At 40.3% G+C, this 60,948-nt stretch overlaps 2 protein-coding genes across 4 annotated transcripts in view; one reads left to right on the forward strand and one right to left on the reverse strand.

The window, feature by feature from the left end:
• Positions 1-8,183, reverse strand: part of LOC147887562 (pyruvate dehydrogenase E1 component subunit alpha-1, mitochondrial-like) — an 8,670-nt gene extending 487 nt beyond the window's left edge. The window contains exons 1-7 of the mRNA XM_087394870.1: positions 7,830-8,183; positions 7,570-7,725; positions 7,029-7,241; positions 6,668-6,742; positions 6,479-6,559; positions 6,142-6,213; positions 1-129 (exon numbers count right to left, since the gene is read on the reverse strand). The exon at positions 1-129 is cut by the window's left edge and continues 18 nt beyond it. Of these exons, the coding sequence (XP_087250996.1) occupies positions 1-129; positions 6,142-6,213; positions 6,479-6,559; positions 6,668-6,742; positions 7,029-7,241; positions 7,570-7,725; positions 7,830-8,162 (1,059 nt within the window). The 5' untranslated portion in view covers positions 8,163-8,183. The remainder of the gene's footprint in view (positions 130-6,141; positions 6,214-6,478; positions 6,560-6,667; positions 6,743-7,028; positions 7,242-7,569; positions 7,726-7,829) is intronic.
• A 20,703-nt stretch (positions 8,184-28,886) lies between these two features.
• Positions 28,887-37,700, forward strand: LOC147887563 (ras-related protein RIC1-like). Of its 3 annotated transcripts, XM_087394441.1 has the most exons (9): positions 28,887-29,179; positions 30,741-30,813; positions 30,928-30,975; positions 31,088-31,135; positions 36,552-36,623; positions 36,729-36,884; positions 36,967-37,070; positions 37,160-37,260; positions 37,395-37,691. In XM_087394441.1, exons 1-8 carry the CDS (start codon positions 29,166-29,168, stop codon positions 37,251-37,253), a joined length of 609 nt encoding a protein of 202 aa, XP_087250567.1. In that variant the 5' UTR covers positions 28,887-29,165; the 3' UTR covers positions 37,254-37,260; positions 37,395-37,691. The 3 variants fall into 3 exon arrangements, with proteins under 3 accessions (XP_087250567.1, XP_087250565.1, XP_087250568.1); XM_087394439.1 differs by having other exon boundaries at positions 37,160-37,693; XM_087394442.1 differs by lacking the exon at positions 31,088-31,135 and having other exon boundaries at positions 37,160-37,700.
• The last annotated feature ends 23,248 nt before the right edge of the window (positions 37,701-60,948 follow it).

Here is a 60,948-nt window from a genome sequence, read left to right on the forward strand (position 1 = left end):
AAGATGCTCTATGGGGTCCCGTGCTTGCCGTATGCTCCTAATCTCATCACGTGTACGATATGTGCTGCCAGGATCAGACATGCTATGGCCATGGTAACGATACGTATCACACTCCATCACAATAGGTCCCTGCCACAGAGGATACAAAATGCAAAAGCTTACAACCAGAGGATGCTACCTAACACGGACCCGCACTTGCACACAGGTGATGTCTGCTTGTATCAGACACTATTAGAACCCCCCCCCCTTCTCTCCCTCTCTCTCTCTCTCTCTCACACACACACACACACACACACAAATATTCTCTCACTCTCTCACTCTCTTACAAGAAAGGGTCTGAAGACAGTCCACTTGTACAGATATTTGGGCCTAGACCTCATAATGAAATAGATGCATAGAAAGAAGAACTCTAGGGGATGAAAGCATTCATCCACCTTCAGAGTGAACACAGAAATTCACACATCCAGATCTGGCAGATAAGAGAGTTTTAATACACTATGCTGGTGCAAGCAGCACTTTTCCAGGTTTACCAATTATGGGCTCCAGGTCTCACCAAGGATTGTTGGAAGAGAGGTTAAATGGTGCAGAAGAGATTCATAATGGAGGAGCTAGGGGTTAAAACTACTACCTACCAAATTTTATTAGCAGCAGACTCCAAGGAATATTTGTTTGACACTATGGTGACACCACTACTGTTAACTTGTTTTCTGAGACTTCTTCACAGATTAAGGCAGGCAAGGGCAGTCCGAAGTACTAATTGGCCAGAAGATGACAAAAAGGAAGATGAGGTAAAGCGCATCCGTCAAGCGGGCTGCCTGCCGTACCTACTCTTAGCACAGGGGCTGCAAGACTTAACATTCTTCACCAGTCCAATAAACTGAAAGGGATAAAAGTATGGGTAGCTGAGGAGCTCACTAGAGCGCAACTGGGTGAAAAGGCAAGTGAGTTCGCCAAGGTCTGAGCAGCCAAACAGGGAGGCAATGGGCAGTATATCGTGAGGGCATGGCCCTCATCAAGAATTTTAAATCAAAACCAAAAGACCCTCAGTCTTAAACTGATGTACGGCCAACTATAGTCACTTTTTCAGACTACAGCATAGATGCCTTATCATACTCAGAGTCACTTTATGCAGTCCTTGGACGCTGCCTTGTGCCCTCCATGAACGCATGTATTAGCTGGTTTTTTGCTGTCCCATAGACCTGTCGGCCTCCCGTGGACATTAATAGTTCTTTCTTTATTCTCTGTTTAGTCCAACCATGGCCAAAATTTCTGCTGCTCTGCACACAACATCAAAAGTCCACCACGGAACCAACAAGTCTGTCCGTAGTCATATGCGCCTAATGGTGTGCTGCCTCTGTGCTGCGAAGTACCGCCCCCCCCCCCCCGGTTCTTTTCTCTCTCTCAGCCCATCAGCTGCTGCTCAAGCCATACTATCGCCATATAGCTTTGTTCTCAGCCCACCCACCCCGCAGCCTGCTTAGCACTTGCACACACTCTCACCCTAGTTTAGCTCAAGGTAACCCTTCTCTCCTTGCACAGCGTGCTTATAGCAGTAGCAGCCTTTGTCCTTGCCTCTCAGTTGGACTTAGGGGTTAACCCTGAGCAAAGTGTAATGTAGGAAAGGCAAATTCATTGAACATGGCATATTCTAAGCAAAGAATTTTTTTGCATCGACCCAGGGATACTGCTCAGCCATCACTTCATCCCCTACACCAGTCCCCTTTGACAAGACATACCAAAGGCAATACGACCGGCACACTAGCATTGACGCACCACAAGAACAGATTTTTCAACTACAGCAGGAGATTTAAAAACTCAAGATTTGAATTACAAAAATGGTGACAAAAATTCAAGAAATGGAAAGTACAGGTAAGCAAGAAGTTGTTAAGTAGACAGAAAAATGAGAACCATGTCAACAAGCTTGATCTTCACAAGGAGATTACTTAGTATAAAACAGGATCCAATATGTCATGTTCCTAAGAATTGTGGAATTGCCACATGAATGGTGAATGATGCAACACGACAAAAGAGAACTTCAACCACGTTATAAAAATACAAAGATTTGAATATCCAAGAGATTATTCAAGTCAGCTTAAATAGAAAAATCCATGGCACTCAATAAAGAGGGCAAAGGGGCCATTTACAAAGAAGAGAAACTACTCATCAAGAACTTCGAGCCTATTTTCATTTACTTTTCTTATGATCATATGTTTATTGGCCACATGTGTGACTTTTTTTAGTGTGAGTTTTTGTAACAGGACTTCACACACCGGCCAGTTATCTTTAGCAAATCTTTATTTATTCTTTGGAGCATGCTCTTATCATGGATGATCACGATGTATACTATGTTCAATATAGCTTTTGTCACCTTTTGCATGACTACCTTTGGAGCTAGTGCATGAGCTGGACTACACACCAGTGAAGTTACGAGTCGTTCGACTATTTCCTACCGGATCACCCTCCGCCTGATACTAAATTATCAACATGTCGTACAAGACTGATGATGCTTCGAACATCCACAAGGGTTTCCTAATACTATTGGGTCTCCCGAACCCATGGTTTATTCGTGACACCTTGGATTGGATTGGCTTTGGGGGTGAACCTTGGTGTGTTGGGCAATGATGCTCTGCTAATGAGGGAAATTCAAGACCACAAGCTGCTTATGCTTGGGCACTGATGACGACATAAGTGTTGCTTTGCTTGCTAAGTATGTCTTCCTTTTGTTTTTAATAAAAGTTTTTGTTTACCTCTTTTTTCTTCTCTTTCATTCTCTTTTATATTCTTTGTATCTTTAGAACAACAAAAAATCTAAATTTGTATGATTGGACTTATTCTAGTCTTACAAAGGTATATATATATCAGTTTGGGTGAATTTTAAGCGGTCAAGTTATGAGCTTAGCAAACCTAGGATTGGATTTGTTCTATGGCGACTAATTAAATTAACTGTGTGCATGGATAGAGGGGTCATGTGCAAAAATTTGAAAATACCTCACCTCTTTAAAAGATTAAACTAATTACTAAATTCTATTCTAACCTAAAATAAATAATTTAGTGCTACAATTAGAAACTAAGACATTATAATATTTTTTTACAGCTTTCTAAACCAGCTTTTTCTGATTTTCTCAGCTTTTGCCTTCACCTAGATGCTAGAAACTAGTGCAATCAGTTTGCTTGAGCTTCTTGCAAATTTGCATCACTTTCTTGCTGATCCCTTGCTCTCTCGTGCTTCTCTTGTTGCCCCCTTTTGCTGCCCCATTGCTTCCTAGACCTTGCACTCACATCCAAAAGGTCCCTACCTCAATTGCAATTCATCTAGGAGCTGTGTGGGCATATTTTTAACTTGGCCAGACCTGAAACCAGGGTAAAAGAGGAACTTTTCTTGGTGATGACTCCAAGTCTCTCTGAGATAGAGTTTGTAGACCTGGTTGTGACGGTGTCCGTGGCAAACATCAACAAGTGCTGCACAGGTCTGAATTTTGTGTAGAGGATGGTACATGTTGTTCACAGTCATCAGACCTGACGACTTCTCCCAGAGGTTCTGCTGCAAGGAGGAGTGCTGGTAATCAGTTCGCAGCAGCAAGATCTCTTCCAGATAAATTGCGATGGAATTTTCTGTGCCTATTGTCACTTCTAGATGCATATCCCAACCTAAATCTGCTCTTTCTTCTAACTTGATGAATTGCTGAAATCTTCCTCAAGTTCCACTTTAGCCTACTGTTTCTACAATGTTGATACCTAGGAGAAGTCATCAAGTATGTGTACTTTGCAAGTTCAACGTCTTTCTGAAATTGTGATTCATTTACAGGCTGTTTTTCTGATTCCCACATTTCGTTTTTCACCTATACCCACTTTTGAAACTGACTTTACTTAGTTCTAACTTACTATCCCTGAATTCTGAGAATTCTGCACATGTTTGGCTTGAGAACATAGATTTCTAAGGATTTTCTAACCAGAATTTTCAGCTTCTGTCTTTCAGAGTTTAAAAGATATGTTGGTGCCGCTATAGTCATTCTACAGCACTCAACCCCGATATTGTGCTGAGATCAGGATCTGCTCAGAGGAATTTTGGGTTTCTTTTCACCCAGTTACCTCCAGGGGCTGCTAGTGGTTACTTTCTATTACTTTCAACAATTTTCCTCTACTTTGGGTTCTCTTCTCCAATTTCTTTCATTGGGGAGATCATTGTATACATTGGACTATATATTCATGTTTCTAGAACATCTATGTTGCCTTGGTTGCTGTCTGAGGATTTGCATTGCTATTGTAATTACAGCTGAGCATCATTGTAATAAAGAAATATACTTGGGATCAGCCCAGTAAAAGGTGTACCTCATTCGCCCTCCACCGTGTGCCGGAGTCTTTTCTTTTCCTTTCTCCTATCCTATCTCTGCATGGACTTTGAATGATATGTATGTGATTGTTAATTCTAAGTAAGCCTAGTTGAAATTCCAAGCTCAAATTTCTTTCTCCCCGTTCAGCCCCTCCGCTCAGCCTAGCCAGACCCTCCCACTCACTCCTCTGCTCAATTCCTTGCAGCAGCCCCTTCCTTAGCTTGATCTCCCTGAAACCCCAGCCCAACCCTAGGAGTTAGTTTCAACTAGGATGTGCAATCAGAACCATGGCCAATACGCAGCAGACAAGCTCCTTGAAATCTCCTAGAACGTGGACTTCAGCAAAGAAAATCATATACTCTACAATTTCTGCCTCAACATCCTCTCCATATGCAAAGACATACCAACGAGGAGGCCTTAACTGGTCCATCATTGACCCTCAAGAGCAGATTTTATATCTACACCGAGAATTATGAGAGCTCAGGTTACACCGTGCAGCTCTAACACCACGATGCTGCCAAAAATTGCCACTCTGGAGGGCATGCCATTATTACACTTCGCACATGGGATATACGAATCAAGCTTCTTCACCAATCTTACAAGCTGAAAGCAACCAAGATATGGATTGTTGAGGAGCTCATATGAGCTCAACAGAACCAGAAGGGAACATAATTATAGGAAGGATGACAAATGGCTAGTATACCATGAGGATGTTGCCCTCATCAAAGAGTATAAGTCCAAACCAAATAACCCTCAGTCTTAACTAATGTATGACCATTTATTGTCTTAATTTCCAGACTACCATGTAGAAACCTTATAATAATCCAAGTCACTTTATGCATTTCTTTGGAGCTGCCTTGTGCCCTACCTGAGCGGATGTATTAGCTGGTTTTTTGCTGTCCAATAGACCTGTCAGTCTCCTGTGGACATCAATAGTCTCTCTCTCTCTCTCTCATCCTCATTCAAGTCACCAATCTCAAATTTATTTGGGCTCAATAATGATGCCACCCCTCATGACACTTTCGTAAAGTGAAATGTCAGAAGGTTTCTTTAAGAGACGGACGATTCTATCATAATGACACTCTACCACAGGGTAAACCACCGACACAAAAATAGTGAGTTTCACAAAAACCACCACAACCACGGAAACAGCCTGCCCCAGCCGGCCACAGATGGCACATGGACCCTAGGATCTGTAAAGCAAAACAATGCAACTTTTCCTCCCAAAATCTGTAGAGCAATTTGTGCCCAGAGCTTTTGACAATATACAAATGTCTAGGCACCAAACGAAGCAGCATGCTTGCATGTGCAAATACTACGCTCCATGGGTTGAGCCTTTTACATTTCCAAACCAAGGTAAAGCACTTCTCCATTACATGCATCATACTTGTGAAATAGCATGACAGGGAAGGAAGAGGAAAAGTGTTGAACTCAAGGTATGCCCTCGTGCACTGATACAAGCCATGCACTCTCAAAATACTTACAAATTCTGTGACTAGGCAGCTCTCGGCTATCTACCGACATGCAAAAAGTGAATACAAAAAGAATAGGCACCATGCTGTTGAGCATGGAGTTACCATCTATAGATAGAGTTAAGGATTGAAAGTTTTCATGCTTGTACTACCTTTCCTGCCAAGCAGTGTTCCTTGCACTCTCAAAATACTTACAAATTCTGTGACTAGGCAGCTCTCGGCTATCTACCGACATGCAAAAAGTGAATACAAAAAGAATAGGCACTATGCTGTTGAGCATGGAGTTACCATCTATAGATAGAGTTAAGGATAATTGAAAGTTTTCATGCTTGTACTACCTTTCCTGCCAAGCAGTGTTCCTTGCAAAAAAGCAAACCTTCCTTCACCGAGAAGACGTCCATGCCGTCAGCCTGTGCACCAAAGAAGATCTAGTAAGTAGAGCACAAAATGCACCTAACTGAAATTTTCCAGGCCCAAGTCATAACGGAAACACCATGTCCATATGGTTGTCAAAAACAGGTAAACAAAAATTTACGATTGAGGCAATGCTCTAGAGTAATGAGCTAGAATGAAACAACCTAGAACACCCCTCAAACCTGTTTTACTAGGTTTGATAAGCCTACAAACACCAGCGTCCTAAGGTAGAACAAATATTTGTTTTTGCCGCTTACGTACATTTATTCCTGGCAGGTAAGACACTCTGTCATAATAGGTGGTCTTTTTTGAGGCTCGCCATTCTGCAGTTCCCATTCCAAACTGGCAACCAAAGAACGATCAGACTTTGGTTTGGAACACATTCTTTTTTTTCCCTCACATTATAAGAAAAGCTCAAGGAAATTCAATGCATGCGAAGGAACAAGTTACATGATTATTCTCTATGAGAAATATTAATGGAAGATTCCACAAAGCTGCCATGTTCTTTGTCTCGTAAACTTGTCCCTGCAACCAAATGCCGTCTCATCAATCCTGCACAAGACTCCATTCAAATCTCTACTATTTCGCATCCCAATTTCCTGAGGTTGGTAACAAAGTGGACATTATACTTTGTATAAAAGTTTGTTTTCTGAGTTATCCTGGATGGTTGAGTTCCCTGTTCACTCTTAAGAAAATGCCATTGATCTTTAGTATGAGAGAACTGTCTTAAATCATCTGTGTGAACTCGTTTGTACTTCTTCAGAACAAATGAAGCCGTACATACTAAATGTATATCGGGATGAATTGTCACCTGATTATCCGCACCATCTCCATAGATTGCAACAGCCACGTTTCTCTTTTTCTCGTTCTTTAAACCTAAAGCAAGTCCTGCCCCGAGAGGTGGCGTTGTTCCAACGATTCCCCAACCGCCAAAAAAATTATTGCTCCTCTTGTAAAGGTGCATAGAGCCGCCTTTTCCACCAGCACAACCAGTGGCCTTGCCCATAAGCTCAGAAAAAACTTCCTGTCTCCAGTGAAATAGGTTAGCCTTCCATCTGCTGCACCGTTCACATCAAACAAATTTCCACTAAAGTTTTGGTGCTTTAGGCTTGACACATTTGAAACATTAGACATCTAAGAGTTTAGACATTTGAAATCTAAAGCTTAAGCTTTTAGAACCAAATGGAGACGACGCTTCTGTCGATAGATCGACAACTTGAAACTAAACAAAAAATGGAATGCATACACTCAATCCTACCTACGAGGCAAGGCATCCTGGAATTCCTAAGCTAGCTAACTTCTTCCCTAGAAATTTTTGCAAAGATCCTATCCGGAAAGCCCGAGAAACTTACAAAGACACTGCCTCCTCTTGCCAGAAATAATGCATGATCTCTGTATGCTGTTATCACTGGGTCTTCGACTGCAAGGGCAGTTTTTAACCCAACTGCTATCGCCTCTTGGCCATCATATAAATGGCAAAAGCCTCTAATTTGTCGCGATTTGAAAAGCTGCAACCCTTACAAATTTAGTGCTTGGATTCATACCATCATGAAAAGATAAACCCAATTCCCGATAGTCTTTCTGTCGCTGCACATTGCTCAAAAGCACGTACCAAATCGGCACTAATTTCCATTCGACGCATGGTTACCATATCCCGATACATGGAGATGAGCTCGTCCTTGTTAGTTTGCGCCTGATGGGAAGGACCCTCTGGGAGCTGATGTAGTGAATACGGTACCGTGATTTGAACGGACGTGCTTTCACTGGCGGGTACATGTTCTCGTTTCTGAGCTCGAGCAGCGAAACTCCTGACGGAAAGTGACCACAGATTGCTACAACCGTGTGATTGCAACAAGAATCTTATAGACGATAGCAGGTTGATCGTAGCGATTCTGTCATGTCGAGCAACAGGGGATCCATAAACCACTACTCTTTGTGACAACATCCTTGCGGAAGAGCTCCAGCACATTGTGAATAGGTTGTGTGCGTAATCGAATGCCCAAAAAGCTAACAGTGGACACTTAATCGGTAGAAGAGCCTGCAGGCTCGCTCTTGCATCTACGAACTCGCTTCTGCGTTGCGCAGCTACTCCTTGGGTGAATGTTGCACGACTTTGCGCGCGTAGCCATCCGGAGAAGGTTGTTTGCGACACTTGTTGGAATAGAGCGTTTCCGCATTGCTACTAGTGGCACGAATAACGTTCCACGCGCGTCGCCGCATGGTGAACACATGGAAGGTGATTGCGCCACCTCGTGTGCTATACATCAACTTTTGTGTCGTAAAATCAGAGTCCGACTCGCTGCTTCTGATGAGAAGCTACGCTGAATCCAAACCACGATTCTGCCATCATGAGTTTGTTTTGCTGATGCCTGAAGCTGATCATTTGTTTGTTTGGCACTATGTATTTCCTCGGTATTTGCAAATCCGTTACCACTCTCAACTATCTCGCCGGCAGGCTTCAGCTTGCCTACAATACTTAGATCAGTCTGCATGGCTGCACGCTCAAGGCTCTGTTTATTCCTTTCCTTCGATTCGAACTTCTGCTTGCTGCTCCTCCTCCTGTGCATGACTGCTCGAAGCTTCCCCGAGAACTGTGTATTCATTTCCTTCTGTACTTATGGTCGCTACTCCGGCTCCTCCTCCTCCTCCTCCTCTCTCCTCCTCTTTATTCATCTCCTTCGATACTTCTGCTCGCTCCTCGAGTACTGTTTTTTCACCCTCCTTGTCTCCTCCTCCTGTTTATTCATTTTCCTTCTGTACTTTTGCTCGCTCCTCCTACTCCTCCTTCTCTAGTTGCCGATTCTGGCGCTCTCGAGCGCACTTGAGCACTACCTTGTGCTTTGCTACTAACGCCAACATCCCCCATCGTGCGAAATTGTAATCTACAGAGCCTCCCTCGCCCTCTGTAATTTTGGTGCTCAAGTCCACCTCTGGCCTCCAACATATTTTCTACACCACAAACAAAACTTGAATGGAAAAAAGGTGACATGTATGCACAAAAGCACTCGCTTTGGCTTATGAGGCTCTAGACATCAACAATCTCTTTGAAAGAAACACCTAAAAAAAATCCTTGAGCTCTGTAGTTGCAACGACACAATACTATTTGTAAGATCATGCACTCGAGACATTAATACTCCATTTGAAAGAAATACCAAAAAAATTTGTTGAGATTTGCAAAGAAAGAGGGCCTATGTCTACCGAGTGCTCTTAAAGAGTAGGACATGCCAGAGATTCTTTGCAAGGAAAGAAAGTGCTTTGGATGCGGGAAAGTGAGAAGGCCAGTGATCTAGAAGGGAGGAGAACACCACAAGAACGATCCTAGTTAATGATCAGAAGTTACTAAAAGCCACTAGAGGTGGAAGAGATGGAGGGGAATCTCCAAACAAAAGAAAGGACTCGAGGCAAGATTACCACCACAGGTACCTTGTCAAGTCCAAATACCATTTGGCACTTGATGCCAATTGGGTAGATCTATGGAATTCTTCTCAGAATGTCCTCAAGTTTTACAATTGTACCAAAATGTGATTGTAGCGAGCATGTGTTAAATGATTGTATGATACTATGTAATCTGTCTTGCAGGTTGTAATCTATATTTAGTTCTACAAAATGTGATTGTAGCAAGCACTCAGCAAGCATGTGTTTAGTGAGCATGTGTTTTGAAAAAACTCAAGGTTGCTTCAAAGCGAGTAGCCTCTACTTAACCTAATTTTTCATTTAAGAGTTGATGGGTACCACTAAGATGTTGGCTCTTAGTGCATCAGAAGAATATATTGTTCCTCAATGTGCCAAAAGAATAAAGTATTTCATTAGGCTAATCATTATTCACATTGTCGCACACATTGATTCAATGCATGCAACAAGATGAAATTTATTATAGTTACGTCAAAGCAAAGTTCCTTGTTGAGGCCTCCCTTACATGCATTCACAATAAACACCCATTGCCTATGTACTTGGTATATATTCCCGGCGATTGTTAATTTTTCCTTTTCCTTTAGCTTTGGGATTTAGACAAATCTCCTAAGAGGACAATTGGAGAAACGCGAGCCATTGTTTTTAATTTAATCAATATGGTCCATTAGACTCAAATCAATTATAGCATCCAACATCCATCCTCATGTTTTTCATATCTCAAAATCTCAATCTCGGTCTCATCTTTGTTTCTCTTTAGTGGTGCTTTCATTGTAAGTATGTCGATGTCGAGAGATGAAACGTTTAAAAATGAATGTTATTGGACGTACATCTTGTGAATGTAAATTTCAAAAGGAATGCAAAGTTTTGTGTAGGGGGCAATCAATTAATCTCACTGAGAATTGTTACAGATTCATCTGTGCTCATCATCTACAAGCCCAAACACTTCAAAAAACCATTAGAGATCGAGGCTGGTTGGAAGGTCTACATTACCTGCCTTGTTGTTGCTGGCCCCTTTATCCAATCATGTACAAATAATGTATCCTCCCACATGCATGGTGTGTGTGGAAAAGTCTCCCATGTGGGCTAGGTGGTTACGCACTCTCAATTGTGTGCGACAACCCTTTGCCTCAATTTTCCACATAAATCAAGCCCCATATCTCAAGTCTATGATACTCCCTTGGTCTCTTTCCAATTTTATAATATGTTCAAACCTCTAGGAGGACAAGTGGAGGGTTGGCACAAGGAATCTTGCCACCTCATCCTAGAATTGGAAATTGCATCCTGTACAGTGACCAGTATAATCGCATCCTTCATATTGTCGAGCACAGGCTTGATGCAGTGGATGCTTCAAGTGATATTCATTAAAGAAAAATCAATCGAGATGGAGATCACATCCTACGTAGCCCGTACAATCGTGTCCCCACATGAGACTAACAGGAGATATAAATTATCAAGTGTAGGCATGATGTTGTCGATGAAAATCAAGATGTCTTTTTTTTATAGTCTCCTAAGCAAAAGGCTTGCCGGTAAGACCTTGTCCATTAGAGTCCAACATAATGGATGCATCACCATCCTCGAAGAAAATTTGACTAGAGCAGTTTGAGCCCCAATCTTACCGCATTAGTTATACTTGCATACTTGTATTATGTGTGGAAGATAAGTTATTGTTGCAAATTTTTTAGCTATGAATTGGGAACGATGATGCATTCCACCCTCATCACTACTACCTATAGAGAAGGCTTGGTACTATAGAACCACGGCATCAAACCTATTGTCAATTACATGTCCATGAAGATTGTTGAATCCATGCTACAAATCCATGATCTTTGGGCCGTCCTACTTCATTCCCTTGTCACCTTATTGGTCCTTTGAATGCCATGGGCGTTTCCTGCTTTGCATGTTTGTCTTAATATAATGATGCTTCGAAAAAACATTACCCAAGGGTGGATGGCGCTATTGGCGCTCACTCGATATTACTATTGAGGGTATGGTTTAAATGGATTCAAAAAAAAAAGTGGGCTAAAGGAGACCTTGAGAATGCAAGGGCATTGTGGCGAGCTCCAATCTTCCACCGGATGGTTTGAATAACCTCCACAAGAAGCTCTCGACCTTGCTTTGACAGCATATAATGCTCCAACCACCACCCATGTAACTTTGTGTTGCTTGGCTCTGCTTTCCATACCATGGGTTCACATTTTATTTTCCCCATATGGCATTGCATTGTGGGTTCAGTTTTGTTGCCTAGCTCGTCTGTTTTCCTACTTACCTCTAACCTGCAAATAGTCCAATTGATCACCTTCCATATAAGGATCCATGCTTTGTAAAGCTCTATAACTACTTCGAAAGTGTAACATTTTTTATAAATTATGGTTGCGACTCTGAAATTCTGAAGAAAAGAAAAGAAAATAAGCGGACAACTTTGATCATGAAGGTCCTCAATAGCATGAAGTTCATCAAGCTACAAGCAAGCGAGAACACTTTCAAGAAAATTCATGCTTGTGGGTATTATCTTTCAAATCAAAAGCAGAGGCAGACACTATTGGGATTTGTAAATTTAAAACACTTGGGTCCAATTGCATAGGCATAGTGGGTGCAACCCTGCAAATTGAACGGCCTTTGTAAATACTGTTAGCGAGTTCTCCATATGGTTGTTTGCAACCACTTTGATGGCCGAGTTTGGTCTCAAGGTTTTCGTTTGACTTGATCAGATCTCTAAGAAGGATAAGGATGTCAAGAAAGTCATTCTCTCATTTCTATCCCATAGATCTAGGGACCATGATTCATGAACTATATGCAAAGGTTAATTCCAATGATTGGAATTTGATCCGTAAGCTAGAAGCTTCATGCTGCTTGCAAATTAATATGGCATAGGACATGCACGATCGATCGAAGAGACCTTTCGATGCCATTTCCCTAACAAAATCAATCCATTTGCAAACTTCTTAGGCATCTGATGGAATACGGAAATAGTAGGCGGGGAAGACATCAGCCTTTGTACCATCTATTTGAGGAGCATGGCATCATGTTATAGATATAGGAAGGTGCACTCGGTGTTTGGGCACTGGGTACAGAGAGAAAGATCGCACCTCCATGGGAAGATCTCACTCGGTATCACCCACCCTAGCGGCCCCCATGACCACCCGAATGCCATCACGTACATGCAAATCAGTATCACCATGATCGCTTCCCTATGCATTACCATCATGTGCGACCCCAGCTTCAGCACCAGTATTATGCCAACTATCAAGTGCCATGCAGTCAAATGTTCCAGGAATAATTGGTCAATTATTCATCACTTGTTCGATTCATGCTCGGGAAGTGCAACAACTCCGATTTTTTCTCTTCCCTTGCTGATTATTGCAAGGAAATTTGTGGTCACCTTTGATCTCAGCTCACAGCAGCTGAGTCATGGGTGAGAGCTGATCAAAAAGATGCTTGCCCATCTCACCTTCTCAATTGATTCTCAACTTGATTTTCATTTGAGAAGAATATGGGATGCTATCTATCTTACAGTACTTGAGTCATATGAGATGCTAACTTGTTGGGGCTGCCCATACTCAGATCGTCAACTTAATCTTTATCACAAAATCATCATATCAGATGAATTGCAGAGCCATGACTCATGAGACAAATGCTTACGCATATTAGCTACTCAGTTGATTGGTTTTGTGCCTTGACAATTGTATTATTTTGTGCAACAAGGATGAGATCTAAGAGAGAAGCAAATGGATTGAGCAGATAGCAATCATATGCTTACCTGTGAGGCCAGCATTACACAGCCCCCCTCCAAGAATAGCTTCCGACACCCAAATCTATCCATGAAACTTGCAGAGACAATCGTTGCTACCATTCTTGCCAACCTGATGATTACAACAAACTATAGAGAAGTGTTTGCTCCGAACCCAATCCGTCCCTATCAAAAAACTATTCAGTACGTACCCCTAGTGATAGCATGAACAAGGAAAGATGAATATACGTTATGGACAAAGGGCGAAACTGAATAGCATCACAGCAAAGGACTTCCATTCAAGCCAAACGAGATTGATACAATTATTAAAAAGAGCACACATAACAAAAGCAACAGGGACATCACCAAAAGTAGAGGGGAACAATGGATTGATAAGCAAGAGAGTTGATAGGGTGCCTTCCTATGGACTTGCTTTTATATAAACTTGATACAATCCTTTTCCAACGTTTGGTCAAGCTTATAGCCACAACAACACAATGTATCTGTAGATGCTCTTGGGAGATGTAAAAAATAGCGAGCGTGTCTATAAGCGCTGATATAGCTAATGAAAATACGAGCGTGTCTATTAGTGTGGTTATTAACACGTCTAAAATGGTAGTTATACATGCGTTTAATAACGCATCTACACTGTATATTAGACGCACATTTAGACGCGCTTATAAACGTGCAACAGAGTTTGAAATTTTACTGCAGGTTGATAAATGTGCATCATGGCTTGCCAAACATTGCCCATGATTACCAAAGCACCTAATTTAATTAAAATATCAATGCTATGCACATGTTACACACCATAATATGATTTTTGCCAAATCCACATATATAAAAATTAAGTGAGGTGAGGAGAATGAGACAATATATAAAATAGCTTTGCCAATATGTAAGAAATTCGAGTGATACAATGATGGGCTACGGTTCAATCTCATCCTCAATGAGATTAACCCTTGCCAAACTATCTACTTCAATATCTAAACCAATGTGGAGATCTACAAATACATTCAGCCCACTACTACTTGCGCTACTATGCTCATCAAAATTAGCATCACCAATGGCAGGCTCGTCCTCATGGGTAATGGCCTGAATATCTATATCTCCTATCTCATGATCATCCTCCTCTCTCGTATCACGATCATCATCACCTCCATGGCAATGATCATCCTCCATATGCTCCATATTAGTAAATGTACTATACATCACTTTAGAATGTGGCATAATAGGTATGACGTGCCACCACCTATTATTATCCACCATTGGTTGATAGCCAACCTGTTCAAACACAAATACAAACATGTTAATTTCCTTGTTGAAGGTATCAAATATATATAAGTGAGCATTTATATATATGTGTAGAGTACCTATTTGCATTGTCGTGGTAGTATAGTGTGTCCTTCTTACTTTGCCAAAACTTTGCGAAGTCAATAGTGACAAAGCCACTTGCATGGCGATTGATTGTTGCATTAGGGCCTCTTTCCACCACGTCCTTAAACCACTTGACATCCAAAACATACACAAAGAAGTGCCGAAAGTCAAGCTTAATAATATCTTGGATTATGTCACAATAATCATCCATGGCTCCATTGGCTCCCTCAAAGCTAGCAATGATGCTGCAATCTTATGTGTTTCTCTTATCATCAATCCATTGTGTCCAAAAATGCTTGTCCTCACACCATATAGCATTGAACATAGTACACTACACCAAGACAAAATCAATTGAATAAGTAATCTAAATTGTTGAAAGCTCCTAAATTATGCAAAACATTCTATATTCTGACCTTTTGCATGCATCCTCTAGCATACTCCCATTCTTCCATTGTGATATGCATCCACTCGTCTCTCTCTACTCTCTTGATTTTGTCAAGTAGCCAATCAACATGAATATCCTTTGGAAGTGCTCTTAGATGCAGGTATGGCACACAAGATCCATGGTGTGTACGAAAGAGGGCCCTATCTCCTTGTCTTCTTGCCTTTGCATCCTCATATCTTGTCACCCATCTATTCATCACATCACTATTAAGCATGCAATAGAGGTTTAGATTATTAAGCAGCTTCTTGTCCATTACTTTGCTACGTCCTTTCCATTGAGGCACAATAGAGGTCATCCTTAGGTTCTCTTCATCTCTCCATAGTTATGGGAGAGAGCTATACACATAGACAAGAACCTCAGAAATATATACAAGTGACTCTTGTACCAACCAACCCTCGGCCATGCTACCTTTGGGCCTTGCATTTTGTCTCATGAAACCCTTCAAGGTCTTCATGAAGTGTTCGAGGAAGAACAACCATCGTGCATGTACAGTGCCACATATAGCAATCTCATCCACCAAATGCAGTATGAGATGTAGTTAGCTTGTGAGAATAGAATGTGGAAAGGACTCCTCCACTAAACAAACCACCTCCACTAACATAACTCAAGCATCCTCAAGCATGGTGGGATATATTTCCTTTGAGATCACATACTTAGAAACAAAAAAGCACACCATATTAGCAATATGAAAACCTTGCATTAAGCATTGATACGCTTCACATTTTGTATAGTGTGAAGTACCTCACAAGCTCACCCATCTTGTAAATACAATCCTTCACGTCCTTTAATGCACAATGAGAAATGCTAGTAGGTAGTATGAACTGAACACATGAGCGATGGTTGATTAGTTGCTTCTAGACTCACAAATTTGGAAAGAAAAAGAGATTATGCCAAGTCATACTTACTTGGAGCATCTTGTGCCAATAATGAGATTTCAAGCTATATAATTGCTCTACACCTCTTTTCTTGCTCTTTGTGAAGGCCCCCTTCAAACACCTCATGCATCCATTGGGAGTATGAATTGTAGTGATAGCCGGCTTCACCGCCGCAATCTCTTTCTTTGATAACGTCCATGGTGCACAGGTTAAAAGACACACACATTTGGTCTCTCTTGTGGCCAAGCTTCACGCATCCTCCCTGTGGTGCGTATATCCTCCCTTATGCTCAAGGAATGTCATGTCCCAATCAAATGATCCCAAATGGTAGACGCCACATTCTTGAATATATGCATGGGATCAAGCAGGTGATTGATCTTGAGGTGGGACCAATATGGTAGCCGATAACAGATGGAGTATCTAAACAAAAGATGGTGTTAGTGTGCAATCTTTATTTCCATTCAATGTAGCACACAATAGTTACAAACTCTTACCGACTCATGCCATGTGGAGGAGTAGTCATGCAAAGGTCCCAAATTTGCTTCCAATCTCTTGCAGTGAGTGACTGTGGAGGAACATCATTCCAAGGGGTGACATATCTAAGATGATCAGGTGGGAGAAATCAATGGTGATTCTTGTAGATGACCTTTTTCAAGTCCTTTGGATGTGAAGCAACTAGCAAAGGACCACAAACAGGACATGCATGGTAACCCAATGTAGTGAGACCTGAACAATAGATGCCATTGCATAAGCAAGGTGGGTTCTCAATGCCACATAAATTGCCTAGTCATAATTAAAAGTTCAATACTTACCTGAACACTCGCCATAGCTTAGGAAGTCATGCATCATCCACATCAACACTGCCTTGCAGATGAAGTCTCATAATGAGGGAGGCCTACTCATGTCATGCACCTCAATTCCTCTCCAAAGTATCTCCAGCTCATCAATCAAAGGCTCCAAATAAACATCCACGTTTTTGAATTTAGGTTTCCCTGGAATTAGAATGTGGATAACATAACATGTCATTTCTTAATCACCATAGAGGGGGGAAGATTATAATTCACCAATATCACTAGCCATACACTGTAGGAGATGCTTTTCAGACCAAATGGGTTCACACCGTCCATACCCAATCCAAGTCTCAAGTTCCTGGGTTCTTCCTTGAAGCTTTGGTCACGTGTCTTTAATATGCTTCCATGCAAGAGTGTTTGCCGGAGTTCACTTGCCATCGGTTGATGGAAGGAATGCCATGCCATGAGCTTTGCAATGGATTTGCACTTGAACATATGTTGGATGCGAGGTATTGTGGGGAAATGTCACAGAACCTTACGAGGCACATCCAAAGTTTTGAGATGTGCTCTATATCTTGCCTTGCTACTACAAGTAGAATGCTCTTGAGCCTCCTTATGTGCTCCACGAAATAGAACACAATCATTGATGCATGCATGGATGCACTTATAATCCAACCCTCCAAGAGATGTCACATAGTGCCTCGCCATATCTCTTGAGGTTGGTATTTTATTCTCCCTTGGAAGCATGTTAGATAATAGACTACACGTGAAGACCATAAATGAGAAAAAGTATTCTAGTTGATTTATTAGCATAATTCACCATGTTTGCAAAACAGAAAGCTTACTTGAGTAATGCATTCAAAATCCATCCATAAATGGTCTGCAAGTTTATTACTCAAGGGAGGCACGAAGAACAGAGAAGGTGCACCCCTCAAATATTGGTGTCAATGCTGCAATAAAAAGATGGTCCTGCGCCATGCTACCATCCCTCCCTGAGGACTCATGGGCAAATAAATCTCGCACCATATCATTGAACACCTCCTCCTCCATAGACTCATGAGGTAATGGTGGAGGGATACTATCATCATCTTTCCATGCATCCATGACGGTCCCCTTGAAGATCCCATCTTATATCGCTAACACTTCACCTCCTCATGACGAGCATAGGGCAACATATGTGGGTGTGGTATTGCATCTTGTATCAAATAGAAAAGGAGCATATATCAAACACTTGAACACCCGTAGGTATCTCAATCAACCTCAACATTTTAACACTTACAATGGATACGATCCCATCCCATTCTCCATACTTTGAGATGTGACTGAGGGTAATTCTATGTGCACAATACATGTTCCCTCGACATCGATCGTGCATACATTTGATTTTTTGCTCCAACCACATTTCTTGATGGTGGAGACGGAGGGATTCGTCTTCACTAGAGGTGCTTGTTAGATGAAGACATCCTATAAATAATCACAACTCAAAATGTTAGTCCAAAATGTTAGTCAAGCCCTTGAAATTTTTACCCAAATTATGTGTAACGCGTCTATTAGTGCATTTGTACTGTGAAAATGCATCTATAGGAACGTCTATTACACAGTACAAATGCGCCTATAGACACATTTTTAGATACGCTACCTGGTTTTAAACCTACATTAACAAAACCTTTTCCTCACTTCGCCGATTGCTTCTCCTCTCCGAGCTTGCTTTCCTCTCCCTTGGTTTTCAATCTCCAAGATTAGCTCATCTCCAAGCATATATACCTCATCTCCATTCATCTCCAAGCATACAAGAGAAAAGGTTGAAGAAGAAGGCCACAAGAGAAGAAAGAGAAGAAGGTTTTCATATCTCTATCCAAGGTAAGTCTCTTGGCAATTGCTCTTCTCTCTCAATCTATGATGCTTCTTATACTTGTGGAAAGATGTTTTCTTCAGATTCGTCCTCTTGTGCATGCAAGAAAGAATGTTTTTGGGCACTTTTGTTTTATCTGGAGGTCGTTCAGTCTGTCATTGTCAGATTTTTGTCGAGATTCGAGTGTCGGAGCATGTCTAACAGCATGTCAAGCTGTTTCTAAACTGTGTACCCGTGCCTATAGACGCATTGTTAACTATGTGTATAGAAACACTAAGATAGTTTGAACATTTTCTTTTCCTTCTATTCTTTTTCTTCTCCTTCTCCTTCCCATTCCATTTTCCCTTGTTCTTTTCCTCCTTTTCCTTCTCCTTCTCCTTCTCATTCCCTTTTCCTTCTCCTTCTCACTCTCATTCCCCTTCTCATTTCTTAATTTTCCCATACTCATTCCTTCTTCTTCTTATCTTTCTCTTCTCTTTCTCCTTTCCCTTGCATGCATAATGAATGCATGTCTTTAAGTTGAATTTTCAATGCCTTAAGTATTCACAAATGAGATGGGGTAGGTTGTATGCATTGTTCTTTCCTTCTAGTTGATGGTCATGCATAAAGCTTTATGCATTGAATCTTCATGCATGAAGCTTTAAACATTTAAATCCATAGCATATGCTCAATTCATATGAATAAATATTTGATGCATATGTTTCATATGCTCAAAGATTTAAAAATTTATGCATATGCATAAAATTTTAAATCTCTATACATATGTTTTTTGGATATAGGCTTGAAGCATATGCATAAAGCTTTAAATCTTCATGCATAACTCTTTAAAGCTTTATGCATATGCATAGCTCTTAAAGCTTTATGCATATGCATCTGCATATGTATGGGGGTAGAGCATGCTTTTTTATGCTTGTGAAAAGAGGGCATGCATGATGGAAATAAGGGATTGCATGAGGGAAATAGGGGAAGCATGAGGGAAATTGGGATAAAGCATGCTTCTTCCTCTTATTCTCTTCCTCCCTTTTTTTATTCCCTTCTTTCTTTCTTCTCTTTTCTTTTTTGCTCTTCTTATCTTCTTCTCTTCTCTTCTTCTTCTTTTCTCTCTTCTTCTTCTCTTCTCTTCCTTTATTTTCTTCTTTCTATTCTTCTATTCTTTTCTGTTCTTCTTCTTTCTCTTATTACTCTTATTCTCTTCTCTTTTCTCTCATCTTCTTTCTCTTATTACTCCTAGTCTGAATGCTCTACTCATTAGTTGTGTATATGCCTTTGTGTCTTTGTGTATTTGCAATTCATCATGTGGCCAAGAAGCTCTTCAGGAGGTTTGCCTAATCCTCAAGATGCCTTCTTGCAGCAATTATATAACATTTTGGGGCACCCTCCCACTCCACAGGAGTTATATACCTACATGACAAGCACTCAAAACACCACGTAAGAGTCGAGAGTATAGACTCCAAACCACCCCCACACCCACATCGCTTGTGGTCACCCCTGTGGAGATGAGACAACCCAGCAAAAGGTAGAGCCACCAGCCTACTCCAATTAGGAGCCCCTTCCAAATCACAGAGCTGCCAACCTACTCCCGTGTAGTCAGGAGCCCAGATCGTAGAGCCGCACGCCTACTCCCGTGCAATCAGGAGCCCCTTCTCCAGAGGTGAGTGCCCATTGCAGTAGCTCATCATGACATAGTAGCAGGCATAGTAGCAGGGAGAGTGGCCACACAAACAGTGCTTTGGCAGCAGGGACGATTCAGATGCAGATGTGCCAAAGGGTGATGGTATGATATACTATGATATCACTGAGACGGGTAGCATCTTACAGGATTCATGCAAGGGAAGGAAGTCATGTCCTTCATGTGCTTTGTAGTTCATAAGGACTATAGAGATTGCTTTACGAAACTCAAAGAGCAAAAAGAAAGTTTGGCTATGGATACCGTCAAGAGTTTACGCAAGAGGTATCCCAATCCATAACCCTTGAGTTCACTGACACATGGGCAAAGTAAGTGTCGATCTCAAATTATATTGTGTTTATGTGGTTTATTAGGAGGTTGTTCCTTTGTTCTAACCCCTCTACAAATTGTGTCATCTTATAGCTTGATATCATGGGCAAATACCCTGCTCTTGTCGAGACAACTGTCATCGTGGACATGACAGGCGATCTACTTGGAGGCACTTCTATGACGAGGGGTTGATTATTACTGAGGAGTAGTATAGAACACGCATGCAGGTATTTAAGAGTACTTAGAAAATATCAATGTTGTAAATTTGTCTTGATTTTTCATACATTGATACATGTTGTTCCTCGTTTACAGGCTCCTGGGGGTATTCAGGAGGAAGAAGGCAAGGGTATGGAGGAGAAATAAGGTGACGAAGAAGGCTTCGAGGGTGGCAGGAGCGGTGACGTGAGCGATGATGAGGATGCCTTTGATTAGTCGTGGAAGTAGTGCTAGAAGTAGTGCTAGCTAGAGCTAGTATTCTTTTTTGTACTTGAAGCGACAGGTGGCTCGGCTTCGTGCTATATGTATATACAAACACTTTTTGGGCCATGAATTAATATACACTCCTGTCATTTTTTCGGCATTCAATTTCCTTGTGCAATGTTTATCCATGAATGCTTTGTGATGTAAAATGTTTTGGATTTGCAATGTTTTATTTGGAATCGTAATCGTCGGCTTGTGTATGACTTAAGATTCTAGTACTTCGTTGCTTAACTCATTCAATAATATATAACGAATTACCAATAGCTATAGAATGTGCGGAATCATGCAAATTAAAATGTTGTTGACTATAGGAATCCCATTTTACATTGTAGAAATGGGATTCCGGCAACCACACAGTATTCTGTTTTTTTTTTTAAATTTCTACAGAGCATCTATAAGCGTGTCTATTGGCATGTCTATAAGCTTATCCCACTTTTTTTAAAATTTTCAATAGAGTGTCTATTAGCATGTTTATTAGCATGTCCCATTGTTATATAGATGTGCATTTAGACGCGGGTGACACACTATTAGACACGTTGGTCACTTTTATAAAAAAAATGAAAAAACGCGTCTATAAATGCGTCTGTGGTCCCTTTTCCTTGTTGTGAGCTACGAAATAGAGAGGACGCTCCTTTCTAGCGGCTTTTGATTATGTTAAAAAACATTTTCTCTCACGTTGTGCAATCTCCTTGCATAAGGGGAACTTGTTGGGGGATTGCCATCCTCATCAACGCATTGTAATTTAATTGAACTTGTTAGAACCGATACACTGAGACACATACTTTTTTGGTGATGAATTCAAAACAGCCAAAAAAAAGGGGGAGTTTCAAAAATAGAGCTTGTGAATTCCAAAATTTTCCAAAAAACTAAGAATAATCACAAAACTTTGTCCAACTGATCCTTAAGCACTATCTCCAAGAGAGCCAATGCTAATAAATTGACTGCATATTTGAAAAGTTTTACATTTAATAATTTTTTTAAACAAGAGAGTGCAAACACGCGAGCGTAATTCCTCCTAGATCATTGGGACATATGCAAAATCTCTTAGATTTGAAGTATGAGATTTATGTTGGTTATCGATAAACTGTGTATATAGCGACGCAGTTACTCTAATAGGCCTTGGTTGTGCTAGCAATTATTGTTTGTAATAACATTTTATGTTTTTGTAAGAAAATATTATTTAAGTGTCTCTAAGTATATAAGACGAGGGGTGTATGATAGTATGCCAGTGGGCAAAGAAGATGAGAAATTCATATCATACAATTTTGAGTATCTGTAACAGTATCTGTCTTTCAATACTTTGTCACATTAACAACAACTTTCTATGCTTATAATCAAAATATTGTTCGAGTATTCTAGGCATATAATACCAAGATTGTATGATAGCGTGCCAATAGGCAAAGAAAGTATCAATATTTGTATCTATATCAATATCAGTATCTGTATTAGTATCTGTGGGCAAAGAAATCATAGGCAAAAATACAAAGTCAGACGAAGACAAACACGGCCTCACATATGCTATCACGTGTAGTGCCATACTTCACCGTTTCAATAAGGCCCTAATTGATTGCAATGATCAATCGAGAGTCAAGAGAACATGAATTGATGGAAAGGCAAGAAGCTAAGAACTAACACCTTCGAAGTCACACGCACTTGCAACAAGCAGATCTAAATGAGAGAGAGAGAGAGAGAGAGAGAGAGAGAGAGAGAGAGAGAGAGAGAGAGAGAGAGAGAGAGAGAGAGAGAGCTTTCTCACGGTTTAATTGCTTCTTGAGGTCTTAGTGCTCTATTCTTTTGCAGCAAGTTGTATTTCTCATCTCTATTTATGATCCAAGTTGGACTTCCAATCTGTGTTCCGGCACATTCAAATCCATTGGAAAGCAAATGTTGTGGTACCAAAATGGTAGAACAATGCGTAAGTAGAATGCGAATGGAATATAGTGGAAGTACATCATCATGCGAACATGGTGACAATACATAAAGGAGCTAGGTGGCCGACACAGCCATCACAAATCCCTGCAGAACTTTTTGCTATTGCAATATAGTGAGAGGAAATTAGAGTTGTTATGCCACAAGCCTGAGGTGGCCACTATGTAAAAAGCTGATATAGCACATACGATCAAGGGTCATTAAAAAACCCCCTACCTATGGATTTTTATAACCTATATACACCCCTTCTGTAAATTTTGAGATGATTAAAGTATCCCTTATGTATGAAGATTTTCACTTTTTGAATTTAAAAATCCCTTATGTATGTATATTTTATCTAACACCATAAAAATATAAAACCCCTTCCATTGATCACACGTGCTATCTTACATATTTCTTAATGTCCACCTTGGGCCACAAGTAATGTGTACAGACCAGCTCAATGCTGCAGGAGCCTTTCAGATTGATCTCCCTTGATGCAAAACAACACACAAAGCAACATGATGGAGCTTTCTTGCTATATGTCTTAACAACAATTTGTAAAGAGAGGGGATAATTGTTTACCCAAGAGCTAGAAATGTTAGCATCAAGACTATGAAACCAACTACAGCACCAGCTGCTACTACGGTCAACACAAGAAGACTCACTAGAACTGAAGCTCCATGAGCTCAGTCAAGTAAGTTTAAAGTGACACCCGCACACAGTAGCCTAGAGACCCCAAAAAGAAATAGTAAGAGATCAGTAGCCATGAAGATTCCAACATGGTCCACACCCAATGTTGGGCTTTTATTGTCAGGATTGTCAAAAAGAAATAGTAAGAGATACAACACCCATGAAGATTCCAACATGGTCCACACCCAATGTTGGGCTTGTTCTACCAATCATATTCGTTGAAGGTCCTTTGCCAAGAGATCCACTCTTCCCATAACCAAATGGAAAATAACCAAGTCGTAGCATGGAATGGAGCTATAGATTCTTACCAAGAGGAGCTCCGGTTCAAAAATCTTCGATTGGGGTGATGATGAAATACCCAACAGTTCTATGCACGAATATAAAATTATTAAATGAGAACTTGGTTGAGACCCAAAATGAGATAGAACAAGGCCAAGACCCAAAGAGAATCACCTGGATGTCTTGGGTGTGCAACAACGTTGCACATAGGAGCAAGGTTCATCATATGGATAGATGGCAAATCATTGTTCCTAGCTCATTCCTAGAGACACCTTGCTTGGTGGAGCTGGAAGAAAAATTATTGGCCCTTGTGCAAAGTACCGGTGAGGTGATTGAACTAGAGCTCAAGGTAGTTCAGTGAAGGCTACGCAAGCAAGCCGAGAGGCAAGGGTCCATTGAGTTGATTCTGGCCAAGGCATACACGATTGTGCTTGGGGAGAGCTTGGGGCAATTGCCAAGGACAACAGGGATGCCATTGGAGAAGTGACTATTTAACAAAAATTTTGAGAGTTCAGGATAGGCAAGTCATGGTCACCACCTCGATATCACAAAATCCTATTGTCATTTTTCACCCAAGGTCACTATGGATACAAACAAGGACATTTGTAATTTTGAATTGATCTGTGCACTATGGGAGTGGCTACTAATCATTGTGATATGGGGATGTACAGGTGACAAGATCCACCAAATGGTAGAAGGGGGCAAATACTGTAGCCATTGCATACTTCAATGGGTTGAATCTTGCATGTCAGCATTTGTGAGCTCCAAATGAGCTCAAATGGGTGCAATTTTCATTCCTCCTCTATTATGTTCTTGCACTAGCTCAAATCCAATACTTTGGAGTATAGATCCTTAACCTCTTGAAAAGAGGTGAATTTTTTTTTAAAGAGGTATAAAGAGTAATGGCATTATCAAAAAGGGATGTACCATCATGAGAGAGTAATTCTCATGACCTTGGTGTGAAAGGTCTACCCTATATCTGTAGTTTCTAAGACACGGATGCCTTCGCGCTTGTTCTTTTGGGTAAACAAGGTTCGTTTGGTAAAAGCGTGATGCAAAGCCTATGTGTTGGAAGAAATGGTATGACCAACAAACGCTCTACAATTCAGTGTCAAGCATTGACATGTGGTGGAAGTAGATGCCTCAAATGAAGCAACGTTTGCATTCCCTTTGTTGGAGTCTTTCTAAATCCTTGGCTCTGATGCTTTCCTTCTCTTTGCACTCTCTTGCATTGGTGAGAGGTTTTAGAACTTTGTGTTCATCCACGCTTCCATCTCCTTTGGCCTTTTCTTGATACAATGGCTCTTCTATTATCTTTGCCAATTTGGGTGATCCTGGTGACTACTTGGAAATTGAGCCATTTGTAGCTCAAAACCCATAGGGTTTGGATGGGTCAGATCCATTTGCATGCTCAATGATTGTTAACAGCGTCTCTACAAGACGTGGGGGAACCTCGTGAGTCCCTATGCAAAGTGGGGGACCTTTGGTGGACCTCAAAAAGATATTTCTATCTCTAGTTTGAGTCTTTCTCTCTGATTTTGCTAGAGAGGATTTTGGCTATCCTCATCCTTTAAGATTCATCATACCATCTTTCAGGCTCAAGATACTATAAGAATAGCTTTGCCACTACTCTTCACACATAATGATCTCATCTTTGTTGCTCTAGATTGCACTTCTGACCCTTGTTGCCACATACTGAACAACCATTGTGATATTATGATTATACTAATGGCATTATGGAATTTATGGATGGTGCTTTTGATTGGATCTCTCGCCTTTTTTCATATTTAAAGGCTTGCAAGAAGCCTGGGTGTTCCTCATTCGGCAAGATTTGTCCATAGCTCCTGCATCTAGCATGGTGGTGGATCATGATTGAGTCTATGAGAGAAAGAGAGTGAGAGGGAGAGTATTCATTGCGGTTGTGGAATTAGTTGCCTACTCCAATATCTAGCATATTGGGGTAAGGGTGAATCACACTTTTAGCATATTGTGTGTGTGTGAGTTGTACACATATATAGTTGTTCAAAATAGCAACAGCCCCCTCAAAGCTAAGGGTTGCATACTTACTTGAGGATTGAGGCAGAGAGAGCCACAAGCATACCTAGAGAGAAGAGGATCTGAACATTATGCCGGATGGAAGAGATCGAGACAGAGGAGCACTTTCTATGTGTCTATCCACTAGTCTACTATGAGATTCGAGGGCGATATCACTACCTCTTTCAAGAGGGGCATGGCTTTGGTCCACTTAGACAGTTGATTCATTTTCTTGACTAGGTTTGTGTTGGGCTCTATCTGATTGTGATGTGATGACAGAGAGATATACTGATGCAACAGACTAGAGAGCGGCAAGGATTGATGCCACAGGTCACCGAGATCGACAGAGCACAAACACTTGTTACAGATTTCTATGCATTTGAGTCAGTTGCTGCTGCTGCTACCAGGGAGACTGAGGGACAGGAGCCTGATTAGATGAAAGCATCATGGATTAGAAGTGGGAGTTTCTGCCACGATGCTTCCAGAAAAGAGACATGCACTCCACATATGACATGGAGAGGGACTAGAGCACGCATGATCGAGGTCCGGTCTATTTCAACCCTCCCCAGAGGTGACTATCAATAGAGACGAGGTGTCACCCTTGATGTAGCCCATCAGATATAGAGACCAAGGACACCACACCCTCCACCACATCGAGAGACAGCTCAACGGGCATAGATATGAGAGCTCCTCACATCTCTCAGAGAGCCACCAGGTTACTTATGTACTAGGAGCTTTAGCTATGAGCACCTGATACTCTTCTGATATTTTTCTACTCTTCTTTTGCTCACTAGCTTATAACTTTAGCTTTCAGCAAGGACCTTATTGAGCCCTTTGCTTAAGCCCTTAGTGGCTTGTATGAGCTACCTTTTGGTTTTGCACTTTGTTTCACAGACCCGTGAGGCCTCCTGCAAGCGTTAATACATCTGTGTGTGTGTGTGTGTGTGTGTGTGTATGCATGCATGATGATGCAACATGATATGATGCATGATAATGCTACATGATATTTGCAATTTTAGGAAAGTAGACTTAAGAGGCTAAAAATCAGACTCAAAATATGATTCTATTACATCATGGATACAAATGTATGTAAAAAACTACAATTTACTACTTTGCAAGCCTTAGAGAAAGGTTCATCTCTCGCATAGCCAACTCCCTAGTACAACTAAACACGTCGAGTTCTCACATTGCAATATTTAGGTGTAAGCCTCTCCAATGGGTTTTCTTCCATCATCTTATGACTCCTTATGACCAATGCGTGCCAAAATTTAACTCAAAAGTGCATGGTCAAGCTTGTACATAGTGACCCCCCCGAATGATAATCCAACCAAGGGCAAACATGTCGGGATGTGGACATTATCTTCCTTATTTTGCAACACCTTATAATTGTGGCAAGCCAGTGTTTTTTAGCATGGTCTTGTGCACAATGCCATGCCCAATGTTCATCATTCTCTTTTTGTAGCCGCTTCATTTTTTTGAAGGCCTTTCTATGCTCCTTTGAAGACTGAAATATCTTGTGCCATTCCCTAATTAATGATTCCAACATGACATGCATCATTTGGACAAAGTCGAGCAAGATGCTACTAGGGTGCAAGTCTACTATATGGAACCATTGGGCCTGATGCAATCATGCTAGCCCAGCTAGGAGACCATGGATAAGATGGTACACATTGGCACAAACAAATTTAATTCTTCGTAGCACATCTCTTGCGGCGGTGATTGCATTCTCTAGTTTTCCTTCTACTTGCGCCCTCTTCTCTACTTCCCCTTCAAGTGTGCATCAACACAATGCCTAAAGAATCCTTCATTAAATGGCAGCTAAAGGTGAAATCATGAAAGACTCCTACCATTGAAGTATGGTGTGATAGTCTATATGGGATCTTTTGAGGTCACAGCAATGATTTTTAGAAACTACAGTTGGTATGGTGGTGTGGTTATTCATAATCATAAGGTGTTTATTTTGTCAAGTGGGTTTGGGTTTGTGGAATGTGAGATCTGAGTTGTAGTATTGGTGAATCTACAAAATTTTCGGTGTCCGTTGATGAAGAAGGATGACTTCCTTGGGGCCTATCTTTGGTTAGTGGTTTGTTTGGGGTCTTATTCAATAATAGCCGACTGGTTTCTTGGGGGGGGAAAAGGGACAACTTCTTAAAGCTTGTTTGCATGCTATATCTTTGCAACTAAAGTAGATTTGCAAAGTATGTTAAATCTTATTGATTGTTGGAAGATATTATCTAGAGTGTCTCTATTGAAATATGGAAATGGGCTAGACCTTTTTCCAAAAGTAACATCAACTCTCCACTAAAGCACTCCCATCAACTTTGACACTAGCTTGTAATAGGGGGTAGCCGAGGTGGGAGGGGGGCATAGGGGGGAGGAGTTACATAGGGGAAGGGGCTGGAGGAGGGCTTTCCTCCTTGGAATATGGCGAGCGACTGGAGGTCGTGAGCCAAATTCCAACGTCTTTCCTAGGGAGGAAAGTCCGACTCCTGCCCCTTCCCCACGTGGAGGGCAAGAGGGAGGATTAAAAGATCAACCACGATTGGTAAATTCAATTGTGACAGCTGACTTTACCTCAATTGTAGGCTGGTTAATAAGAGGGAGATGGGATTCCTGCTATGAAAGTGCCCTCATTGGACGACTGAGATTGAATCTCAGCCACCCTAATCTTCTTTTTCATTCATTTATATAAGCGCTCTCAAAACAAAACAAAAAGTTGGTTAAGTTGGCCAGCCCACCCCGGCTTTGTTGTGTGGGGCACTATCCGGTGCTACCTCTAGTGTGGATTGACCGAGAGAGGGGCTCTTTGGGCAGTGCTAATTGTGAAAAGAGACGGGAACAGGCATGCTTTAATGTGAAGGGGGCAATAAGTGAGCAGATGCTGCGCGTTGTGGATGTGTTTTTTGCCAAAATAATGCATCCAAACTGCGACGGCGCCCGCCATCGCCATCGCCATCGCCATCGCTATACAGCTTCATCTTCCCCATCACTACCCTCATTGCCATCGCTTTGGTTTCCTCCAGATACACACATAGCCCCTCCCCTCGTCCTTTCTCTCTGCGTCTTGCTCTGACCCAAAGATGAATCCGGAATAGTGAGTATTTTTCTTTCTTTCCTTTTCGTTTGTTTTCCCCGCATGCGTAGTTTCCGCGCTTCTAGCCGTTAAGTTTTTTGGCGGATTCCTGTTTTAAAAGCCATTCATCTCAAGGATCTGGCCCAAATCTGAGGCGTCTGTTCCATCTCGAGATTGAGCATCCTTCTGGAGACAAGGCCTGCGTTGATTCGTTGCTGTGGTTTAACGCACAAACGCGGATTGTCTGATGATGAATGTTGGGGCTTCTCTTAGCACAGTTTGAATTTCGTGAAGAACGATTTTCAAAGTGTCCTATTTTAGGGGTCATCTTTTTTGTATTTTATGGATTCCTTTGTTTCTAGATCCTTCTAGCATAGATGGACTATGTATATGAAACGCAAGAAATGAAGTACGAATTGGGCGGGAGGCATTTGTAGGTAACTTTTGCGGGTCTGTACCTTATATTATATGCTTTGAAACGTGTGTATTAAGCCGCCTATCGTTGTGACACATGGCCTTCTTGTTAGCACAGTTCGCGCTTTTTGTTGCCTTTGTGTCCATTTGTAAGGTAAGACACCTTTACGTGTCGTGCATAGGATTTTCAAAAGCAATATCATCCCAGGGCAGCTGTACCTCGATGAGTCAAGTCATGAGAGCCTATAAAATTCTCATACGCAAGAGAGTTTAATGTTGAGATCCAGAGTTGTGTAAATGGTGGTTAAAGTTTTGTGAGTTGAACTGTTTTGGGTTTTGAGATGGATTTATTTACTCACTTTATGACAATCTTGGTGCAAGCGTTGAGCTTCTAAAAGTATGTATTTTGATAGGGCCTCCTCATGTTGGAGGAGGATTCAAATTCTCGATACAGAAACATTGCAAAGCAAGAAAAGACAAAGGCAAATGAGAAAACGAATTGCTACACTGCTTTACAAGTTTTGAACTTGGTTCAATGTCTGTTTGCAAAGATCTTCCTCCGCCCTTCTCTCTTTATCCTCCTCAATTGGGTGTTGTGTGCATGTTCTCTCTCTCTCTCTCTCTCTCTTCCCCTTTCCTTTTCTCGCTTTCACTGGGTGACCCTTATAATTGTGTGTGGTGATCTGAAATTCTTTGGTGGAGGGACGTCTCCTTTTTTGAAATGGCACAATTACATTTAGTAGAGAGTTTTTTGTAACTAGTGGACTGTGATTGACATTATGCATATTGAGAGAGTGCTTGTACTCCTAATGTTTTCTGTTCAAACGCTTACAAGTTTATTTGTAGGGTGAAACATCCATTTTGCAGGGTTTGGCCTCAGATTCTTTGAAATGCAATAGGTTAAATATACACGTGGGTTTAATAACACTTCTAGTATTTCGAGAAGAAAGTTAGGATTTTGCAATACAAAACATTTAAGTTTTGCCCTAATGCACTAAACAGCGTCATGATCTGTAAAAAATTTTGCTAACCAACTTGGTGAACAGTTGTTTTAATTTCAATGACACATTGCTTTAAGCTTTTGAAGATAATGTTTTGATGTGTGATAATCAAGGACATCAGCAGGCAACACAATATACTTATTAGTGCTGCTTATCCTGATGTCCAGTGATTACCTCTTTAAGCTTTTGTTGATAGGCGATTCAGGAGTTGGAAAGTCATGCCTTTTACTTCGGTTTGCGGTATGTGCTTACTTCCTGGTTTGCTTTACTTACCATCATAAGAGTTCAATCGTGATCATAGCATGTAATAGTAGTCTTTGCATTATGTTGAGAGCTGATGTTTTTTTTCCTTAGGATGATTCATATCTCGAGAGCTACATCAGTACTATCGGCGTTGATTTTGTGAGTATAAATTTTCCAGTGCAATCGTATTGTCTGTTGTGTAAACTACATTGTACTAATTATTAGAGGTTGCAGGATCATGGTTTTTATCTTACTTGCTGTGTCACTGCAGAAAATTCGCACAGTAGAACTTGATGGCAAAACTATTAAGCTTCAGATTGTGAGTGCTGACCTTTCTGTCAATATCTCTCAATTTGGTTGCTCGTGGATGTGCTTTGTCAAACGTTTGATGGATCTTTCATGGTCTTAGCACGTTGTCGAAGCTGTTGATAGCAGTGTTTGTGGTTGGTGGACTCATTGCATCTGATTCATCACTTATATGCCTCACGAGTAACCCTATTTCTGGTGGATAGCGGATATACAAGTGTCTGTTGGGATGATGGTAAAATTTTCAGTATGCAGACATTGCCAGTACCTCTCTCAAATTAGTTTCTTGCATGTTTGTGTTTGAACATTCAGCATCAAGGAGCTTGTGCATTAAGGCTGCTTCTTAGTGCCAGTGTTAAATTACATGGTAATTCTGATTTTTCTGGATTGCCAGTCCTGGCTGCACATAGTGTACATCAGATGTGACTGACCAGCCTAGTGAGATGGTTTGCATTGTGAGTCATTTTTTATATCCCCACAGCAATCACCTGGAACACCTTCTGACCTTGTGAGTTTATCACATTACGCGTCGAACCCATTCAAGTACGCCCACAGCATTGTGAGTCATTTTTTATATCCCCACAGCAATCACCTGGAACACCTTCTGACCTTGTGAGTTTATCACATTACGCGTCGAACCCATTCAAGTACGCCCAGAGAGCACAAACTGAAATATCAATTAATTTACAATGATTAATTCAACTGAAATACTTCAAAATGTGATAGAAAATTGCAGAACTGCAGACCTTCAAATATATTTAAATATGCAATGCAATTGAGTGGTATTTAGAGGGGGGTTGGAGGTAGTATGGTTGACGCTCAAGGGCCTAGCTAGAGCAATGAGAATAGGCCATTGTAAAGAAAAAGCAAGCTGAAATAAAGTTGAAAGAGAGAACAGATATGTGGTCCAAATAGTCAGTGCAATGTATGTTTGGCACAGTGTCATTGGAGTTGATTGGCTTGATTTCCCAGAGGGCTATGAAGGCCAACATGATCAACTTCCTTGTGACAGGGAATTTATGTAGGTTAGTACTAGTCCTAGGTTCTAGGTATACTAAGTGCCCTAAGTGGACTAGTGCATAATTAGAAGATGGCCATTGGGCTTAGGGACGGCAGGTGGTACATTAAGGAGTCATCTAGTCATGGGAGCTTTTGTATTGAGCTATCGAGGCTAGGAGGCGAATATCTATCAATTGCAATGTATAATATAGCTTGATAACAGGGGAACGTAACATTGGTATGAGAGCATGTGATCTGAGCTTGTGAGGTGGGATGACAGAGTGTTGACTACTGGTTTTAGTGGCACGTGTGATGGCTAATTGCAGAGCACTGAAGGCTGGTTGAGAAACAGGCATGACGGCTAGTGCAGTAGATGTTGGTGAACCTGATGTGCAGTGATGCGGCGGCTGCAATAGATGCTGTTGGTGAAGCAATGTGACTTCTGTAGCAGATGAATCATCCCATAGGTGGTTTGCATAGTATTTTAACTTGGTCAGTGGTAGAATCATCTGAGTGGAAATTTGTTGGTAGAGTGTGGGCCAACTTGGTCTGTTGGAGAAGAGAACGTATATGTTTTTCCCCTTTTTTTGGTATGTCTATTTGGGTTGTGATAGATTGCGGATGATATTTAGGTGGTCGAAGAAGCAAATTGATTGCTTGTGAGTCTGTGTGAAGGATTCGATGGTGCAGTATAAGCTGTTGTAATCTGCGCGAATGAGTTTATTAGTTGAATACAAGCTTGTTTTGGATGCTGACAACAAGTATTTCTTGTAACAATTGATCGCCGATGATACGGTTCTGTTACTAATTACACACAATTGCTACAAGTTTCCAAGTGAGGTGACCCTGGTAAAACTATAGTTTTTTCTTACCAGCAAAACATTGAATATGGATTTTACTTAATTTGCTATAGCTAGTGTCCTTTGGATAGGGCTTGATGAGTAGGTCAAGAGTGACTATTCACTTGTTAACTTTATTTCAACCAATCCCAAGATTCAACTTCAATGATTGCATCCCAATTCAATCATGGCGATGGAGCTGAATCCGTAAAATAATTGCAGGGAGGAGAGCATAGTAGGCAGTTGATAGTGACCTTCTCCTTCCCACTTCAATGTTAATTTGTAAGATTGGGTAATTTTTCTTAAGGATTGAGCTTGGACTCTAGAGCAACCAATCTCCTAATATGTCAAATGAGTGATTGATCACGGTAGCCCCATCTATTATCTTTACTAGTGGCGAAGGCCTTAGGTTCCAGCACACAGGCATTGATATATGTTCTCATGGATGGGTCCACCCCTTGACCTTGGTTTGACGTGGTCCAATATTGTAAGACATGCAGTGTGTAATGAAGGAGGCAGGGGCAGATTGGAGGAACGGGATAGAATATACTTGGGAGAGGGAGGAAGGTGGAGGAGTGTGAAGTGAGGAAAGGGGGTAGAGGGAGAGGAAGAGAGAGAAGGGTGAGGGGAAGAGAGAGAGAGAGAGAGAGATTGGGAGAGAGAGTGTAGGCAGTACGTAGGAGGAAGGACTAGATAGGATTAGATGGTACTACAAGAGTGGAGGGCTTGGACTTATATAGTCCCCTCCATTATCTCCTCTAACCCCTTACTAAAGCATCCCTAAATTAACCGCGTCCCCCCCCTTCATTACAGCCATCTCTCCTCAAAAATAAATTTGTACTCAAAATTGCACCAAGGCCCCCTGCTGTAAAAAGGACATACTTATCATGCATGCCACCTGGGTCAAAAGGAAATGTGATATATTCCTTTTCCTTGGGTGTTGTGGCACCTCTGGGGTCATGTGGCTGGTAATCCTTCCTAGCAAGATCAAGATCCATAACCACATGAGTTCTAGCTGTCCCCATGGGTTTTGTTCGGCACAATGCATTGTGTTTTGCTGTCCACTTTCGTCCACATGGGAAGCAGTGCTTTTCCATATACCCAACATCTTAATGTAATGTGCTCTCCTTGTGATATCAACACCCATGGACCTTCATTGTTAAAAAACTGGAATAATTGCATGCAGCATAAAGAAGCATAATGCCCTGATGACAAATATGCCAAAATTTGTGGCCCAAAAACCATCATACTGCGTTAGCATTGCAATCATAACAGCTGAATATCGAGGCTTGTCGTCTTGTTGGTATGTTTGCACCTTGCTGGGCAAAGACATTTTTTACATATTTCTGAATTTCTAGCCCATAGTTTAGTGATATCTGCATGTTACCAGTAGTCCACTTGGAGGAACTATAATTGATAGTCCTGGCATCACCCACATAGTTTTGTTCAGCCTCATCATGTGCACATGGTTTTGCCTTTGCAAGTGCCAAAAGATGGCACCAATATTTATCATGTGTGCTGTACACAGCATGAGGACACCATTCCGAAGTTCTGCCTTTGCATCCACAGCACTCCTATGAGAAGCTATAGTTAAGTTAAAGTTGTGGGCATATTCCCCATTGTCATGCTCCTGAATATATTCTGATCCAGCTTCACTATCATGCATATCTTGCTTGTGCTGCACAAGTTGCTTCTGGTCATTGGTGCAAGCAAGTGCAAATGCAGGCAAAGAAAAGAAGCCGAGGTAGGCAGCAAAAACCTATTGTAATGAGCACCTGATACAGTGTGTAGAACCACTGAAAATGTTGATGGAGAAACTCAGAAGGGAGGTCGGCAAAGAGGCTTTGAAACAGAGCCCGAATGAGCCCAAATGGGGCTTTGCAAGGCCTTGGAAAGAGGCTAGAAAATTTGTCTTTCCTGCCCCTTCAAAGCAAAAAAAAAAAGGGGTGAGGGTTTCCTATGTCACCTAAGATACTTAGGACTACTAGACTAAGACAGCTAGGACCTTTAGTACACTTAGGCTAGCCTACCGATAACCTAACCTAACCCAATACTAACATGCAGTTAATCTAACCTAAGAAAGACCTAAGACTAAGGGGATGGATGACGGCGACTTACGGACGGCGGCGTGGCCTAACGTTGGCGACGGGCGGCGATGGAAGGTGCAGATCCCACGGCGTGGTTTCGGATGGTCCAAGATCTACTGGTGGAAGGGCTACAGTTTAAGATCTCGGTAAGGAGCAGCAGTTCATCAATCTGCTCTTATATGTTTGTTTGACTGCAGCTATCTGTTGAAGCGATATCCATTATCGTCTAAATGAATCATCCGGTGGCCCACGTTGACAACTACCATCGTCTACACGAATCATCCGATGGCTCAGTCAGCCTGATTTCTGGCGCCATCTTAGTGCTGCCAAAAAAAAGGCAAGCTGCTGGTGCTTTTTAATCAAGCTGCTCATCACCACTGTTGATGTCTATGATTAGCCAAGTTGCTACCTTGCTCATGAGAACTGTTCACAGCTGCTCCACAACTGCCATGATTATGATCGATTTTGTCGCCAAGCTTCACACTGACCATGCTTGATGCCTTTTGTCGTTGCACCAAACTCATCATAAGCTACTGATTCAGCTTCTGCTCCTGCTGCCAGTTAATCGCCATATTTGTCTTCACCTGTTTGCATCAAGATTTGCATTGCTGTTGAGTAGTCATAGGGCAATGGGAAAGGGAAAACAAAGGTGCCAAGGTCGGAGCTCTGATACCAATGTAATGAAGAGGCAGGGGCAGATTGGAGGAAGGGGATAGAATTGGCAGAAGGGAGAGAGAGGAGGGGAGGAGTGAGAAGTGAGGAAAGGGGGTAGAGGGAGAGGAAGAGAGAGAGAAGGGTGAGGGGAAGAGAGAGAGAGAGGGATTAGGAGAGAGTGTAGGCACCACGTAGGAGGGAGGAGTAGATAGGATCAGATGTCACATCAGAAGGTACCATGAGTGGAGGGCTTGGGCTTACATAGTCTTCTCCATTATCCCCTCTAACCCCTCACTAAAGCACCCCTAAATTAACCCCTTTTCCCCCTTCATTACAGAGTGGCACAGAAACCTAGTTTGATATTATGCATACAACAAGGGAATTAAACATGTGAAGTCATCAAACAAGCAACCGTGGCACAGAAACAGTAGGAGTTTAGTAGTTTATTATCATGTGTACAACAAAGGTATTCAACATGTCAAGTGGATGTTTGTGACAGCGAGCCTTATCATGGTTGATTGTGCTCTCTCTTTTTAGAGAGTGAGACTGAAATGTACTTCAACATTAGGTTTATGTATGTGCGTGTGGCTGCAGTTGTGGCTAAGTGGAGGGTGGTGTTGATGGAGTGTCTGTGCAGTCACGTTAAACTGCATGTATGTACTATACACGATCTGTGCATGCCTAATGGCTCGTGTATTGAGCCATGCCCCTCGTCCTAACATACATTTTACTTTTTGTTGAAACACGCAATTGTTTGTGATGTGAAGCTTTAAAAGGGTCCCTGTTGTTCTGTATTTTGGCACCTTGCATTGTAATCTTACCAACCATTTGTGACTTTGGATTACACAAGTGGGATACCGCTGGACAAGAGCGATTCAGGACGATAACAAGCAGCTATTACAGAGGGGCCCATGGGATAATTGTATGTCCTCCTAGCTGATCTCGTCATTGTAGACACTCTGAAGCTCAGGATTTAGATTTATTCTTCATAAGAAGCTTAACGCTTAAAACGTGGCCCCTTTTCCAGATTGTCTATGATGTAACGGACCAGGATAGTTTCAACAATGTGAAGCAGTGGTTGAATGAAATTGATCGATATGCAAGTGAAAGTGTTAACAAGCTTTTGGTGGGAAATAAATGCGATTTGACAGCAAAAAAAGTTGTCGACTATCAAACTGCGAAGGTGTGAGAGTTTGGGCTATCTAATTTATTCCTCTAGCAAAGTGAGATGTCATATGTCATGCTTCTGTATTTCTGTTAGACAGGCTTTTGCCGATGAAATTGGCATTCCATTTTTAGAGACAAGTGCCAAAAACGCAACCAATGTTGAGCAAGCGTTTATGAAGATGGCTGCAGAGATCAAGGACAGGTGAAGAAAAAATTACATGCTAGCTGAACCATCTACTTGTTAACACTCATATCTGTTTCCTCTAAATTTTTGTACTCTCTCGTTTGCAGAATGGCAAGTCAACCTGCAGCAAATAGCAACAAGCCAAAACTGGTACAGATGCAAGGGCAACCGATCACCCAGAAAAGTAGTTGTTGCTCTTAACAGCTATGTAAGCCTCAGGACTTGTGTTAAAGAATCAATTATTTGAACAAGTCCCATGATTATTTTGTAGTTTCATTGAATTTTATCTCATGATCTGAAGCATTTTGAGATGAGGGTCTTATTGACCACTCTTTTCAGCAGGTGTTTCTGATTGTGTTGAAACTCTGGAGATATTGGACTAGCATTTGATTTAGGTGTCAAAGCACTCATTCTTTTGAACTGAGGTATAGCTAGCTTCTGGACTGTGTTCATAAAAGTACAAATCATTTGTGGCTTGGTCAAATGTGGTGAAGGAGCATGGTTCTGGTCTGTGTTGGTTATAATGGGCTAGAACAAAGCTAAGCTTGAGTAATAGCTTACTGTGCTCCTTGTCCATGAGAACATGTGTAGCAGTCTTCCCCTGCTTTCTAGATGATAGATCTGCGACTTGGGTAGCGTAATATATCCTATCTGGAATAAGAGGTCTCAGACAGTGCAATTTTTTGCCTCATTTTATTTCCGTGCCGCCCCCCTTTGCTTCAAAGTGTTTTTTTGCTCGTTTTTTCCTCTATTTGTGTTGTTTTGCAAATCTGTGAGGTTGCATGGCCACTCAATTCTGCCTTTTTCATTTTCACAAATATCATAAATATGTAAGGACATAACCTTACATAAGTAGTCTGATGAAGATACAGAATGTGAATATCATTAAGTTTGCATGCATGGTTGTAATACATGTTAAGACATGACATTCAGACATGCTTCAGACACAAGTGTCTAAAGTGTCTTACAGATAAGACACGTAAGACATGTCATTGTGGTTATAATAATATTATTTAATTAATATATGTATAAGCATACAAGTGTACAACTTGCGAGAATAGCTACTTGCTAGATTCTAGAAGTACAATAAGCTACTCTTAAACAATGCAAGAGTAACAATGCACTTGTACAATGTAGTTAAGAGTCATGGCTCTTTGCTCAAGACTTCGAAGTTAAAGTTAAGACTCATGGCTCGCGCTTGCAAGTTAAGAGTGACCAACTCAAGAGCTTGCAAGTCGCAACTCATAACTTTAAAGATTCAAACTGGTAGTTTATTTAAAAATCTAGATAAACAATTGAACGAGAGCCTAGAAGGCTACATAGATTATATACTAGTCATCATAGATTAATAAATATGAATATCATGGCAATAGTCTATTAGTCACATGTGACATCAATGAAATTTGCATCTCAATACATATAATGGAAACAAAACTTTTTGACTCTCGAGTCAAAATCTATCAATATTAGGATCACGTTTTGTATAACTTTCAAGATGGAGCATTGCACATAGGTTTCCACGTGCATAGTAGATAGACTACCCGTAGCAATTATACATTGATATTTATTTATTTTGGTAGACACATGGCCAAAACCACTTGAGTTGATTGATAAATATAGTTGCTTGGAGAGGGCATTTTAATAGTTTGCATTGGTCGAGTACTTGTCAGCAATACAATTATATTGATTGGTAATAATACAATTATATTGATTGGTAATAGTGGGTTGTAAGAGGTAATAAATTGCCACGTGGTATAGTTAGCTAATGTTTAGAGAGTATGCATTGATTGGATTGGTCCAATTTGTAGTCTAGATGGCACCTTTAGCTACAGCACCTTGCATTCAACTCTTCATTAATTCTTTCCTTGAAAATTCTAGTTGCCTTTGGCTCTCTGGCACCCTTACTAACCTTCTTCACATATCCAATTGCTCCCTTCCTCAGAGCGAGTCCCTTATTTTGGAGTTTTGCCTCCATTTGTGTTGGCACTTTCCTTCCTTGAATCTAGCTGTTTATTCTCTTCATGCTCACCTAGGTTTTGGCTTCCAATAGCAATTAATCATGAGCATCCAATTTCCAACTGCTACTTGGGATGGTTGACAACTTGAGGCCTGATCTCTCGTTTAATTGCTTTGTGAAGTGTTGTGACTCACATACCTACATATTGATTTGTACTCACGTGAGTAGTATTATAGCGTATCTTAGAAAAGCTAGAAGCTTAATCTTAAACATTCCTTATACAAGGTAAATGAGAGAGTTTAAAGTGGTAGTACGGTAGCAACCTTAGGAGAGCAAGAGGGAGAGGGAGATGGAGAGGCAAAGAGCTAGGAAAAAGAGAGACAATGGGTTAGGAAAAAGGAAGAATGAGATGCCTTTGTGCACGGTTGGTGACCTCCATTTTTCTCTTGATGCTCTTGGATCTACTAAGGTTCCATTATGTTGAGATATCGAGCTCCACTCGTGATATGCCAAGGTGACCGTTGTGCATTTATGTCACCGACTTGTTAGCTGCAGATGCGGTTGGTGCACCGTCCATGAATAATAGCAGGATGACAGCTATCTTTATGTACTCTAGTTAGTGGCTCAGTTAGTATGCCACTTAGGTTAGCTGAGTTTGGTTTGAGATCCACATATAGGGTTCACCTATTCCTTTTATACTAAGAGAATTCTCTTAGCTTTCACAACTAAGAAAAGAAAAACTATTTTCAGCCTTCATCTTTGTGTGTATTTTTCCATTATGTATATGAGAAAGCTGCAAGCGAGACTCCTTACTCTCTTCACATGGTATTAGAGCTCGGTTCGTGGTAATAAGCTCAAGAAAACAAATCAAGTTTGCGGTGTCTTGGTAAGAGGATCAGTGTTGCTGTTCTTTTTCGAGTTTGGGAGCAAATCTTTGCAGGTAGCACAGTCGGAAAGTGCAAGAGTGCACTGTCTCAGATTGGGATGCCCTTCGCGGTGCGGCGAGAGGGCAGTATATGCTGCGGGAGAGGGCTAAGCTCCGAGTGACATTATTTTTTTGATTCGAGGCCATTTCGGGATCCATTTTGATGGTAGAAGTTTTTTGCAGTCACTCAGAAAAGTGTCATGTTTTTGCTGTGCAACCACTGTTCCACGGGTTGGTGAAAAGTTACCGCATAAATTGTATCGTATGCCTGTGCGTAGAGATATTAGCAGTGACAGAATCATTCTTATTGCCTGTTGATGCATAATCATCACTAGGAAGTGACTGTGGTCAAATACCACTTTCGTTAGTTTTGCAGATTTGCCCTTGTGAGGCAGAAGTTGTGTTTTTTGCAGTGACAGTTTATTTTGCAGTGTTCTGTAATAGCATTTAATGCTCTTTTACAGATTATCACTGAAAAGCTTGACAAGAACAACTTCCAAGCATGGAAGTTTAGAAGGATGAATTTTCTTAAGAAAAAAGGCTATTGGGAGTTCATTACTAGAGCTGAACAAGAACTAGTTATTCCTAATGTTCCTAATCAACAGGAGTTGCAAGCATTTAAAGGATGGCATGAGAGAGCCAGAAAAGTTATGTACTGGTTGTCTATCAGTATTTCAGATTCTATGATTGTGTATATTCAAGATGCAAGCACACTGAAGGAAGCGTGGGATACTTTGACAAAAATGTTTATCAGAAAAATGCAACTCAAGCAGGAGTTGCATAATGTGTAGAGAGAAAATATGAGCATCAATGACTACCACATGAAGGTGAAGAAGATTGCAGATGCACTTGCTTCCATTGGGTTGCTAGTGGAAGATGATGATTTAGTTTCTGTGACCTTGAATGGTCTAAGAAAGGATTATGCACAATTCCGGACATCCACTGTCGTCCGTGAAAAATTTCATGATTTTGAGGAGTTGATTGCTCTTCTAATTTCTGAAGAGCAGAGAAATGGTGGTGCATCTTCTTTAGGAGGAACTTAAAAAGAAACTATCTTCTACTCAAATGCTGGAAGAGGTAGAGGCAGAGGTACAGGTACAGCAGGCCGATTTGGAGGCCGTGGCAGAAATCATAATATGCAGCAAATTTAAGAAAACCAGTCCTATAGAGAAGGACGTGGTAACCTTAGAGGCAGGGGGAGCCAAAGAGGTCGTGGTGGATGGCAAAGAGGCCAAAATGCAAATAGCAATGTTAAATGCTACTACTGTGGTAAAATGGATCATATGGCTAAAGACTGCTATAAAAACCAGAATGACATCATGAATGGAAAATTGTAGCAAAGCAATTATGCATCCTTTAGTAGACAGGGTGATGACAGAAATAAGCATTTGTTTATGATGCAGCACATGACCAATTTTATGACAAGTGCAGAAGAAAGTAATGATGTGTGGTATGTTGACTCAGGTGCATCAAACCACATGACAGGTCATGCAGAATGGATACAAGATGCAAGGAAAATGGAAAGACGAGGATTTGTGAAGACTGGTGATGATATTGCACATCCTATTATGCAGATTGGTAAAATTTCTTTGTCTACGTAGGATGGGAAAAAGGAATACCTGTCTGATGTATTTCATGTCTCAAACATCACTAAGAACCTGGTTTCTGTTGGTCAAATGGTTGAGCAGGGCTTGTAGGTCAGATTTAATCCTCATGGATGCTTTGTTGAGGATATGAAAAATAAAGGTCGCTTAATAGCAAAAGGGAAGAAGAAGGGCAGGATGTTTACGTTGGATGCGGACATGCCTAAATTGAGTGTAGCAATGTTTGCACATGAGACCGGTGTAGTTGCAGATATTGATATCTAGCATAAACGCATTGGTCATGTTAATGTACAACGACTTAAATTAATGCAGGCCCAAAATATTGTTGTAAGATTGCCTAAGTTCAAGGTTGCAGAAATGCATAAGGTATGTGAAGCCTGTCAATTTGGAAAACAGGCAAGGAAACCATTTCCTAGACATGTTCAAGAGAGTAAGAGGCCATTGGAATTAATCCACTCTGATGTGTGGACTACTAAAGCTGCATCTACTGGAGGTTGTTATTATTTTGTCACTTTTATTGATAACTACAGCAAAAAAGTTTGGGTGTATTTTATGAAAAAGAAAAATGAAGTGTTTGGGCATTTCAAAGCTTTTAAAGCTGTGGTTGAGAAAGAAACAGGCTTGTAAATAAAATGCCTAAGGTCAGATGGAGGGAGAGAGTACCTTTCAAATGAGTTTGCAAGGTTCCTGCAGAAGCATGGCATAAAGCAGCAATATTCATGCAGTCATACCCCACAACAAAATGGACTTGCAAAAAGGAAAAACATGCATATTGGAGAGGTATCTCGTGCCTTGCTCAACGAAAAAGTCCTACCAGATTATTATTGGGCATTATTATTGGGCTGAAGCAATTGCTACAGCAGTCTACATAATGAATAGGACTTCCACTGCAGCAATACATGGCATGACACCAGAGGAGAGGTATACTGGTAGGAAACCAGATATTTCTCATGTGAAAGTTTTTGGTTGCATTGCCTATATTCATGTGCCAGATGAGTTGAGATCCAAGTTGGATCCAAAAGCTGAGAAGTGCATCTTTATTAGTTATTCTCTGCAGCAGAAAGCGTATAGATGCTATAACCCTTCTACTCGTAAGTTTACAGTGAACAGAGATGTTTTTGATGAGATGAGTAGCTGGTATAGACCAATAAATATAATTGACGATGTGGATGTACAAAATGGTAACGCTGCACAAAATTCACAGCAACAATCACAAAATATTAGTAGACCTGTAGTGTCCTCTAGCATTGGTTCACATACTTTGCCATGGACAGGCAAATTGAGATCAGGAGAATCTCCTCAAAGCAATGCAGATAGTGGTATGCAAGTATCACGAAAAGAAAAAGAGAAAGTAGATCAGCCTATGGTTGATGTGAATGCAGGTCACTCTTATGTGGATGGTGAATCCAGTGGCTCAGAACAGAGCCTTGATGATGAGTTGGGTATTCCTTCTGTTGTTACACCTAGAGTAAGGAAGACAAGGGATGTTTTGAGAGCACCTGGTAGTGAGCCTATTTTGCGCAGGTCTACCAGAGTTAAGTATCCTGTGGATAGGTTGAAATATGATGGATTTACAGCCATTCACTATGCCTATATGGTCAAAGTGATACAAGAACCAAAACCCACTTCTTTTAAGCAAGCCATGGGAAAAGAAAAATGGAAGAAAGCCATGGATGAAGAAATGGATGCCTTGGAAGCAAATCCTACATGGAAATTGGTGCCTTTGCCTAAAGACAAGAATGCAATTGGCTGTAAGTGGATCAATAAGATGAAGCACAATGTAGATGGTTTTGTGAGCAAATACAAGACAAGATTAGTTGTCAAAGGGTATGCACAGACATATGGCATTGATTATGAAGAAACATTCAGTTCGGTTGCAAGGATGGCAACCGTAAGAGTAGTCATTGCTATGGCTGCATCAAAGGAATGGTCTTTACATCATATGGATGTAAAGAATGCTTTCTTGCATGGTGATTTACAAGAAGAGGTCTATATGGAGTAGCCACCAGGTTATGTGCATGCTGTTCATCCTGAGTTTGTTTGCAGGTTGAAGAAAGCCTTGTATGGCTTGAAGCAAGCACCCAGAGCATGGCCTGACAAGATAGGACACTATCTTGTCACTATTGGCTTTTAGATTTCCAAAGCAGATTTCTCACTTTATGTGAGAAAAACAGAGAAAAGTATTATGCTGCTTGTCATTTATGTTGATGATTTGAGCATCACAAGTAATAGTGATGAAGATATCCTTCATGTGAAAATGCTATTAAAGCAGAAGTTTGAGATGAAGGATTTGGGAGAGCTGCGTTATTTCTTGGGCATTGAGGTGATTAGATCCATAAGTGGGATATGGCTCTTACAGAGGCAGTATGGATTGGACATGCTGTCCAAATATGGGATGACAGGTTGTAAACCTATTTCAGTTTCTTTGGAGCAGAATGTGAAGCTAAGCGCAAATGCAGGTGAGCTTCTAGAACATCCTACTATGTACAGACGCATAGTAGAAAGTTTGATTTATATGACTATTACCAGGCGAGATTTGAGCTATGCTGTTGGGTTGGTAAGTCAATTTATGTAGGCTCCAAGGAAACCACGTTTGGATGCATACTGAGGTATGTGAAATCCACATTGCAGTATGGACTATTTTATGAGACTAGGGTTTAGATACAATTGCATTGATACACTGATGCTGATTACGATCTGCCAGTGGATATGTGTTCTCTTTTGGGAGTGCTGCAGTCACTTGGAGCAACAAGAAACAGCCTACAATTGCCTTGTCGAGCACAGAGGCTGAGTACAGGGATGCAACAATGGCTGCATGTGAGGCAGCTTGGTTGCATAAGCTACTTTATGATATGCATCTATAGATGGGCTAGTTGTCATTTATTGTGACAACATGAGCAATATACACTTGGCAAAAAACCTAGTCTATCATGCTAGAACAAAACACATTGAGGTGTATTATCACTATGTGCAGGAGAAGGTTCTGGTAGGTTTTATTGATCTGGTTTATGTCAGCACAAAGGATCAAGTAGCTGACATATTCACGAAGGCATTGGGTGCAGAGAAGCTGCGCAAGTTCAGAGATCTGCTTGGTGTGCAGAAATTGGGATTGAGCTCGAGGGGAAGTGTTGAGATATCGAGCTCCACTCATTATATGCCAGGGTGATTGTTCTGCATTTATGTCACCGACTTGTTAGCTGCAGATGCAGTTGGTACACCGCCCATGAATAATAGCTAGATGATAATTATCTTTATGTACTCTAGTTAGTGGCTCAGTTAGTATGCCACCTAGGTTAGCTGAGTTTGGTTTGAGATCCACATATAGGGTTCACCTATTCCTTTTGTACTTAGAGAATTCTTTTGGCTTTCACAACTAAGAAGAGGAAAACTGTTTTCAGTCTCTACCTTTGTGTGTATTTCGCCATTGTGTATGTGAGAAAGCTGTAAGTGAGACTCCTTACTTCTCTCCCACTCTCTTCACACATTGTTGGGTTGAGTTGGTCCATGATTGTCCATAGTCCTTGCCTCCTTATCAACAGTGCCATCTTAATAGATCACAGAGGATCTAGGAAGAACAATGGAGACCAACTTTCCAAATATGATGGTTTGCTCCTAAGTGTCCATATTCCTTAGTTCCTTGTCTTTTTAAGTTAGCATAGCTTGATAGAAGGACATAAGAATATCCTAGGACAATTTTATGTCCTGTTAACTTAGCCACTACAAGAATTATTCAAAAGCATTAATAAGGTATTTTGGGGTTTTGATTATTTCCATAATAGCTTATATGCCAAAAAAACATTATTATGGATTGGAACTTGCACCTATTTGAGTTCTACCTAAAGTTTTAAGGTCAATCTAACACCAAAATTTCAAGCTGTTTTCTCAAGTTTTAGATAAAATGGCCATACTTCTTAATTAGAATGAGGATTTTAAGAGTTTTTAAGTCCTAGAGTCTAAGGATAACTAAAATATAGATGTTTATATTACTTTGGAGCTAGATAATCATACCTATTATGATTTATGGCCTCAAATGTAATTTAGTGAATGTTGACAACAAGGCAAAATTTGACTTTTTGCAAATTCTTCGACATGTCTAAAAAGTTTCAAACTCAACCATACTTTCTATATGTTCAATAGGATATGATGAAGTAGCATGAGTTTTTAGGAGACCTAATATCACGTAGAACACCAAATTCAAATCATATTTTAATTGTTCATTATGCTATAATTCATGCTAAATTCAAGATACAAGGGATAAAGGATATCATAAGAACCTTAAAACCTTTAAATTATACTTATAGAGTGCCTCTAATCATGAATGAGTGATACCAACTAAAAAAAGCTATATGCATAACACTTATATATGGGATAATTCAAAACTTAAAAAGCAAGATTTAATGTGGAACCTATTTTGGTAGTTGAGATTAGGAGCACTTAATCTCTTTTAGTTTTAACCTTTATTGTGATGTGGTGACTTCCCCTTATGATATAATATTGTTATAGTTAAGATATATCATATAACACTTACAACACGACCTGCTAGGCTAACCACTCTTGTTGATTGCTAAATCAATCTACTAAAAGGAACTTTTTACAAAGTTTTGTCACAACTATTAGGTTTTGTATATAGTTATAAACACTTTTTAAAAAATGCTAGCTCATTGAAATCATTTTTATCTTCAAGCATGCTAGATAAAGTTTCAAATCTAAGTACTATCTAGATGAAACATTGTGTTACCATACATTTGTGAGCATTTTGTAATCACATGTAATAGTTTCTTGTGCTCCTTCTACCTTAGCTCAAGAGAGGAAACACCAAAAAACACATCTACAACAAGTAGTGATTCTTTTTTCACAACCTCAAAAGGACACTTTTATGTCCTGTTATGCTACCAGACTAGTGCTAAGATGAAATACTATATATTAATTCTTTATGAGGTTCTAGACATTAGAGCTAGGAAGGCTTTAAGTGGGTCTATGAGCCTGATGAATGAAGAAATAAAGACATAGAATCACCATATAATACCATCCTCATTAACAATCAATCTGAAGCCACTAATGGTTGTAACAAGATTTACCAACCAACATCTATCAATGTCAATCGAGGGGCCCAGAAGCTTTCCTTCTTTAGAAAAAATTCCAAGAGGAAAGAACCTTCTATTAATGCTTGAAAACACAATGCAAGTTAGATTTCAACCAAAGCTAAAGATGGTACATACATCAAGAAAGTGCAAGCAGACTCCTTATGAAAATGCACTAACTCAATAGTAGCCAAGGATTAAAGTGCTCTATTTTTCTCTTACATGGTGAGTACCTTAGTCCATGTCAGGTAACTCTCAGGAGCAAATGACGCCTCACCAAATTGGCTATGCCTATTTCATAAGAAATCGTGCTAGACTGCAAGCGAGCACACAAATAGATGATCAAGACAACACTTTCCACGATCCACATTACACACCGAGTGAAACGAATTCTTCCAACAATTTTGTGCATGGCATAGAAATAAGTAAAGTACAGCTCGAACTTACCCAATTGATGGTGCAATCACTTGCTGAAGAATTAATCAAGAGGAGTATTGTGGCAAATTTCACAACACACTTATTTATACAAGCTCAAAGGAAACTCGACTTCAATCCACTACCTCCACCTCCCAAAAGGAGAATCCAAGGTCCACCTCAAAGACAACAACAATAGCCAAGAATGCAGAATCCCTTGGTAAAATCAGATAAATTCACCAGTAAGAAAGGACAAGACCCAGACAGTCATGTCGGACAGTTTGAGAGAAGATGGGCTATAAGCGAATTCTGACAATTCCTGCACCTCACCAAAAAAGAGCAGCTTGCAGCAAAATTTAATGGTAAGGTAATGATTGGGCTTATGCAATATGGTGTAGCTCATTTTCAATCTTATGATGAATTAAAAACTACCTTTTTAAGCCATCTTTGTAAAGAAAAAGCTTGTGAAGACATACTCAAGAAGCTTAGAAATATGAAGCAAAAACATATGTTAGTTGAAGACTATGCACAAATGTTCAGAAATCTGAACAAGAGGTTGACAAACAACTAACAACCCACTGATGAGCAATTTGGAGATTATTTTTGTGAAGGACTCAACAAGGAATTACAGATAGCAGTAGTTGGCAGAGATCAGCTTGGAGAAGTAAATGATTTTAACAACATGCACAAAGAGCAGAACGAAGACTTGGCACAAAGTTAAGGTCTAAAAATTAAAAGAAGAAAAGACATTATGACTCTGACATAGATTCTAAAACAGAAACATATACTGATGCAGAAGAAGAGGAAAGTGATGCAACAGAAGATGACACATCAAATGAAGAGAATGAACAGGAAGAGACCTCCAAGAAAAAGAAAAGACAGAGCAAGAACAAAGAAAAATCAAAAGGCAAGAAGAAAATAGACAAGCTCTCTAAATTAGAGCAAGTGATCAAGGAGCAATTGGAAACTTTAAAAATGCCCCCACCTCCACCCAAAATTACTTGTGCATTTTGTGGGAAGGATAATGATGAGAAAGAAAGATGCTGGTATAATCCAAATTATAGTTTGAGAGTTCCTCCTCATGTACAAAACTCAAACAACCAAGCCCCACCCGTGGCAGCTAATCATATTGCAGTAGGTAGGCAAGGACAACAAAGATTCAACAATCCACAACCAAGAAGACCCAATCAACAGAATTGGAGAAATCAACAAGGACAAAACCATGATCAACCATGCACATACTGTGGCATGGAAGGACACATACAAGGTCCTCAATGTGAACTTTGATACAAGCACCAAGGAGAAAGAGGAATCCCCATCATCAACTATAATGCAAGAGGTAATTAGAATCAGCAACCACCACCAGGTGTTCATATGGTGTACTTGGATCCTATAAATGATGATTACAATAAACAAACTCAAAGAAGTCAGGGTAATATACAAGCACTGGCAATGACCAGATCTAAAGATACAAAGCCCATGCTCGACCTTGGAGATGTACCAAGAATGATAGCAAAACCAATGAACTGGCTCAATCAAGCACAAGTCCAAAGCTCTACAACAAATACTTAAGAATAATGTAGCATCAAAATCACAGAGATCACAGCTCCAAAACAAGGGTAAGACTCAGCTCAACTCCAAACATGGTCCGACAGTCATCCGACACAAAACGTATGAGATCAAGCTACAACTAGTAAACCTCAACATGGCAACATACAACAACTTTATAAGGTTCCAAACACACAAACAACAGTACAAGCTTCTTCCAAGCAAAGATATATTTTTGCTAGCTAGAACCAGATCGGACTCAACAGTGTAGAAAAATAGTGGTGATAGAGTCAAGCTGACAAAAATCAAAGAGGAACAGACAATCCCAATTCCAGATACCACACTCAACAATAGAAGTTAGATACAGAAAAAGGCCAAGCATGAACATGAAGATCCCACACTCCTCTTTAAAGACCTTTGGATTCCAAAGTTCAAATAACATTGGATCAACTTCTGAATCTTGTTCTAGATTTTAAACATCAATTATACTAGAATTTACATTTTACTGACACTCCTCTACCCACAAATCACCCCCAGAGTGATGATGAAGAGGAAACCCCCAACATCTACACATCCAGTATTGAAGATGTGCATTATCAAGTCCAACTCATAGATGTGGATTGTAAAAGGCAAAGGATGAGCCCTATGTTGTTTCATATGTGGGAACTCTAGATCCTACAATGCCACAAAAAAGTAATTGGCTGTTCGGTTATTGTAGCAACATGATTAGACACCCCTGATACATGTAAGGGATACAAAGTCCCACATTTGGCACCCTTGGCCAAAACCATAGAGCCCTTCTAAATTTTCCAACTCTGAAAGGCAAAAGTGATCTGAAAAACCAGCATCGTCTAGCTGACCCACTGAAATGAGACTCTTGGTCAGCTTAGGCACATGTCTCACATTTTTTCAAAACAAATGCAGACCCATTTGCAAAAGAAAACTATCACCGACTCCCACTATGTCACATGAATTGTTATTTCCAAGATGCACACAACCTATCTTTCCACTGTCATAAGCGGAGAACCATTCCCTTGTGGATGGGGGATCATGAGTGAACATCCTCTCTGAGGATCTATTTTAAAAAAATTGTTGTAATGGACTTGTACCAGCACCATTTCAAGTCAGAATGGTTGACCAAAGGACGATACAACCTCTTGGAATCCTAAGAAGATAGGAAATAACTATTATCGGACTCTCCTTCATAGTTACATTTGTGGTACTCAGGATGGAGAAAAGAGATTGTGCATATTCCATGTTATTGGGGAGGCCATGGTTAAGAGCTGCCAAAGTAAAACAAGACTGGGGATCAGAAAGAATTACAATCACGAAAGGCAAAAAGAAGTTTAAAATCAATCTCTCTTTAAGGAGAAGCTTCCCAAAACAAGCTCAGCCACTACAAGCAGAGGGCATCAATATGATAGATGAATTTGAGGAAGATGAGGAGGAAATTTTCCTTAGGTGAAATCCTATGGTTTTCCCCATATTTGAAATTGATGTAATCAAAATTATTGATCAGTATACATCAAATCAACAAACAGAGCCATCCGACCTACATTCGACCATGGTAGAACCGAGCACGGTCGAAAAATAATTAAAAGCAGATTCTATCAACCCTAGTTTCACAGGTGACAATCATGCACAACCAGATGACCCACTATATGAGGATAGTCAGAAATCAATTGCACATGCCATCTAGAAGCTGAATCTCAATTTGAAGAGCATATGCAAAAGAGTGCTAGAGTCTGACAAGATGACTTGGAGGAGATGAACCTTGGAGACCCCCAAATAGTTTTGGTAAGTACAGATCTCCCTCCACGTTTAAAAATGGCTTTAAAAAACTTATTGACAAAGTATAAGGACGTCTTTGCTTGGCATTATATTGATACGAAGGGAGTAGACCCTAAGTTCTATCAACGCAGAATCAACTTAAATCAAGATGCTATGCTAGTGATACAGGGAAGGTACAGAATGAATCCCAACTATGCAAAACAAGTTAAAGGGGAAATTGATAAGCTATTGAGAGTTTGTTTTATTTATCCTCTCACTTATGTTACATGGCTTTCACCTATTGTGATTGTGCCCAAAAAGAATGGAAAACTTAGAATATGTGTGGATTACAAAAAGCTCAATGCTGCCATGATTACTGACCCTTTTCCTCTACCATTTTGTGATTCCTTACTAGATGCTGTAGCTGATCATGAAATCTATAGTTTTCTTGATGGTTTCAATGGGTACAACCAGATAAGAATGGCACCAGAAGATAAAGACAAGACATCATTTGTCACTGAATGGGGAGTCTTTGCATCTAATGTTATGACATTTGGTCTTAAGAATGCTCCTCCAACATTTTAAAAATACATCTAGGAGGTATTTGCTGAGTATCTTACATTTATCATGAAAGTTTTCCTTTATGATTTTTCAATATTTGGGAAAAAAGTGGAGCATCTACAACACCTCAGTTTATGCTTTGCCAAGTGTAGAATGGCTGGTCTGAGCTTAAACCTAGCCAAATGTGCATTTGCTATTAGTAGAGGAATTCTACTAGGGCATATCATCTCACAAGATGGAATGAAAATAGATTCAAACAAAGTTTCAGCCATTCAACATGCCAAATCACCCCAAAACATCAAGCAGCTTCAAAGATTTATAGGCCAAATTAAATGGCATTACAGATTTCTTAGATACCTTGCTGACATTTGCTATCCTCTCACAAAACTCACACAGGAAAGAGAGCCATACATCTGGGGTGATGCACAGCAATATGCTTTTAATATCCTAAAGAAAATGTTGATGATAGCTTCTCTACTACAACCCCCTGATTGGACTCTTCCATTTGTGGTTTTTGTTGATTCTTTTGATGTAGCAGTAGGTGCAGTTCTTATGCAACAAAAAACACCAAAGTGGTTCAGACCAATTTACTATGCCATCAGAATCTTAACTTAGCATGAAAGAAACTATGCAGTCATAGAAAGAGAAGCACTTGGAATGATCTATGCATTGCACAAATTCAGACATTATTTATTGGGCAACAAGGTGCATTTTCATGTGGATCATCAAGCTCTCATTTATTAAGTGAATAATCTGCAATTAACAAGAAGATTGGCCAAATGGATGCTTTTTGCAAGAATTTGCTATAGCATTGTGCACAGGCCTAGAAAGCCAACATGCCATTGTTGATTACTTGAGCAGGTTACTATTAGCAGAAGCTCCAATAGGCATACTCATCAACCAATATCCCCTTATGACCTTTTTAGAAATGGGGACTAGATTTTATTGGACCCATCAAACCTCCAGCAAAGTTTTCAGGTAACTAAGATATTTTGGGTGCCACATACTATTGTACAAAATGGGTTGAAGCTGTAGCACTCAAAACATGCAAAGCTAGAACTGTGGCACATTTCCTTTATCACAATATTGTCACCAAGTTGGTGTTCCTATTGAAATTGTGTCAAACAAAGGAACACATTTCCTCAACAAAACAATCAGGAAGATGACTAAAATGCACATGATATTGCATAAAAAGTCTATAGCCTATTACCCACAAGCTAATGGGCAGGCTAAGAGCTCCAATAAACTGATGAAAAAGGTCTATAGAAGAGCAGTTGTTGATCACCCTGAGGATTGGGATCAGCACTTGGATTCAATACTATGGGTGCTTAGAAGGCACACAAGGTTGCAATTGGATTAACACCTTTCAGGTTGGTATATGGCTGTAGTACCTATGGAATTTCTTATAGGTAGCCTGAGAGTGGCAATAGATAATAGATTATCACCAGAAGATTCTATCAATGCAAGATTAGAACAACTTCTGCAATTGGATGAGGATAGGCTCACAAGTTCACATACTACTGATATAATTCAGAAAAGGAGGGTAGCATGGATAAATAGAAACATAAAGTTCAAATAGTTCAAAAAAGGTGATTTAATGTTAATGTTTAACACAAAGTTCGGGAAAATGCCAGGAAATTTCAAGCTCAGATATGATGGTCCCTTCAAGGTGCTTGAGGTTTTTGATCAAGGTACCTTTAACTTAATTGACTTACATGAAAACGTATTTGACAAACCAATCAATGGTTTCAAGCTCAAACCTTATATTGGACTTGACCCCATTCAAGCAAAGATAAACACAATCTCTCTACAGCTCTACAAAGACCTCAATCAAGATTATATATATGTTTCAGCTATTCAGATTGACAAATTTATCTTCAACAGCCTCCGACAAACACACATACAACATGCTGTTTCATCTACAACAGCATTCAAGTAAGCTCTGATCTAGACCAGCCCAATCCAATCAGTGATGTAGGTACGCCAAACTTAAACGAAATACCCCTAGTGGTGAACCTGGCCCCAACGACCATCTAACAACCGTCCGATGAGGAAACTTCTAACTCTGACTCCGACTACCTGACACGTGCGACATCACTGACCCCATTCAACCTCACTTCAACTCTCTGACTCTGACATCCTCTTTCACTCCACTTCATGCAAAAGGGAACACTCTGCCTCCCGCCTCCCCAACTACTTTTTTGCCATTCGACATCGCTCCGATGTACTGAAGAGTTTTCGACAATGCTCCAACCTTGCTCCAACAATTAGGGAATCTATCTCATGCATACTCAATTCTCCGTAGCAATAGGATAGCCAACAGACGTACATGGTATGAATTGAAACATTGTTGACAAGCCTGTTCACTCACATGAGGCTCACATCTCCACATTAGTTGTTCTCCCCGACCTCTCCCCGACGAACTCCATCATCACAAATCCATCCCGCAGTGCTAAATGCAAGCTGATAAGCAATCCTTCACACACCCAAAACCATTGCTAGTTCGTTGCATGTGCCACTGAAAACCGTCCATTGCAACACAAGATTGACATAATCTTTTCCCATGAGCCCCCTCTACACATGGCACCCACCAAACGTGGTCACCGTCTCACATTTGCTAGCACATTCGAAGATCCCGAGTCCAACCTCCAACTTTTGAGCACATCAATGCTCCTTGACGTAGCCATGGCTCCTAAGCAATCTCTAACCCCCGCTCGAAAAAGTTCATGCCAAATCCCGACCACTAAGAAGATTGTCGACATACTTGATCCAGGCTGAATCAGATGACGAACCACCTCTTCCACCGTAAAAAAGGCCGATGCTCATAGCAAGCTTCGCCAATTTAAAGATGTCATTGGACTTGTGAAAGCATAAAAAATGACTGAAAAATATTGGCTTATTGCAATATATGCAAGCCTAACCTGGGCATCATGGAAAGCTTCCTCGTAGGCTCTCACACAGTACGAAAGTTTCCAATGCAGCAGAAGTATGCTCGCTGACAATATCATGCTTTCCCCTGAGATTATTGCATAAGTTTTTCAGCTTCCAATCACAAATGAGGAGGTTGTCTACAAAAAAGATGTTGACTCCTACATGCAGAAAGAGTTTAGCCCTCCGAAGACACAAAAGAACTACTTTTTCATCACAACAACATCCAAGATTTGAGGAGATGACAACAATTTGTGTGGTATCTTGAGTGGATGTAGCTGCTTGTCAAGACTAACACTATGAGCAAAGATTCCTATCCTACCCTCAGTGCAGCTAAGAAGGGGACCAAGATTTCATGGGCTCATCTCCTACACTCTTGACTGATGAGCAAAATTGCTAAAAAAGGCTTGAGCACCTCTAAGTAAGGGTCCAAGTCTTCCACTTTTTGCAAAATGTTTTACCACCGGGAGTGCCAGGTGAGCCACGCTTGGGCTCCACACTCCATCCATTGTATACTATGCCTTGTATCACTTAAGTGTTCACGATTTATTCTATACATGATACTTAATTTGATTGTGGTGTTCATGCTCTTGTGTATTCTTTGCTTCCACTTCCATTCATATACATAATCCCTTTGGATTTGACCTATCACAAAATATTAAAGATAATTTTGAGAGTTCTACATATGTTGATTCCAACATTTAGATTGTCAATAATTATCCAATTAAAATGTTGACTTGATAGATTGCCTATACAGACCTTCAAGGTCAAGCCAACATAGACTATTATTAATTTACAAAATTCAATTCTAAAACTAATGATGGCAGCACCAGAAATCCAATTCCTAGTTCACTTGGACCAAAACTGCAATAACTTTTCCACTGTAACTCTCTTTTCAAAGATTTTTAAATAAAAAGTTAAAGGGCAAGTGTCTGTATAACATTTACAAGAAAGCATTCAAGCAATTAGCATGGCTAATGCTTGAATTATTTCCAATTTTTGAGTAGAACACCTCCAAAAAAATATTTATGTTAAGGTGACCTAGAACATGAGTCATACTTTTATGATTAAACTTTGTAAATTTTAAAATATTTTTTATTTTATTTAACAATAAAATTGTGACTTTTATTTTTTATATTTTTGTAATTTATAATTATCTTTTCACTTTTAAATAAAATTATAATATTTTCATTTAAATACTTTTTAATTTTTGTATTTTATTTATTTTTCTTCCCAAATTTCTTGAAGGAAGATAATTTTTTTAATATTAATAAATATCTAGTACGTCCCCAAATACATTGAAAAATGGAAAATTCTCATTGATTAGTTGTGGAGAAGAGAAGACAGGTGAAAAGGAAGAGGGAAAGGGCATGATTAAACTAAGGAATAAAGGGGGGAGGGAGGAGTTTAAATTAAGAGGGACCACTTAAGAAGGGGGCATTAAAGAAGAAGGCACATGCTAAAAGAGGAGGGGTAATAGGGACCATTTGAAGAGGGTATTAAAGAAGAAGGCACTTAGTAAAGGGGGAGGAGGAAGACGGACCATTTATAATATTTTAGTTAGCACTAGGTATGCTCTTCCACTCTATAGTGTGTTAGCTAGAAAGAGTGGGACGAAACTTCTAAAAGATGCATGGAAATGTCATCTATATGATAAGCATCATATAGGGATGTATGCAAAGAATGTAAAAAGAAGGTGTAGGTATTGAAAGGAGTGTGAGAGGACATGTGATGATTTCTATCATGGTAGATGGTCCAATATGCAATCAATCTAACCCATGAAAAAAGAGGGCTGTAGACAGCTAGAGAGGAGTGAAATCTACGAAATATCCAAAAGTTATTAGAAAAGCTATGCAAAGGGAAGTGAATCTGAAGGCCAACTGACTGGGTGTGAAGGAGGTTCTTGGTATCCGAGCAAGTCCACAAAAGATGCGAAGTTGTTTCTCTGGGATAAGAGGAGCACTGATAATGCGCAAGTGCAATATGGCATCGGGCCAGTGTGGTCCCTACTAGAAAAACCATTCTTCCATATATGAGAGGTCTATTCAACCACCAAATCTCATTAGCATGATGCTATATCCACAACAGGGGAATCAACAACATATATGCTCTCGCAACAATCAATTTCATCATCAAAAGGTTCTAGCAACTAGTCTCAAGTCTTTGAAGTTTCCAATCCTCTAGTTGATCTTGCACATCTGAAGATGAGGAATCAGGATAAATGGCTAAATTAGCTCCCACAACTTGTACCATATAGACCTCGAGCGCACATCTAGAGCATAATGACTATTCACTGTAGGAAAGGACATGAAAGTCCCGTCATCCTAAATGCAAGAAAATATGCCTTTCAAGATTCTACCATAGCAAGAGTTATGGGAAAGAGTCTACTCCAATGTATGCTCTCTAATGCCATACTATTATGCCCGTCTGGTGGACATTCAGACCAACAAATATATTGCAGGATTACTTTCAACTTAGCAATCAGTTGGCTATAGAAAGGACTGCCAAGGATGTGTCCTTGAAAAGAGCTCATAATAAAATCCCAAAAAGTGGTCTTCCAATTACCAAAAGCATGTGTACAAACCTTAGTGCACATTCTAGTGAACATTTGCATCCATGGCTCCTTTTGAGCTGCAAAAGTAAGTAGCATGGTAGCTTTCAAGCAATCAAATCATGGTGGAGATTTAGGATGTTGAGCCCTCCATGCATTTTGGGAGAACAAAATAGCTAGGCTTTCTTGTCTTTTCTTGCTTTTCAAAGGTAGTCCATTGCTTGTGACTAAAAACATCCAAAGTTTTCTTATTCCATGCTATGAGTAGTAAGTGGACCTTATATAAGCCATGATGATTACTTGTATGATGTGCAAATGCACATGCAATGGCCAAGTAACCAACAATCAAGTTTTTGTTGTATGCATTGCACCATCTAAGAAGCTTCCTACTTTAAAGATATGCACTAGTTAATTGGAGATCCCAAATGGTGTACTATTTGTCTTGATTCCAAAATCCGACCAGGTCATAATAGCTCATGCTAATCTTTTGTAAGTCAAAGGCAAATTCTTAGACCTTTGAAAATTAATATGTAACCCAACAGCCAATTCATGTAGTTTCAACGTATCCGTGATGAAACGCGTGTTTGACTGAGTGTTGCATGGAAAGTAAAAAGAGTTTTGCATATGCTTGGGCCATGAAATACTTACCATTCAAAAGTTGCAAGCCATGCAAGCTACCCTCATTTGTAAGTATATCCATGTATAGTAGTAGTGGATGGGTAGCAATGGCATAAAGTAAAGCACTAAGAGGGAATCCTTGCCTGACTAATCTACCCAATATCCAAGGGCGGGAGAGATCACCACCAATCATGCAACAAGCAATATTATTTTGATATAACCAGAATATAGCATTACACATTCTTGAACCAAAACCCAATCAGTGCATCACCTGAGCAATGCAATCCCATTCAATAGTAAATTAGCACATCTTTCTTTGTATAATTGACATATTCGATGCCTATATATGCATTGGCAATGTTGTCATGTATTTGTCTTCGTGGCACAAAACTATACTGGGCTGGATTTAGACCTACATGAAGAACCCCTTTCAATTGATTGGCTAACATTTTTGTGATTAGCTTTTAGATAACAAGCAGCAAAGTGGTGGTTTGCCAACTAGTAAGAGTTTCACACTTTTTTCCTTGGGGGACCAACTTAACTAGTCCTTCTTTTCATGAGGAGGGGAGGATTTCCATCTCCCAATAGTGATTAACCATCCAAAGATTTGTATCCTTGAGTTGATCCCAATATGCATGAAAAAATTCCACTGTAAGTCCATCCCATCATGGGCATTTTCATGCATCCAAATAATTTAATGCATCATCAAGTTCGCTCCAAAAAAAAGACATATCTAAATTAAGAGCATCTTGGGAAGGCACAAGAGGCATTACAGTATCCAAAAAAAGACTTTTGGATTCAACATGCGGTGGATTAAGTGGCGGTGGTGCTCCAAACAATTGGTTGAAGTAGGACAAACATTCAATTTATACTCAAAAGTGTCAATTGTACAAGTCCCATCCATTCTTTTAACTCGAGCAATAGATTGTTTTTGTCTAGAAGTATGCAAACTTTTGAAGAAGCTTTTTGATGAGCAACCCTTGTCCTCAAATGCTTTTTGTCTTTCACAGAATTCTTTTACTCTCGGGGGGATGCAAATCCAATATATAGGAAAACTAGTTTCTCAATGATCCTACATAATGCATGCAATGTACAAATGTGAACATTGCATAATTGGATCTCAAGAACTGCTTTGAAATTTTTATCTACTTTATCTCTGTTGGGTTCTCTTTTCCACCATTTAGAATCTAAGACATGTGCTGGTTCGTTGTAGTACAAGCAAGGAGACTTTGAGTTACCCCATTTGCTTATATTGAACATACACTTCAGTGTTTTCAAGTCACCTGCCATATGCCATTCAATTTGAAAATCACCCTTCCTTGGAACATGAAGATGATGTCCTTGAACTTAACTCTTTATAGTTGATGGTATTTCTATTTGATGAAATACCTAATAAAGTCTTCACCTGTCATTTAAAACCACAGGTTTGCAAGACATGTTATATAAAATTTATAACATCTCGAGCAAAGGAGCAATTTGGAAGCTGATAGTTTACATACCTCAAATGAGCCCAACCACCATACGTGCTTTTTTGATTGGACATTAAAGTACTTTGAGCTAGACTTTGTGATCGATTGATCAAGTGCTTGATTCATCAAAGTGATAGAAACTCAATCTATCTTTTTTTCCTTGACAATTTCACACTCATCCAGCTTCACAACAAACTTCAAAACTCCTTTATGCCTTTATCCCCAACAATCTCCCACTTAAAGGCAATGTGCCCAAAAAGAGGAAGAAGTGTACATAGAAAACATATACACAAAATACAAGAGAATCTAAATCATGAGAAACTCAGCCAACACCCATCTGTACTCTACAATGTGCAAAGCGTTGCGGGTTAAGACTCTTGGTTAAAAGATCTGCAGGATTGTCATTAGTGTGTACTTGAACAAGCTGAATACACTTATCCTCAAGCACCTCTTTAATAAAATAATATTTCACCTCGATGTGTTTCGTTTTGGCATGAAACACAGGATTACATGCTAGCTGAATAGAACTCTGACTATCACAATGCAAAATAGGAACCTCTCTTGATAAACCAATATCTCCCACTAGACGAGATAACCATATGGCTTCTTTGCATGCCTCTATGGCTGCAACATATTCTGCCTCGGTGGTAGATAAAGCAATGCATTTCTGTAAGTGAGAGACCCATGAAATAGCACCACCACCTAAGGTGAAAACATATCCTTAGTAGACTTTCTTTGGTCTACACATCCTGCAAAATCTGAGTCTGTGAACCCATGAAGAACCAAGTCTTTCTTGCCAAAGCAAATGCACACATGCATTGTGCCCTTAAGATATCTCATGATACCTTTCATGGCTTCCCAATGCTTCTTGCCAAGTGTTGCCATGTATCTACTGACAACTCCCACTCCAAAGGCAATATCTGGACGTGTAGCCACCATTGCATACATGAGACTACCAACCGTGGATGCATAAGGATCTTGGCCATTTTAGCCCTCTCAACATCTGACTGTGGGCTGTCTTTCTAACTGAGTTTCACATATGGAGGCAATGGAGTACCAAGAATCTTTCCTCCCTCCATATTGAAACACTGCAAAACCTTGCCAATGTATTCCTTATGAGACAAATAGGGCAATTTCTGACTTCTGTCCTGTATGATGCACATCCCTAAAATGTGATTTGCATCACCAAGATCCTTCATATCAAATGTCTTATGTAGTCCCATCTTCAATGCATTGATCTCATACCGAGATTTGCCTGCAATAAGCATGTCATCAACATAAATGATGAGCAAAATAAGGCTATCATCCTTTGCTTTCTTGGTATAGAGACAGTGATCAACATCACTTCTCCTAAACCCCTGAGATTGCATGAAAATATGGAATTTGAAGTACCACTCCCTTGGAGCCTGCTTCAACCCATATAAGCTCTTTTTCACCTTGCATACCAACTTCTCTTTGCCTTCACTAACAAACCCTTTTGGCTGTACCATATAAATCTCCTCATGAAGATCACCACGGAGAAATGCAGTCTTGACATCCATCTGACACAAGTCCATATACTCATGTGCAACCAATGCCAAAATAGCCCTCAATGTTGTCATTTTCACTACAGGAGAAAAAATTTTCATCAAAGTCAATGCCCTTCTGTTGCTTGAACCCCTTGGCAACCAATCTTGCCTTGTATTTGTTCTCAGCATTAGGAGTGACCTTGATCTTATAAACCCATTTGCATGGTCATGCATTCTTTCCAGTTGTTACTTTCACCAAATCCCATGTTTTATTTTTGATAAGAGAATCCATTTCTGAATGCATGGCCTTCTCCCACTTTCTCTTATCATGCCTTCTCATTGCTTCCTGATAGGATGAAGGCTCACCACAATATGTCAGCATGACAAAATCAGCCACGTAGTTCTGTCGTGGAACAAACCTATCAGGAGGTTTGGAGACTCTGGTGGATCTTCTTACCCAATCATCTTGATTGGCTGGTTGTTTAGCCTGCATATCAGCCATATTATGTGGCTGTACCACCTCCTCTGGTTGTCCTACATCACCCAGATGTGGCTCTATCTTGGGCATATCAAAGGCAATTTGATTGGGCTGATTCTCAGCCTCTATTCCCTGTGCATTAGGGACATTTGTAGTAGCACCTTGTTGCATATTATTGGGCATACTTTGCTGTCTATTCACAATGATTTCTTCAAAGACAACCTTCCTATTTTTTGATTTTTGAGTGGGCTGCCTGTGCATGCTTCCCTCATGAAAAATCACATCATTGCTACGTATAATCTTCCTTCCAACAGGATCCCGCAATCTATACCCCATTTCACCACTGTCACCATATCCAATAAAGATGCATCTCTTTGACTTTGGTTGGAGTTTGTTGCACTGCTCTTTCCGTACGTGCACATACGCATCACAGCCAAACACTCTCAAGTGTTTATATGAGGGTGGCTTGCCATACCACTGTTCC

Source organism: Dipteris shenzhenensis, chromosome 23 (genome assembly GCF_047967505.1).
Source record: "Dipteris shenzhenensis isolate YYH24624 ecotype China chromosome 23, Dip_SZ_1.0, whole genome shotgun sequence".
Classification (NCBI taxonomy): domain Eukaryota; kingdom Viridiplantae; phylum Streptophyta; class Polypodiopsida; order Gleicheniales; family Dipteridaceae; genus Dipteris; species Dipteris shenzhenensis.

What these genes read in the sequence shown, in the direction of transcription:
- LOC147887563 (XM_087394439.1), top strand. An exon ending in GCCTTTTACTTCGGTTTGCG is followed by an intron (nt 30,814 to 30,927) that starts GTATGTGCTTAC and finishes TTTTTTCCTTAG; the next exon opens with GATGATTCATATCTCGAGAG. An exon ending in GCTGCAGAGATCAAGGACAG is followed by an intron (nt 37,071 to 37,159) that starts GTGAAGAAAAAA and finishes TCTCGTTTGCAG; the next exon opens with AATGGCAAGTCAACCTGCAG.